This window comes from Gigantopelta aegis, chromosome 14 (genome assembly GCF_016097555.1).
Source record: "Gigantopelta aegis isolate Gae_Host chromosome 14, Gae_host_genome, whole genome shotgun sequence".
NCBI lineage: Eukaryota > Metazoa > Mollusca > Gastropoda > Neomphalida > Peltospiridae > Gigantopelta > Gigantopelta aegis.
The window spans coordinates 42,594,878-42,666,966 of NC_054712.1; the positions used below are offsets into that span (position 1 = coordinate 42,594,878).

The 72,089-nt window shown below is 40.2% G+C and overlaps 4 protein-coding genes across 6 annotated transcripts in view; all 4 read left to right on the forward strand.

Moving 5' to 3' along the window:
- Positions 1-5,045, forward strand: part of LOC121388819 (thyroxine 5-deiodinase-like) — a 5,243-nt gene extending 198 nt beyond the window's left edge. The window contains exon 2 of the mRNA XM_041520327.1: positions 3,876-5,045. Coding sequence (XP_041376261.1) covers positions 4,286-4,666 — 381 coding nt within the window. The 5' untranslated portion in view covers positions 3,876-4,285 and the 3' untranslated portion in view covers positions 4,667-5,045. The remainder of the gene's footprint in view (positions 1-3,875) is intronic.
- Positions 5,046-18,739: 13,694 nt separating this feature from the next.
- Positions 18,740-28,929, forward strand: LOC121388209. The gene is made up of 3 exons (XM_041519479.1): positions 18,740-18,771; positions 26,968-27,201; positions 28,478-28,929. Exons 2-3 carry the CDS (start codon positions 26,989-26,991, stop codon positions 28,589-28,591), a joined length of 327 nt encoding a protein of 108 aa, XP_041375413.1. The 5' UTR covers positions 18,740-18,771; positions 26,968-26,988; the 3' UTR covers positions 28,592-28,929.
- A 6,688-nt stretch (positions 28,930-35,617) lies between these two features.
- Positions 35,618-47,987, forward strand: LOC121388486 (ileal sodium/bile acid cotransporter-like). The gene is made up of 3 exons (XM_041519840.1): positions 35,618-37,431; positions 38,188-38,362; positions 45,795-47,987. The coding sequence occupies exons 1-3, from the start codon at positions 36,706-36,708 to the stop codon at positions 46,532-46,534; spliced, it is 1,641 nt and encodes a 546-aa protein (XP_041375774.1). The 5' UTR covers positions 35,618-36,705; the 3' UTR covers positions 46,535-47,987.
- A 7,404-nt stretch (positions 47,988-55,391) lies between these two features.
- LOC121388787 (platelet binding protein GspB-like) lies at positions 55,392-71,907 on the forward strand. Of its 3 annotated transcripts, XM_041520283.1 has the most exons (7): positions 55,392-55,654; positions 59,383-59,643; positions 62,540-62,896; positions 63,232-64,077; positions 65,452-65,544; positions 67,307-67,390; positions 68,971-71,907. In XM_041520283.1, exons 1-7 carry the CDS (start codon positions 55,501-55,503, stop codon positions 69,570-69,572), a joined length of 2,397 nt encoding a protein of 798 aa, XP_041376217.1. In that variant the 5' UTR covers positions 55,392-55,500; the 3' UTR covers positions 69,573-71,907. The 3 variants fall into 3 exon arrangements, with proteins under 3 accessions (XP_041376217.1, XP_041376218.1, XP_041376219.1); XM_041520284.1 differs by lacking the exon at positions 67,307-67,390; XM_041520285.1 differs by lacking the exon at positions 62,540-62,896.
- Positions 71,908-72,089: the final 182 nt, after the last annotated feature.

The following is a 72,089-nucleotide window of genomic DNA, read 5'->3' on the forward strand; positions in this document are numbered from 1 at the left end:
TTGTTAACATAGCGCGTTGCAATTATTGTCAATCGTGATATTTACTACCTCCCTGGTGGTTGGATCATACCGTAAAAGGTTAACTAAACGCGCGACTTCACACCCTCGTACCCAGGGCAGTAGCTAGGATTTTGTTCTATTATTTCTTCTCTTTTTTTTGGGGTAGGGGCAACTGAGTAGTTGATGGTCTAAAACTTCTTAAACGGTTAACAAGAGAATTTTCCGGATTTTTGTCTGGTGCCCCGCGTTAACTAAGGTACCAGCCCCATCCCCCCCCCCAACACCCCCTCCCCCCCCCCCCGCTAGCTACGGCGCTGGTACCTCTTAACATTTGGGCAACGACATATTACTGTCTGTCTTCCTGTCTGCGTATCAATTTATTTAGTTATTTTATTTCACTTGGTTTTCGTGCTTATATCGAATTAAGGTTCAAACACGCTATCCTGGGCAAACAAATCAGTTGTCGGGACAGCCTGTCCAGGACAGTTCGTTAAAGGCGAAGTCTGGGTCTGCTGAAGACAGGGATAAACGGATCATTTGTTTGAGACATGTACAAATCCTGCGTTCCTCTTCAGCGAACTCTCGCTGTCATAAGCCGTTTTGCAAACATTTTAAACATCTAGCGTCAGGAAAATATGAACGGAAACGTTTAGCTCTGCTTTTCGGCTACGTTGCCGTAATTGAATTACATACCAAAGTACATTGTACCAATAACAAGTAAGGTGAGTCAACCATGTGACTAGTTGAATACAGGACTTGTTGGGACAAATTAATTGTATATATTTTTAAAGCAATATTTTGTTGGCCCATTTAGTAACTACCACCATACAACCCGCTGTTTAATAATACCGGCCTCGGTGGTGCAGTGGTTAAGCCATCGGACACAGGCTGGCCTGGTAGGTACAGGATTCGCAATCCGATACCGACTCCAACCCAGAGCGAGTTCTTAATGGCTCAATGGGTAGGTGTAAGGCCACTACACTCTCCTCTCTCTCACTGACGACTAACCAACTTAACAACTAACCCCATTGTCTTGAACAGACAGCCCATATAACCAGGACAGCGTGCTTGAACCTTTATTAGATATAAGCACGGAAATAGGTTGAAATGAATGTTAAATAGTCGGTTGTTAGTGATTAAATGGACTATCCAGAGTTTGCTGTCACTGTGGTATGTTTACGACTAACGGGGCCTTTTTGAGAACAATAAATTACATATTATTTTCCCATTTAAAATGTCAATGTTTAATCTATATAAGGTATGTATTGTCGTCCTAATGTTCTAGTAGCTCAAACTGGATATTACCTTCCAATTACTTCGTATGTACAGGACCGTACCATCCCCCCCTCCCCGAGAATCCACCTTTTTACTCTAGAAAATAGCATACACATCTCAGGGTTTAATTTGTATAGTGTTTCATTTGTTTATAAAAAGTAGTCCCCCCTAAGATTTTGATCAAGGTACGGCCCTGGTGTATGAAAACAAATATTTATATTATTGTTAAGTAAAATGAAAGATAAAATGAAAGATGACTGGTTAAAAAACATTAGTACACCACCCCAAACACATTGGATATACAAACACTGGTATTCTAAAGTAGAAAATGTATTTAAAGAGACATTCCCGAGTTTGCTGCAATTTGTAAGATGTTATCGACTAACAGAGACTTTTTAACGATTGTAATTACATATCAAATATATTTTTCTGAATAAAATATTAGTGGCTGTATATTAAACGTGTTTCTGATCGTTCTAATATTTGTATTACGTTAAATTTCATTTTATTTCCTAAAATATACTTTTTCGTACGTACGAAATTATTTGAAGACAAAATCCAGTTTGGGCTTCTTACAAATATTAAGACGACCAGAAACATATTAAATATACAGACACTGATATTCTAAACAAGAAAATATATTTTATATGTAAGTTTAATCGTAGAAATATTTATTAATCGGAAACATCTTACAATGCAGCAAAGTCAGGAATGTCCCTTTAAGAGCTATTGTTAGTCGCACAGAAGACAATGTTACTTCAAAACACCTTGTAATGGCTGCGAACTCATGACAGTCCCTATAATGTTACAGTTTGTTTTATTTAACAACACCGCTAGAGCATATTGATTAATTAATCATCGGCTATTGGATGTCAAATATTTGTTAATTCTGACACGTATTCATCAGAGGAAGCGTGCTACATTTCCCCATTAGTAGCTAGCGATATTTTATATGCACTTTCTTACAGACAGGAAAGCACATACCACGACCTTTGACCAGTTGTTCCCTTCAACGAGAGAAGTCATTACAGTGGCCTTACACCTACATACCGAGTCGTTCAAACTCGCTGAGTGGGAGCCAGTAACGGGTTGCTAACCCAGTACCTTCTAGCCGACAGTTCCATGGTTTAACTCTCTTGAGTGCGAGCCAGTAACGGGTTGCTAACCCAGTACCTTCTAGCCGATAGTTCCATGGTTTAACTCTCTGGGTGGGAGCCAGTAACGGGTTGCTAACCCAATACCTTCTAGCCGACAGTTCCATGGTTTAACTCTCTTGAGTGCGAGCCAGCAACGGGTTGCTAACCCAGTACCTTCTAGCCGACAGTTCCATGGTTTAACTCTCTTGAGTGGGAGCCAGTAACGGGTTGCTAACCCAATACCTTCTAGCCGACAGTTCCATGGTTTAACTCTCTTGAGTGGGAGCCAGTAACGGGTTGCTAACCCAGTACCTTCTAGCCGACAGTTCCATGGTTTAACTCTCTGAGTGGGAGCCAGTAACGGGTTGCTAACCCAGTATCTTCTAGCCGACAGTTCCATGGTTTAACTCTCTGGGTGGGAGCCAGTAACGGGTTGCTAACCCAGTACCCGACAGTTCCATGGTTTAACTCTCTGGGTGGGAGCCAGTAACGGGTTGCTAACCCAGTACCTTCTAGCCGACAGTTCCATGGTTTAACTCTCTTGAGTGGGAGCCAGTAACGGGTTGCTAACCCAGTATCTTCTAGCCGACAGTTCCATGGTTTAACTCTCTGGGTGGGAGCCAGTAACGGGTTGCTAACCCAGTACCCGACAGTTCCATGGTTTAACTCTCTGGGTGGGAGCCAGTAACGGGTTGCTAACCCAGTACCTTCTAGCCGACAGTTCCATGGTTTAACTCTCTGGGTGGGAGCCAGTAACGGGTTGCTAACCCAGTACCTTCTAGCCGACAGTTCCATGGTTTAACTCTCTGGGTGGGAGCCAGTAACGGGTTGCTAACCCAGTACCTTCTAGCCGACAGTTCCACGGTTTAACTCTCTGGGTGGGAGCCAGTAACGGGTTGCTAACCCAGTACCTTCTAGCCGACAGTTCCATGGTTTAACTCTCTTGAGTGGGAGCCAGTAACGGGTTGCTAACCCAGTACCTTCTAGCCGACAGTTCCATGGTTTAACTCTCTGGGTGGGAGCTAGTAACAGGTTGCTAACCCAGTAACTTCTAGCCGACATTTCCATGGTTTAACTCTCTTGAGTGGGAGCCAGTAACGGGTTGCTAACCTAGTACCTTCTAGCCGATAGTTCCATGGTTTAACTCTCTGCTAAATTGGATGAAGGTGCAAAGTAAGGAAACAAGACACTGTGACGATGAAAACGGGAAATACCCTTAGGAAATAGACTAGAGCTTGTCTTCAAAATCGTTACTTATTAGAGGTACGTGCTTTTCTTCTAAATATATTTTTAGAAATGTATTTCGTTGTATTAGAAACATAAGGATGACAACAGAGTCTTCGGATGTGTGGAAATGGATGATATATACCTTAAAATATAAGTAATGTCTTATCTCAATTATAAAAACAGCTCTACTGTTTTAAAAACAAGAATCTAGTCTAAACGTAATGTTTTCTGTTACAGAATTACGAATGATGGCGGGAGCGAGACTATCTAGACTGCTTCTTAGTCTTGCTGTGATCACCAAGGCTGTATTCTTCATCACCAGCAGACTGACCATTCTGCTTGTCGCGAAGTTCATCCCTTTTGTAAGACACCGGTTTGAGAGAAGGCTGGCCGGTTTCCTCGATGATTCTCCTGTGTCAGCTGTGGACTTGATCGACTCCACGTATTCCTTTGTTTTCATAAGAACCATGATCCAAGGTCTGCTGTGCGACATTTTCAAAACGGTCTGTGTAGGGGACCCGGCTGTTAATGTCGACGTGTGGTCACGTGACGGGCAGACGCGACTGAAACTTTAGGATTTTTCCAAACGAGGCCGGCCTTTCGTCGTCTGCTTCGGCAGCTGCACCTGACCCGTATTTCTGGTGAAAATGAGAAAGTTTAAAGACATGATACGAAACTACTGCGACTTAGCTGACTTTGTTATAGTGTACATTAAAGAGTCGCACCCCGTAGACGAATGGGCAGTAAACAATAACAAGTTTACGACGAGACAGCATCAGTCACTTGCTGATCGCTCCAAAGCGTCTGATAATCTCGTAACGGAAATGACGCAATATCCGCCTCCCGTCACGTGCCCAGTCGTCCTTGACACAATGGACGACGAAGCGTGCCGGTGCTATGGCGGATCTCCTGACCGATTCTACGTCATCCTGAACGACGTTGTGGTGTATCAAAGCGGGATGGGACCGATGTTCAGCCCCCTGGGGGACGTGGAAATCTGGTTTGCCGCACACATGAAAACGCTGTAGTGTATCGGGGGTGGGGGTGGGTACAGCCTCCGGTGAAGCCTGGCTGTAGTTTACGTTTAGGTCTCATTACACAGATAGTATACGAGCTCAGATTTGTGCTAAAACAGCGTGCTGGAAGCTTATAAAAGCACGAAAATAAAATATAATAACCAGTCATTACTGTAGTATAGCACATTATTTAAAAACATTTCCATCCTCAGAATACGAGAATTTGTTAGCAAACCCATAAGAGTAACTTCCCTTGGATGCAGTGTGTAAGAAGGAAGGAAGTGGACGCACTCAACACATATGGACTCGGACATATGGTTAAGGACCATACAGATATTGAGGGAGGAAACTCGCTGTCGCCACCTCATGGGCTACTCTTTTTCGATTAGTAGCAAGGGATCTTTTATATGCATCATCCCATAGGCAGGACGGCACATACCATGGCCTTTAATGTACCAGTCGTGACGCACTGGCTGGAGCGAGAAATAGTCCAATCGGCCCACTGACGGCGATCGATCCCAAACTGACCGCGCATCAAGCGAGCACTTTACCACAGGACTACGTCTCGCCCCTGCAGTGTGTAAGAATACTTCTTTGCTATGTTATAATGAATGTCCATGTAAACATATGAACAATAATGTCCTTTTTAAAAAAGTAAATAAAATTGTGATGTTTATTTTTAAGCCACAATTAAATTTAGAACCATATTTAATACGCCCATTACCATCCCTCCAGTTTTTCTGTCAAAATACTACATTCGTAATGACGGATTTCACTGTAAATAAAGAGCAGTGCAAACCTGATACTAACCGTAATTAGTATTTTGACAGCAAGGCTGGGAGATATTTGTAGGTTTTTACGGTGTCCAAAACGTGGCTTGTAGAGCTTTCGGTACATCCGAGATAGCATTGGTCGAGGCGAAGGAAATGCCACTGTTGGACACGTTGTAAAATATATGACATTGAGAAAACCCCCAGTGTAAAGGAAATGCGGATATGGATAAAACAACCAAACAAAAAGTTTTGTTTTCTTAAAATTAAAATTGTTGTAAAGCGTATTAAAGTATTCTCAACATTTGTAATACATGGTTATTGTGTGTAACATATAACACAGAACACAACGAAGGAGAGGCAGAATGGAGAGAGAGAGAGAGAGAGAGAGAGAGAGAGAGAGAGAGAGAGAGAGAGAGAGAGAGAGAGAGAGAGAGAGAGAGAGAGAGAGAGAGAGAGAGAGAGATAAAGAGAGAGAGAGAGAGAGAGAGAGAGAGAGAGAGAGAGAGAGAGAGAGAGGCATACGGAGAGAAACAAATAGAAAGAAACAGAGATGGGCGACAGAGAGAGAAAGAGACATATTCTGAGATATATATTCTGATTGCAAAGTTGATTTGTTTGAAATTTGAAATTTCTCATTCAGAAAACAAACTTGAGAATGTACATGGATCTGTCTGTCTTTGAAATATCATAACAATTTTACCAACATTGACAACATAGAAAAAGGGGAACAGACTGAGAGAGTTCGGGGGGGGGGGGGGGGGGGGTGGGGGGGGGGATTTATGACTGATGGGACGTGATCCAGGTCAGTCGTCGGAGGACTCGTGTCGTAGGATCAAATCACCTCAGTGGACCCATTTTCTCATTGTTTTTTCCAGTCCCAACCTGTCCCACGAGTGGTATATCAAAGAGCGTGAAAGTAAAGAAAGAAAGAAATGTTTTATTTAACGACGCACTCAACACATTTTATTTACGGTTATATGACGTTAGACATGGTTAAAGGTAGGGTCAACTCAAACAAGAGCCTTAGGTGTTGGAAAGATGCATACCCGGACCACCAACACATACTGACACTTTAGCAAATGAAAAACGAGTAATTTTAGAGTTAATAAAAAAAACATGATTATTCCTGCTAACTGGGGACAGCCATTTTGTTTCGTTTTTGTTAAGTCCGGTGGGATAGCTTGGGGCGAAGTGACGTCAGCTCCTGACCATCTTCTGTATGTACAGTGTAAACAAATGCAGTAATTTTCGACACGGGGCTTCTCTTTGATCAACCTGACTTGTAAAACAGCATAAATGACGTAATAATATAATAAACTATTTAACGAAATATATTTCAAGTTACATTAACGGAACAAAATGGGGTTATAGTATGTTTCTCTGTTAAATGATCCAAAGGAAAAATATACACTATTAGACCTATTGATATGCTATGGATCAAAAACGACAACCCACGATACCCAAGTGATAATTTTCTTTTCTTTGGGACTACGTAATTGGTCAGTTCTGTGGTTTTAGATGGAAAAGTCTACTTAATCAATAGTTTTACAGAACTATTTACAGTAATAAAACATGTCCATTACCATTTTAGGGGCGACAGGTAATATTCCACAATACCGGTATGTATTTTTGTGTCTAGACAGCGTCAATTAATTGACTCGTCTGGTTACCAATCAAATACACACCTGCCAATCAGGAATCACAGGTAGAAGCAACTAACAGCATAGACCAATTAACTAAGAAAACACTCCGTGTATCATTTCAGTACGTAGGTTAATGCATGGACAAAACATTGTTAATTATTTTGACTTGTGTAGCCACTTTGACAATGGTATTTTATTTTGTATTGAAAAAAAAATATATATAGTTCTGAATATACTTATTGCTGGCTTACTGGGATGTGTATTATTACAGAACATTGCAATGTATGACTATTTATCATCCCGCAAAAACCAGGTAGATTGTGTTTCTCTAGTTCTAAGGCTCATTCCTGACGTTACGCGTTAAGTATTACGTAACCACCAGCTCGCCAGAGGGCGTACTCACTGAGATGGTACAAAATGGCTGCGCCCGTTATATATAATAGCCGTCACATTTAACCGTTTTATTAATTAACTATACGATTATATTTGTTGATATTAAGCAATAATGTGCATTATATATCGTTGAATATGCATACCAGGTCAAATGCCTTAACTGTCCCTTCCTTTAAGGACCATACAGATATTGAGAGAGGAAACCCGCTCTTTTCGATTAGCAGCAAGGGATCTTTTATATGCACCTTTCCACAGACAGGGTAGTACATACCACGGCATTTGATATACCAATCGTAGTGCACTGGCTGGAACGAGAAATAGGGCAATGGGGCCACCGACGGGGATCGATCGTACACAGATCGCGCACCGATCTAACGCTGTACCACTGAGCTATGTCCCGCATGTCGTATATATGTGGCAAATTGGGATCCTTTGCTGCCAATGGAAAAATGTAGCGGGCTTCCCCCAAGACAATGTTTTCTAGTGGTGTTGTTAAACAAAACAAACATTAACTTTGTTATAACTTGTTTTTTAAATTTTATAACAGAGAAAGGGAGACATAATGGGAGAGAAAGAGCTACAGAGAGAGAGAGAGACGGAGAAAGAGACAAATGGATTCTGATATATACTCTTCAAAAACAGTAGGGGAACCTGAAATAAACTGACGATCAAAAGAAAGTATACCAATTATTTTTTCACAGTATTAAAAACAACACAAAACACAAGTTGATGCAAATGTTATATTTTGAATGTATAATAATTTGGCGATAAATAAAAACGAGTATACTCAATAAAACCCATAGAATTATAATATCACAGTTCACAACAGCACTAGGGGTGAAATGTGCGATTTCATAAAGGATCACTCATAACGAAGGTGAATAAATTTGACCACAAAGAACATGTTTCAATAGCGTGTATGTCCACCATGTGCAAGTATGCAAGCATGGACCCGACGTCGGACAGATTTCCGTCAATGGCAATAAGGTCTGTCCGCTGTTGGCCACAGATACCGCCCCAAACCATCACAGATCCACCACCAAACGGTTCAGTCTCCTGAACACAGCACGGAGCTGTCCTCTCTCCTGCACGTCGGTATATCCGAGTCCTGCCATCAGCTCTGAATAACTGGAACCTGCTCTCATCAGAAAAGAGTACACGTTGCCAGTTCCGATGTTGCCAACGTTGAAACTGACGTGCCCAACGTAAACGTCGAAGTCGATGTTACCTCGTCAATGTCATCCCTCTGAATGGTCGATAGGCCCTGATACCATGCTGTCGTAGTCGACGACGTACAGTGTGATGACTGATGACATGTCCAAGGCCAGTCGCTGCAGATGACGTCATAGTGAGGAATCTGTTACGTAAGTGTAAGATGCGGAGATGGCGGTCCTCGTTGGCTGTTGTGACGCGGGGTCTTCCACTTCGTGGTCTATCTGCAGTCCTGCCAGTCACCCTGTAACGCTGTATCAACCTGGTGATCGTCAATTTTGTGCAATTCAGGATTCCTGCCACATGGGCATAACTCGCACCCACCTACACCATACCAATAGCTCTCTCTCTCTTTCTTCAGCAGTTAGCCTTGCCATGTGCTCTGGTGTTTTACTGTTGACTGAGGCATGTTCTAAGCAATGACACCCTTTTTTACACCCTTATGTGCACGAGTATCATGTTTCTCGTGCAGTATAAACTGATGAATAAACTCATTTTCCACGTGCGGCATCGCCCAAACGCAGCAATGTGCGACTATTCGTCACTGATTGCATTATATCGAACAATACTGGCACCTATCTAACCTTCCATGAACGTGTATTGTGTTTATTTATAATAAAAATAATTGGTATACTTTCTTTTGATCATCAGTTTAGTAATGTTAATATATCAACTATTAGACCGAACATACGTTTTGACCATAGACATCCTAGTAAAGAACGTTCATGTCTGTTTATCAACACACCGAAACACATTCCATAGTTTGCACGTGCATCACGCAGTTGCCCCGTACACGTGCGTGGGTGTCATTCTCGATTTTGACAATTTCCAGGAAGGTCGATTGATCACTGTGTGACATTATTCTGCCAATCTTTTTCATTCTGTTTATCATACAGTTGTTATTGTTTTGTTTTTAGTCATTTTTATTGTTTGAATTTGCGATTTTACTGATAAAAAACGTCAACTTTCAAATTTCACTTCTGATCCCAATCGTCCTTCAAGATCTTTGGTGTCATAAAACATACTGTAATACTGAACTGCATTCCCCACAGCTAATATACCTCACAAATTTGGCAATTGTAAATTCTTATTAGAGTTCTCCTATTTTTTTTGAAGAGTATAGATTTGAACTATCTCATTAAAAAAACCACAAACTTGGAAATGTATATGGATCTGTCTGGTTTTTATAACAATTTTATAATATAAACAACATAGAAAAAGGGGGAGACATAATGAGAGAGAAAAAGTCAAAGAGAGAGAGAGAGAGAGAGAGAGAGAGAGAGAGAGAGAGAGAGAGAGAGAGAGAGAGAGAGAGAGAGAGAGAGAGCAAATGTTTTATTTAACGACGCACTCAACACATTTTATTTACGGTTATATGGCGTCAGACATATGGTCAAGGACCACATAGATATTGAGAGGAAACCCGCTGTCGCCACGTCATGGGCTACTCTTTTTTGATTAGCAGCAAGGGATCACAGACAGGATAACACATAGCAGTCGTATGATGTACTAGTCGTGGTGCACTGGCAGGAGCGAACAATAGCCCAATGAGCCCACCGACGAGGATCGATCCCAAACCGACCGCGCATCAAGCGAGCGCTTTACCACTGGGCTACGTCTCGCCCCCAGAGAGAGAGAGAGAGAGAGAGAGAGAGAGAGAGAGAGAGAGAGAGAGAGAGAGAGAGAGAGAGAGAGAGAGAGAGAGAGAGAGCGGGAGAGACTTGATATGACTGCAATTTCAAATTCAGCAAAAGGTTCGTCACATCACGTCTTCATGTAAATTACCCAAACGTTTCTATTCACCGGGATAGACGTTTAATGAAGACGAATATTTAATGACTTCGATTTGGCGATCAAACGTTCTCGAATGTTATAATACTTGCTCCACAAATAACCGACTTAGAGCTCTATAAATCTAGTTACAACACAGAGATCCTTGGGGCATTTATCATTAACTTATTTCTCCTCTCAATGATGTCTGTTTCCTGTTTAATAAGGGGCACTGCGAAACAGGTCAAAGTTTGTCCAGATTCATTGCAGTAGTAGGTTTACTTGCATCATTATACTTGTGTAACAAATGTATGAATGTATGAATGAATGGATGGATCCATGAACAAACGACTGACTGAATAAATAAATGAGTGAATGAATGCATGAATGGATGCGTGTATGTATGTGTGTATGTATGTGTATATATGTATGTATGTATGTATGTATGTATGTATGTATGAATAAATGGACGAATGAATGAATGAATGAATGAATGAATGAATGCATAAATGGATATGAGTATTATGTATGTGTGTATGTATAGATGTATGAATATCTATATATTGCATGTATATATGAATGAATAAATGGACGAATAAATAAACGAACGAATGAATGGATGAATCAATGAAATGATGGCGAAAATATATGAAATCAAATCAAAATGAACTGTTTAACTATGGATATAAATTGTTTCCAAATTAATTTTAACTATATTTGGCAGTCAATACGTTTAAAGGTAGCGTTAGCTCACGATCCCCATCGCTTCTCATACTTAAACTGGAAATATAATAACAAACTTTGCCAATTTCAGTATCAATATTCGCAATTTTCACAATCGCTCTCCAACCACCTTTCTGACTAAATATGTAAAAACCCACAAAAAACAAACATTCAAAAGAGGACGACTAAAAAGGTGCTGCTGGTCACATCATTACCTCGACTAGTGAAGGAAGGAAGGAAATTTAACGACGCACTCAACACATTTTATTTACGGTTATATAGTGTCAGACATATGGTTAAGAACCACACAGATATTGAGAGAGGAAATCCGCTGTCTCCACTTCATGGGCTACTCTTTTCGATTAGCAGCAAGGGATCTGTTATATGCACCATCTCACAGACAGGATAACACATACCACGGCTTTTATTACACCAGTTGTGGAGCACTGGCTGGAACGAGAAATAGCCTAATTGGTTCACCGACGGGGTACCTCGACTAGAGATAGGTATCATGAGAATTGTTGGGTTTCCTGTATCACGATACGTATCTTACTATATTAATGACAGCACCACCAGTCGAGTTGAATGAATGAATGAATGAATGAATGAATGTTTAACGACACCCCAGCACGAAAAATACATCGGCTATTGGGTGTCAAACTATGGTAATGCAAACAAATAAAGTGATGATCAACATCAATATAAAAATTCAAAATTTAACTAAAAACAGTGTAAAGAACTGTGCAAAAATACAAATATCACAGAATTTCAATTATATCTCGAAAAAAAACAAGGGGATTTGTGCTGTATTGGCCATTCTCAAAGAGAATGTTACACCCCTGCACCACGGTGAGGTTACAGCACGCGCAGGGGAGATTAAGGAAGGCGTGTTAGAAAATACATGGTACCAGTTTAACCAGGGTTATCGTAATACGAGTTATTTAACCTTTAATCATAATATATCGCTATAGGCCTACAGATAATACTTTGTTTGAATATTAAATGGATTTAACATTGCTTCATTTCATTTCAACTTATTTTTGTGTTTATATCCAATTAAGGTTCAAGCACGATGTCCTGGGCACACAACTCAGCTGTTTCGTTAAAATCTCTCTCTCTGGGTGGAAGCCGGTACCGGGTTGCGAACCCAGTACCTACCAGCCTTATGTCCGATGGCTTAACCACGACACCACCGAGGCCGGTTTAACATTGTTATTATGTATACGATAATATTTACAACCCAATACTAGAAACAGCCAAAGGAAGGGCTCCCCCTTACACTTAGAGCTAACGCCAAGTTGGTAGTGACGTCACAGAATTAACACCTTTTTGAAGTAAGACTGGTCTCTCTGTGGGTGCGTCACGGGATATCGTCACAAACAGTGGGAGTACAGGAACTCGTTATGACTGCACTCAGTAGGTAGCACTCGCTCAAACATTAGTCAAACACTGGAAATCGTTTGTGAAATACTGGAGATCGTTTGTGAAACACTGGGAACCGTGTTAGTGGTCGAGTCGATGACTGAGAGAGAAAGTGTCTTTAACTCAACTACAGGTCAGCTGAGAGACACGACAGGTTGGTAATATATATTATGTTGATATATATATATATATATATATATATATATATATATATATATATATATATATATATATTATACACTTGGAAATTCAATGTGTAATTAAGCACCACTTGAATCGTATTGCAGCCAAAATGGCGCCTGGAAATAGTTGTCAGTGCCGACGAGAGTTTAACCTGATATTGCGATTTCGTTTACGTATCTACTGCGTATTAACCAAGATAGCGTGAATATATTATTTATGAGAAGCCCATTAGTTTGGTTCCAGCTCCATCGTTAATTATCAGAGGCGAATTTTTTTTTTTTTTAAAATGCGATCCCCAGTAGCACAGATTTTAGCAGTTATATATTAATTTAAAACTGAACCCTCGACCAACAATTAAGATCCCACTCCTCCAAAACTCCCCCCAGTTCACTTGGCATTCCACCTCATGTCACTGGGGAGCCCCTAAATGGATTTTCTAGATCCGCCACTGATTATCACACATTTTCATGCATATTTACGGTTTGTGTCTTTTTCGGTAGAATACATTAAATATTGATATAACGACAGTGTTACTTGTTGTGAGTCGTTTTTAAAATAATATCCTCAGTATGCACAGATAGTTAATCGCAGTGTTTTGTATACACGAAATTTTCACATACTTACCACTTGATAATGTAACCTCCCACAAACATCTACGGCTTACTTTAAACTCCAGTGGTAGATGGACAGATTAATATATAAATATATATCTATTTGTGTGTATCTCTCTCTCTCTCTCTCTCTCTCTCTCGCTCTCTCTCAATCTCCCCCCTCTCCTCTCTCTCTCTCTCTCTCCCCCTCTCCTCTCCACCCTCCTGCGTCTCTCTCCTCTCTCTCTCTCACTCTCTCTCTCTCTGTGTGTGTGTGTGTGTGTGTGTGTGTGTGTGTGTGTATGTATGTATTGATGTATGAATACTAGTATATGTATATTGTATGTATGTCGAGGTTGACTATTACATACATAGATATTAACGCACTGGCGCAGAGGATAATTAAATCCTTTCTGGCCTCACAAATTGTCCCATGCCGTTGCTGGGACTCGAACCTGTGGCACCGATTCGCCCGCAAATTGCAAGACTAACCACGATACGCTCTGAGCTATCGAAGCTATGTATGTATGTATGTATGTATGTGTGTATGTATGTCTCTCTCTCTCTCTCTCTCTCTCTCTCTCTCTCTCTCTCTCTCTCTCTCTCTCTCTCTCTCTCTCTCTCTCTCTCTCTCTCTCTCTCTCTCTCTCTGTGTGTGTGTGTGTGTGTATATATGTATAAGCTTGTAGGTTCTAATAGACCAAATCAATTCCTATTGCCGATAATGTTAAAGTTTAATAATAAAACTGATATAAGAAGCTTATCAACACACCCAGAAAGTACAGCAATAAAAAGTGTGGCACCTCACATCTCATTTACCTGCAAGAAAATAGGGGATTACATACCATTTATGAGATTTAATTAATGTTTTTAATAGCAACCGTTATTTTTGCTGAAAATTGCAGTTCCAATTTTCGGGGTACCCCGTATTAGTTTCAGCCTCTGGTATATACTGCATAACAACTGTATAACAAATAAAAGTGTATTTATTTATTGTCAATGAATATTAGTATTTGCACAAATAATCAATATCACATATTACTACCAATCACACCCACAGCTGCCTTTACTCCGTAAATATTTGAACTCTCTTCTTTGATACTATACAACCTGTAAATGACGTAACATTTATACGTATGTTAAAATATAAATTAAATATAAATTCCCTAACTAAATTGTATGCTGCATTTATAAGACCAATTTTGGAATATGGTAATATAATTTGGGATAATTGTACAGCAGAAGAATCCAATACAGTTGAGTCAGTGCAACTTGAGGCTGCCCGTATCATAACGGGACTTAGGAAAGGAACATCTTCTAACAAACTATATCATGAACTTGGTTGGGAACCATTATATAAACGTCGCAAAAATAGTAAATTAATTCTAATGCATAAAATACTTAAAGGCGAAACATCTCAATATCTACTGGATGAAATATTACCATATGTTAATCCCAATAATCGTTTCACACTCAGAAATCAACGTCCATACACTCCACCAACATGCCATACTAATTCATTTAAAAACAGCTTTATTCCTAATACTTTGGAGTTATGGAATGACCGTGACAGTTTAACTCAAAATGAACCATTTCTGAGTACATATAAAAAATAATAAAAAAAAGAAATCCCAATTTTTATCTACTCTCTATCTTTATTGAAATCGTAAATGTAACATTATCCATTGTCAGCTTCGTATCTCTGCTAGCAACCTAAACTATCATTTATTTTTAAGCCATATTTCTGATAACCCAAACTGTGCATGTGGAGATAGCTGTGAAGATAATTTTCATTATATTTATGTCTGCCCTCTGTTCATCAAACAAAGATATGATTTATTTGCATCCTTAAGGAATTACCTTGATATCTTAGACATTGATCTACTATTTTCCGGCTCAATAAACCTACCAATTGAAGAAAACTATTTAATTTTTAAAGCAGTGCATAAATATATAGTTGAAAGTAAGATATTCGAGTTGAACTAACTTATTATTCTGATTTTTACTGCCCCATATACGGTTTAGCGCCAACAATAGGATAATCACTATCACAATTTTTCTCGACCATTCCATTTCTATTCTACCTACTCTCTACCTTCTATTACTATATATTAATAAATATTAATTATGTTAAATACTTTATGCCATTGGACATTATGTTATTATGTTTTATATATGATTATGAATATTGATTATTGTCTGATGTCCATCTTGTTTAGGAAAGCATTTATATAGGCTCTGCCTGTTGTGCAATCCTTTTGACATTTTTATCAATAAAATATCTCAAAACAAAACTTGCGAAATATAACCCACACGTTTACAATTAGGCGATGCTTAACTAATGTCCATGTGTATATTTTAGCTAACATAAAAATAGTATACACGTACCCGGGATACTTTACTCTAAACATTACAGTATATTAGAGTGAAAATTTCACTTTTTTACTCTAAAATGTGTTATCGTCACTGTAGAAAGGGTTATCTTCACTGTAAGAAAGTCGGAACTATTTTGCTGCTGGCATTTTAAAAATAAAGGTAAATTGCAAAAGTTATATAATAAATAGAAAATTTCATTTTTTTTTTTGTTAAATAGGATTTATATCTCGTCTCGTGAAGTTTGCAATCATATCACACTCTTCGCGCAAGCGCGACTCATGAGATATGATTGCAAACTTCACGAGATGAGATATAAATCCTATTTGACAAAAAAAACAAAAACAACAACCCAACATGAAATATCCTCTATATAGCAATACTCAGAACAGTATGTAAAGTGGTTTACAGCGTTTCTATGTATAAGCTGAATAACAAAAAAGAAGTAGAATAACAAACTTGTCATCAATCAAAGCGCATGACAAGTGAACATTATTTAATAATAACTGGTAACTCGATTTTTATCCTATATATAACGTAACGTAACGTAACGCTATTAATTCAAAATATATTTCTGATTTTCTATTAATATAATGTAAGCTAAAAATAAACTGCAAAACAGAACACATAGAGAAAAACGAGAATATAATACAAAAGAACAACTAATCTGTATTGCATTTTCAGGATCAAATTTAGGATATTCGCTAATTTTAGCACAAATATGACCGCGCTTTGCCCTATTTGTTCTGTGTTTATCATAATCGTGGCACGTGTAAAACTCGTTCATTGCTGTGTACTCTTCAGATCGCTCGGCTGAATTTGCTCGTTTCTAATTTACCTACGAGTCATGAATGGCCGTTTGTGTACAACAGGATAATCCGTGAGCCGTATTATCGGATTAGCGAGACAATGCGGAGGCCATTGACACGTGCTTCGCGATAAGTACCGTTAATCACAATAACAATATCACGAACTTAGGAGGTTGTCGGAAACATGTCATGTGTCATTTCCTACGACGACTGCATGTATTCTTTGGACAGGAGCGATCGGCTACTGCTTTGATAAGTGAATGGATCGTAAATGTCATTCAATATTTTATTTAGTGAAGTAAAAACATCAGATGCCCCAAAGCTGTATTTAAAACGACAGGAAGACCGAGAATGGAATTTTACCCTACATATGTGACCGAACGCTTGAACGAGGTAAGACCAAAACAAACATTGCTTCAGTTTTGTAATTTAAAGATACAGTATTTTTAATATATTAAGGATTAATTTAAAGTTACTGTATTTATAATATATTAAGGATTCATTTAAAGTTACAGTATTTATAATATGTTAAGGATTACTATAAACATACAGTATTTATAATATATTAAGGATTAATTTAAAGATGCATTACAGTATTTATAATATATTAAAGATTAATATAAAAATACAGTATTTATAATATTCTGGGGCGTAGCCAGAGAGGAAAAAACGCCGAGGAAAACCCAGACCTGTAAAATAAATATCGGTGTTGAAAAATGGGAAAAATAAAATAAATCTGGGGAAAATCTAGGCGAGGCAAGCGCCTCGTCTGCCTCATGCTGGCTACGCCATTGATATATTCATAATACATTTGAGATTTAAACATTTTGCCTTTGATCAACATTTTATGATCCTCTCTCCTTTCTCTCCTTTATTATTGGATTGTTCTTCTAAACTGACAAGGGCGTACGGGCTCCCATTTTTGTAGGGGGGGGGGGGGGGGGGCAGGCTGGCTTTTGCGCGAATTAAACGAAAATGCCTGAATCTGGATAACAACATTTACTCATATTTGTATTACTGCGAAGCACCAAATGAATCACTACGCACTTTGACATGGATAACAATTAATTTTGAGGCTAGAATGATGGAAATACATAGTAGAAAGGTTTCAGGTTAGCACGTTTTGCTCGAATATCTGTATAATGTTTGCCCGAATTTTAGTTCTTGCTCCAGCACTTGGGTGGGGGTGGGGGTGGGGTGGGGTGGGCAGTTGCCCTCCCTTGCCATCTGTCTCGTACGCTTATGTAAATTGCTCCAAACTATATAAATATTCGGTCAAGCAGTCTATTTATTTTTTAGGTTTGGTTGTTAACTTTTTAAGTAAAAAAAAAATTATGTTAACTTTTTTACTACTTACTATTCCAAATTCTGCCAATTTCCAGCTCTACACACACTTCTATCTCAGACCCATTCAGTGGCGAAATCAGATATTTTACTAGAAACAAACGTGCCTGAATCTTAATTGGATATAAGTACGTTAATATATTATCGTATGCTACCTATTAAAAAACACGCATTTACTTGTACAAGCAGGGGGTAGGATTTAGCTCAGTCGGTTGAGCGCTAGCTTGAGGTGCTTGCATCGCAGGATCGAAAAAACTAGGTGGGTTTTTGATTGTTGTTTTTTTCGTTCCAGCCAGTGAACCACAACTGGTTAAAGGCCGTGGTATGTGCTTTCCTGACTGTGGAAACTGCATGTAAAAGATCCCTTTTCGGGTTTTCTCTCTATGTCAGAATTACCAAATGTTTAACATTCAATGGCCGATGATTGATTAATCAATGTGCTCTGGTGGTGTTGTTAAACAAAACAAACTTTAATTGCAAGCAAACATTTATATAGCAATATATACATTTACATAAGCATACAGGTACACAAATATGAGAGACAGAGAAAGAAAGACAGAGACAGAGACAGACAACATTTAAATAATAATAAAAACACTTTAAATATCGCGTTTTATTATGGTCTTAATTTTTTATCACATTCGTCGCGCAACGATAAACATAACATTTGACATAAAACAGGAAACACTATCTATAAATCACGATAGCTTTCGGCTATCGACGGAAAAGGAAACAGATCAACATTAAATATCATAAGTACATCCGAACTGTAACCACTGACGGGTAAAACCTTCGTAATAAAACAGATTTAGTTTACCGTCGTCGGATTAATGTCTTGCTGAGACCGCCCGCTCTCCTCCCATCAGCGCTTTCTACAGCAAGGTAACTATGCTGCACTAATCAACTATGTTGTAATTGTTGTATTATTAGTAAAATTACTTAGAGCCAACTTTACTAAGCCTATTTTAAGCTGTATCCTAACCGGACGCGAGCGATGCGACATATTTGGCCACAGACCACAATTAATTACGCTATATGTTTCTATATAGCGTTAGTGGCTATAACATTTTTATTAATATCAGCAGGCCCGTGGATTTTTGTATGTACCTTTGCCTGCCTGGGGGACACATACCCTGAAAAGAACAACCCCTGTTGTCCAGCTCTTTCTCCCAGGACATTGGTTTAAACAAACACACCCACTAAACCTGGCCTGAGTACACCAATTTTTATAAAAAAGCACTAATTTTGCGTGGGCTGGAATTACCACAAACAAGTCTTCAATGTCAACAAGTTACACAATGTCATGTTTACAAACTACATGCTCTCCCCTGTCAGCTTCAGTCAAATAGTTGCCACTTCAAAGCTGTCTGCCATGAAATAATAACATTCAAACAGCAGACTACATGCGCGGACAAATTTTTGGATTTTGGACAACCAAATGGGAAGATAACTGTGATCTTTGGCCATTTATCAGTCGCGCCATACGCGTGCGGTTAGGATGCGGCGATTGAAATCAATGATTTCTAAAATAATCGTTACAATCGCTCGCGTCCGGTTAGGATACAGCTTTAAGTATTGTAAATGTATATAGTTACACGCGTGTAAGACATACACAAGCTTTGTAAATTCTGCACTTAGTATTTCGTTCTCTGTTTGTCCGTCCGTCCGTCTGTCCGTCCGTTCGTCTATCTGTTTCTGTGTCTGTCTGAGATCTACAGAACAATGTTTATTCAGCAGCTACTATAATCGTCAGAAGTGGGCGGCAGTGGTCAATGCCTTCCCCTCCAACTAAAGATATTGTATTCCCCCAGTAAAACATCAAATTATTATATAGCTGTCAACCAGTGCACCACAACTGGTCAAAGGCCGTGATATGTGGAAAAGTGCATATAAAAAATCCCTTGCTACATTAGATTAGCATTTTTTTTTTAGCATGTTTCCTCTGATGACTACGTGTCAGAATTACCATATGTTTGACATCCAATAGCCGATGATTAATTAATCAATGTGCTCTAGTGGTGTCTTTAAACAAAACACCCCCCCCCCCCAAAAAAAAAAAAAAAAAAAAAAAAAACCCACTACTCCCACAAGCTGTCATCTTGCGACGCCTAAGATCATGTGTAACATACAGCTATTTCGATTATTCACAGACAAGGCAGCACATACTCAAAGTCGCAACGCGTCTGTCCACCAAGACGGGGTCATTGATTTGACCTTTTAACGTTAAGTGCGGCTCCGGAGATGTGGACGTTAACTAGGGTTAAACAAAGTGTGTCACATGCTGTACATACAGTTAAACTGTCAACACAGTCAGATAGTCAGTCCGATACCTGAACGTGTTTCGCTAAATCACTGACACTGACCGACAGGACAAATGAAGATAACTCAGAAGGCATGTAGCGGTGAACTATCGTGACTCGATATAAATTATGACAGCCTAGATATGCATGTACGTGAGATACGACCGTTCACATTTTAGACACGAACATTCAGTGATATAAATGCATCAATTAGTACTATAATAAATACTCAACATCCAAAAGGTGTTTTAACATCTGAAATTATTTCTACAAACCAGTCTGGGGTCGAAACGTCAATGGGTTTTTTTGTTGTTGTAGTTTTTGTTTTAATTTAATTATTTTTAATTTATTTAATTCAATTCAATTTAATATAATTTAATTTTGCAACATTTGGTAATTTTGACATATAGTCGTAAAGAGGAAGCCCGCTACATTTTGTTCGTTAGTAGCAAGGAGTCTTTATAGGCACCGTCCCACAGACAAGATATCACGTACCACGGCCTTTGATATACCAGTCGTGGTGCACTGGCTGGAACAAAAATAGCCCAAATGGTCCACCGACGGGGATCGATCTCAAACTGACCGTTTAATTAAATTAATTTAATTTTTATTTAATTTTATTTAATTTTAATTTTTATTTAATTTGTTGGTAGTGTTGTTGTTTTTTTTGTTTTTTTTGTTTTTTTTTTTTTTTTTTTTGTTTTTTTTTGCGAGGGGGGGGGGGGTGCTGCATGGACCTGGGGTGGTGGATTAGTTTTAATGAACGTACAGAAGTTTATTTTCCAGTAAATTGCCATGGTCTAGGATCGATCCCCGTCAGTGGGCCCATTGGGCTATTTCTCGTTCCAGCCAGTGCACCACGACTGGTATTTCAGAAGCCGTGGTATGTACTATCCTGCCTGTAACATGGTCCATACACACACACACACACATACACACACACAAACACACATACACACACACACACACACACAAACACACACAAACACACACACACACACAAACATACACACACAAACACACAAACACATACACACACATACACACACACAAACAAACACACACACACACACACACACACACACACACACACATGTATGTATATAAAAGATGCCTTGCTTCTGGTGGAAAAATGTAGCGGGTGCCCTCGTAAAAATTAAAAAGAAAATTGACATCCAATAGTCGATGATTAGTGGTGTCATTAAACAAAACAAACTTTAACTTTAGTGAAATATTTGTTTTGGATTAGAACTCAAATAACTCTCACGTCTTCTCGAAGCCATACTAAGCAGTGGAAGCAATTCAGCTTAACTAAAAGTGATGTTGACGTTTTAACAAAGGCACCAGCGGCACGTTATTAAAAGCTGTCAAGTGTTTGACGATGCTCTGACCTTTGACACTGTGGTACACGTGGCACGTTTGTCATACACATCGTGAACGTCTAAGCAGTGGAAACCGCCTGTAGGATTAACAGAGATGGGTATTTGAGCACTGAAGACGTCACAAGAAGTCGTGCTGGCTTTAAAACAAGAAATTAAGATTTCTACTTTAACTTTCCATTTTGACGGCGTGGTGGTTAACCATCTGAGTTAACGACTGACAGGTTCCGGGTTCGTATCTTAGTACGGGCTCGTATCTTAGTACGGACTCCGACCCAGGTTACAGATATGTGTGAGTAGGAAGGTGTAGGACTAGTACTCACTGTGAACTGATCATCTCCCTTCTGGATATAGATACGGTATGTGATTATGTCGTAACCTGATTAAACTGAACTGTTTTCACTAAACTGATGCATGGCTAATTGACTGACTGACTGACTGACTAAATGAATGAATGAATGAATCAATCAATCAATCAATTAACGAATGAATCTATTAATGAATCAATCAATTAACGAATTAATTAACTAATTGGACTTTCCTTTGGCACTGTTATGTATAAAGACCATTGTAACTACTTCTCATGAATAGAGTTAGGGTTAGGATTAGTGACAGTGCTAAAGGAAAGTCCTTCCCGACTGGTTGATTGTGTCATATCTAGAACGGTGCAGGACAGAACATAATTTTATTTCTCTTCTGTCATTGGAGTCGTTTACAAATAGATATATTAACAATTGCACAGTACTGTGGACAAATTATGGCACACAATGTAATGTGATGTGATGTGATGTGATGTGATGTAATGCAATATAATAAATATAATATTTTATAATATATTTTACAATCTAATCTAATCCAATCTAATCTAATATCTCTAATACCATTGAAATAATTTCTGTCTTACAAAATAGACATTTCTGGTTACCGTATTATAATCCCAGGACAGCGTGCCTGGACCTTAATTTGGTATATGCGCTGAAATATTAATATAAATTTCATCAACAACATGACTGTCACATCTGTTATTATCAGCACAATAATCATCATCATCATCTCGTGGCCACTATCATCATCATCATCATCATCATCACCACGAGTGGAAGGAAGGAAATGCTTTATTTAACGACGCACTCAACACTTTTTATTTACGGTTATATGGTGTCAGACATATGGTTAAGGACCACACAAACATTGAGAGAGGAAACCCGCTGTCCCCACTTCATGGGCTACTCTTTTCGATTAGCAGCAATGGATCTTTTATATGCACCATCCCACAGACAGGGTAGTACATACCACGGCTTTTGATATACCATTTGTGGTGCACTGGCCGGAACGAGAAATAGCCCAATGGACCCACCGACGGGGATCGATCACAGACTGACCGCGCATCGAGCGAGCGCTCTACCACTGGGCTACGTCCCGACCGTATCACGAGTGATACAAAGTATTCTTTTGCAGTTCAACTTCAACGCAACTACAACGCAACTACAACGCAGTTTAAAGTTCATGGCAGTTTGCTATCTGTTACGATGACTAAATGCATACGATTTCTTCTAGTCCTTTACTTTATCTGTTTACGATTCACTGATGGCAATAATTAATCACTTTACTACAGGGGCGGATCTATGATTTTGTAAAGAGGGGAGGCGGGGGGGGGGGGGGGTCACAAAATTCCAAAAAGGCAAGTTTTATTTTGCCGATGACAAATAAACCAAGCTCCCAAAGGAAGTGAAATCTGTTGAGGGGCTCGGGGATATATGCTCCCCGGAACATTTAAAAAATAAAAATACTCCGAGACATTTTTACAGGTCATTTTAGTCTTGTATATTATGGTAAATGACTTCTTTTTAAGTTATTAAAAAAGGGAAATTCAGACAGACGGGGGCCAAGCGACCACTATCACACCCTCCCCGTTTACACCAACCACATTTCTTACAACTCCGTATGGTAATATATTTATTATTATGTTCTCATCAATTGTGGCCATTTTTTATTTGGACTCCATGGTGTTTTATCTCTATTGTAAATCCGTACAATCTATCTCACGCACCAGTAACTCAGTTGAGTTATGCTACATTGTATGTATCTTCTGTTCACAAAAATAAACCTCACCGAAATCTTGGTATATATGACGTGTTGCTGTCGTTTATCTGCTGTACATTGGAAACGCGATTTGTGTTTCATACGTCACAGAATACGACCAGAATATCAACAATACATCAGTTGTTGACAGATACGTAGTATCTACCAGTTAAAACAATGTAGATTAATAGAAAAGCTGTCAACAGGGTTTTTACTGTCTCGTTTGAATTAATTAGTATACAGGTAGGTACAATAAAGATCATTATTTCAAAATCAATTAAATTTCTTACACGAATGTTAAGCAAGGGGAGTTTCTTTAGTATTTAATTATCATATAAGTGTGTAGTATTTTCTACTGATGTCTCATAAAATACGTCAATATCGTAATGATTATCGACGAACGAGGCGAAGATCTAGGGCCCGTTTTACAAAGCGATCTCAGTGTTAAAATCGGCCCGAGTCGTTCGATAGTAAAACGTAGTTACGTAACGCTAAGATCCAGAATATAAATATTCTGAACAATAAAACTAGTTATTTTAATACCGAGCTTTTCGACAGTCCCCTTATGAAATCAAGTCCGAATGTCAATCCGCATACAAAAGACGGCGGATTATCTTCGGCCTAATATTATTTAGATTTAAAGGGACATTCCTGAGTTGGCTGCAATTTTTAAGATGTTATCGACTAACAGAGAATTTGTAACGATTGTAATTAAATATCAAACATATTTTTCTGCATAATATATTAGTGGCTGTATATTAAACATGTTATTTATCTAATATTTGTACTAGGTTAAACTTCATTTTATTTCCTAAAATATACTCTTCAAAAAAAGAAACGCAAAAGGGTACAAATGGGTTATAACTCCGATTTTATGTTTCCTACCGGTTCATGCTTTGTGAATATAAGGTCATTGCATGTCCCAAACACATTCCCACGGTTACATTCGATAAAACGCAGCTACTGTACAATAAAGTTCCAAAATGTGAATATTCGCAAAAACGCAGCCACGTGCAAACCATGTCACCACTGCACGTGCGTTGTCTGCACGTGCAACATGAACACCGACAGTATAAAAGTGCAGGGTGTTCGCTTGCCTGGCCTCTGTATCTGGCTGACAGTTGATAATCCAGGACATGCCACGTCTCAGTGAACCGCAGAGAAACAATGCCATCGGCCGACTAGACGCAGGCGAATCCAGAACGGCCGTTGCCAGGGCATTCCATGTGTCCCCAAGCACCATCTCCAGACTGTGGGACCGTTACCAGCAACATGGATCAACACGTGACCTCCCTAGATCCGGTCGACCACGGGTCACTACCCCCGGGCAGGACCGCTAGATCCGGGTACGCCACCTTCGGGAACGATTGACTACTGCCACCTCCACAGCCGCAGCAATACCAGGTTTGCGCAGGATATCCGACCAGACCGTACGGAACCGCCTACGTGAGGTAGGAATTCGTGCCAGACGTCCAGTTCGAGGTGTCATCTTAACACCACAACACCGTCGACTCCGACTGCAGTGGTGCCAGATTCATCGACAATGGCCTCAACTGCGATGGAGACAGGTGTGGTTCAGTGACGAGTCCCGATTTCTGCTCCGACGTCATGATGGAAGATGTCGCGTGTATAGGCGTCGTGGTGAACGTTATGCGGCAAACTGCGTGCAGGAAGTGGACAGATTCGGCGGGGGTAGTGTCATGGTGTGGGCAGCCATCTCACACACTGGCAGAACTGACCTGGTCCACGTGCAGGGCAACCTGAATGCACAGGGCTACATTGACCAGATCCTCCGGCCACACATCGTTCCAGTTATGGCCAACGCCAACGCAGTGTTCCAACATGGCAACGCCAGGCCTCACACAGCACGTCTCACAACGGCTTTCCTACAGAACAACAACATTAATGTCCTTCCTTGGCCATCGACATCACCGGATTTGAACCCAATTGAGAATCTATGGGACGAGTTGGACCGACGCCTCCGACAGCGACAACCACAGCCCCAGACCCTGCCCGAGCTGGCAGCAGCCTTGCAGGCCGAGTGGGCCACCATCCCCCGGGACGTCATCCGTACTCTGGTTGCTTCAATGGGCAGGCGGTGCCAGGCAGTTGTCAACACACGCGGAGGCCACACCCGGTATTGACTCCAGATGACCTTGACCTTGGTGGTGTGTCCTATCACTTACTCACAATGGACTAGAGTGAATTGTGAACAATCCTGCAACATTTGGTAATTATCGGACTCACCATTCAATAATTAAATCAATTCTCCAAATGTTACGACAATGTGGTTTTGCGTTTCTTCTTTTGAAGAGTATATATTTTTTCGTACATACAAAATTATTTGAAGACAAAATCCAGTTTGGGCTTCTTATAAATATTAAGACGACCAGAAACACATTGAATATACAGACACTGATATTCTGAACAAAAAAATATATTTAATATGTAAGTTTAATCGTAGAAATATTCTATTAGTCGGAAACATCTTACAATGCAGCAAACTCAGGAATGTCCCTTTAAACACGTACAAAGGACGACGGATTATCTGCGGCCTCATTTATTTAGATTTAACCTATTAGTGTGTACTGTTCACACATGAATAGCCACTACTCAGAAATGCTTTGACACTGGCTGGGCTGTGGTAGGATACATTTAATCCACACCCCAGGCAGATTTAATTTTTTTTTTTTTTTACGACACCACTAGAGCATATTGATTAATTAATCATCAGCTATTGGATGTCAAACAGTTGGTAATTCTGACACGTAGTCATCAGAGGAAACTCACTACATTTTTTCCTAATGCAGCAAGGGATCTTTTATAAGCATTTTCCCACAGACAGGAAAGCACATACCACGGCCTTTGATCAGTTATGGTGCAAACCACTTGCACCGACCAGTGATCCATAACTGGTTCAACAAAGGCCATGGTTTGTGCTATCCTGCCTGTGGGAAGCGCAAATAAAAGATCCCTTGCTGCTAATCGGAAAGAGTAGCCCATGTAGTGGCGATAGCGGGTTTCCTCTCAAAATGTGTGTGGTCCTTAACCATATGTCTGACGCCATATAACCGTAAATAAAATGTGTTGAGTGCGTCGTTAAATAAACACATTTCTTTCTTTCTTTCATGGAATATATCGGAAGGGCGCAGTGGCAAACCAGGTAACTGGTCACTGTGGCATTTTTCATTCTGTTGACAATGTCCGATTCCCCTAGGCACAACGGCAAGTAAGAATGTCAACCGCGGCACTTACCGTAGGTGCCGTCGTAAAATCGAACCCAGATATTTAATGAACTCATTGGTCTTATTTTGCAGACGCGATACGAAAGGACATCAATGGCGGACACACACCACCTCGACAACAGCCACGTGGTCAGCATGGACGAGCATTCAGCTGACGCCTGCTCGCCTGCTGCATGGTCGAAAGGGTCTTTCTTGACTTCCAGTCAACAAGAGGAAATGGCGGCTGCAGTACTTCCTGTTTACGACCCGGCGCACTTTGTCCGGAGAGAGAGTCAACAGTGTGGAGTTTCGTGTGACCAGCCGAGGGTAATGACCTTAGAAACACTTCTTCGATAGGGTTTATCTATGTAAACTCAGTGACCATGGGGTGCTACTAAACGGTAAAGGCTGCCACCAGAGGTGTCATGGGTTGTGGTTTCGATGCATCACTGTCTTGTTTTTTGTTTCATACAGTGGATATCAAAGACGTAAAGCTGTTGTCTGAGATGTCATTGGTCGTAGGATCTACGCATCTCGGTGGACCCATTAAACTGTTTCCCATTCAATCCAGTGTTGATATTTTAAAAGCCGTGGTGTGCACTGTCTTGTTTGTAGTAAAGTGAATATGAAAGATGTCTTGTTGCTAATTGGAAGGGTAGATTTAGTGGCGGCATAGGGTTTCTTCTTTTGTTGTTTAGTTTTGTCCCAACCAGTATCTCACAACTGATATTTCAAAGGCCGTGGTATGTGCTATTCTGTCTGTGGGAAAGTCAGTATAAAAGATCCCTTGCTACTAATGGAAAATTGGAGCGGGTTTTCTCTCTAAGGCTATATGTAAAAATTACCAAACGTTTGACATCTAATAACCGAAGAATAATAAATCAATGAGCCCTAGTGGTGTCGTTAAACCAAAAAAACAAACAAAACACTTTAAAGGTTTTGGAAAGATAACTTGGAATACTAGTCTTGCACCTCCCCATTGAGCAGTTAAAACTCACTTTGGGTTAGATTCGTTAGAACCTTTACTGGAGTACTAACAGAGTACCTCTCGTCATTTCTAAAAGTCAGTGGCGGACCGTAGCCTAGTGATGAATCGCTCCCTTGATGCGCGGTCCGTCTGCGATCGATCCCCGTCGGTGGCCCATTGGGCTATTCTCGTTCCAGTCAGTGCACCACGACTGGTGTATCAAAGGTCGTGGTATGTGTTATGTCTGTGGGATGGTGCATATAAAAGAACCCTTGCTACCAATGGGAAAATGTAGCGGGTTTCCTCTCTAAGACCACATGTCAAAATTACCAAATGTTTGACATCTAATAGCCGAAGACTAATAAATCAATGTACCCTAGTGGTGTCGTTAAACAAAACCAACGTTTAAAAAGTCGTTGTACCACTGTATAACTGTCCATCCTCCAAATACACATCCACTTGTTTATGTTTATGCTGATGATTATTTATATACGACTTATAATACTGTATATACTTGTATGCTTATGAGCCACACGGCTTAAAGTAAATAAACTACTACGAGTACCAGGAACTGAGCTGTCGAGACAAGTGGTATAAACTAGATACTGATTGTATGTTATTGTGATTTTTTTTCAGGTGTCTCGCACGGGAGGTGTTTGTCGACCTACTTCCAGACACCTGTTTACCGTATTTACTCTACTGGGAGTCCTACTTCTGACGTTGGGAACTCTCGCCTACCTCCACAGCTGATGGCACTGACTGGAGACATCGAGTGAAAGAGCAAATAACAAAATATCGTCAACTGCTATATCCTGAGATTCTGTGGACATCGTGGACTTTTTATTTGTAGACAACAACATCGGAATTTGTGGTCATTGGAGACAAAATTTAATATACAACAATATCAGGAATTGTGGTCCTTGGAGGCAAAATTCAATACACAACAACGTCAGGATTTGAGGTCCTTGGAGGCAAAATTTAATATACAACTAGGATTTGTAAGCTTTAGGTGCAATAACAGTACCCATTTTACCCTGACGTCATGTGGACATCATGAACCTATATTTATAGAACATAACATCAGGATGTATAACTGTTAGGTGCAATAACAATGATATACAACCATAGTAGGTAGTAGTATACCCAGAAGCATCTTAAGTTCAGAGATTCCATGAGTTTAAGTAACGCTTCAAAAAGTATGACGTCTGCCAGTGTTTTCATGGCGTTTTGGTTCATCTGGCTAGTCGGTGTAACAGATACTACGGTGCTTAAACGGAGTAGCATTAAAATGAGTTTGCCAAATTTTGGTGTGAAAGCAGGATAGTCTGTGACGTCCTCTGTTATACCTAAAATCAGTGTTTCTGCCAGAAAGAAATATTTAGGTATGGCGCAGTGGAATTGAATGCAACCACAGTCAACAGAGGGTATGGGTGACCTCCCCCAGAAAGAAAATAGGTTAAGTTTAGGGTTAGGGTTAAGAACATTTTACAGTAATGATAAGAGAAAATTAATTTTGTCAGAAAGTTAGCTTTAAAAAAAACAAAATTGGGTATCGCGCGATAACCATTTTACCCCCTAGCAGAAACCCTGAAAATTAGCAGTATCATCCCCCCCATTTACTGTGATTTACTAGTACATGAGGGTGTTTTGTGGGTTTGGTAGGTATTAATGCGCTTATGTCTTGAGGGTTCAAACACACTGTAGGCACGGCCTCTGATTACATAGCACTTGTAGCAAACATACAATGAAAAATACAAATTAAATGTAGAGTCAGTGACTCAGTAAGTAAGAAGGCTAGTTGAAGACAATACATGAAAGTATAAAGCTGTGAAGAACAGATACGAAACTAATTATAACAATAACTGGCGTCTCTGCATAGCAACATGTACTTATTTTGCTAAATTAATAACCATTTTAGGGTATCACAAGACATTAGCCTATAAAACTTTTGGATATTTGGCCATCTATTGTAAATCTTATTTAAATAATGTTGTCTTAAATCTCTATACATTGGGCAAACTAACGCAAACAGACACACAGACATTTGCAAGTTACGTTTAGCATAGTAATAACTTTAAGGGCGAAGGAATGTAGTATTTATATTCGGTGTGTGTGGATACCTGATCGAAGCATTGTTGTTTGTTAGTCAAGTCTCTTTAATCGACGTACGCAGAAGTGGTCATGCCGCCAAGTATCAGTGACGCCACTATAAAGACTGATATTACAATGCAACCTAATTTCCAAATTGCAATGACCTAGTGACTCCTATTGTTGACCAGCCGTTACCCTTCAAACTTGACGTAACGTTACAAATGTTGGGATGTAAGTAGGTTGTAGAGTGTATTAAATTTGTGAGATGCAGAAGATCGCAGTATCGACTCCATTCACTCGATTATGTCCCCATTCTGTCGGTATTTATTGTATCTAGTGCATATCAAAATTGCATTACTACTTTTTCACTTAAAGCCGCACACCCTAGTTCCATCCAGCGAAAATAAATTATAATTTGGTTAATCTACAAACCTGTAACACACTTAGATCACGTTTTTATCAAATGGAGTGAAAAAGCAGGTTTTATATCGATAAATACCATGGGAATCCCCATGTCCCAATTGCTTGAAATAATTTTGAAAGTTAGTATTCTGATGTCACCGGTAGATGTCGCTCGAAACACAACAATGCCTACGTCACGACAAATTTCACAGACTTGGGGTGCGTTCGTTTCACCTCTCCTGGACATGTTCCAACTGTTCTGTCCTGGTTGTATCCCCTCTCCAGATATCCAGACTTAGCAAAATTATTGGTTTTAAGGGTTTGTAACGTTTTGTATTGAGACACTTACTTGTCTGAACTTTATTGTTACTGAAAATGTTCACGAACTGTGAAGAAAAATCTCACAAATGAACAACAACAAATCGGATGTTGATTGCGCGAACCGTGCACGAGAAAACAAACCGAACCAAAATGATAACGGTCACGTGATATACCAACGTCTGTGACATTGAAATGGAAATATCCCCTCTAAAAATAGATTGGACCTCGCTTGCTTAACGGTTTTTTCTCGACAACACGTCTTGTGAAAAAATGCAAAAAATGCATTTCGTGGTTTTAGAAACATCAGGATTACCAAAAAGCACTTCAGGTGAATGGAAATGTGTATTCTAAATAATAAAATGTAAGTAAAGTGCAATTTTATTTGTGAAAAATGGGGTTTAATAGCGAAAAACAACGCCGTAATGGTTAACAAATAAACGTAACTAGGGTGTGTCCCTTTAAAATATATATTTTTTTAATTATGACACTTTCCGCTACAAGAATATTTAAAAGATTTGTTTTACAATATAAAGATTATACATTTGTACCTTACACTGCATGTTTATAAAAAAAACAAATGATTGAAAATAGTAGAACATTTTGTTTTAAAACTGAAAAGAAATACATATTAAGCGTATGATGACCCCGTTATTACGTGCAAGTCTTTAACGGCGAAGAAATAGTTTCTATTTTTACCAAGGATTTTGGGGGGTGCCACTGTTTACTCAAGTGGCAACACATTACATTTTTAATAATGTCGAGCTGATTATAGTGCGGTCGAGTACTACGGAGTTATTTATAACAAATAAATGTGAAAATAGCGAGACGTTCAATTCATGTTGTATTTTATTCTCGTGAGAAGATTGTGTCTTTTATATATTTGTTCCTTGGCTCTTTAAAAATGGCATATCGTGAATATATGATCGCTGCTCATATAATATAATACATTGTATATTTAACCTATTTTATTTATGTCCTAATTTATGCTATATGTGTGTGTGTGTGTGTGTGTGTGTGTGTGTGTGTGTGTGTGTGTGTGTGAGAGCTGCTTGTATCGGAACTATTGTGGAATTTGGGTTCATCTATTCATGATTGTTATATTAACCTAATACTCGTGTTTATTTTATGATATTAATGTTTTCATACTGTATTCCCATGTTTATTAGTACGGTTTTTGTAACCTGTGCATGTTTAAGTAAGCAAGCAATATACAAATAATCTATTAAGCCTTAATTAGTTTCGTGTCCTATGAAATGAATTAATTCATGCATTAAAAAAACAATTCGGGGGGGGGGGGGGGGGTGTCAGACGTAGCCAAGTGGTAAAACACTCGCCTGTTGGAATCGAATTGGGCTAATTCTCGTTCCAGCCAGTGCACCACGAATGGTATATCAAAGGCCGTGGTATGTGCTGTCCTGTCTTGCGGGATGGTGCATATAAAAGATCCTTTGCTACTAATGATACGATTTAGCGTGCTTTCCTCTCTAAGTCTGCTAGTCAAAATTACCTAATGTTTGACATCCAATAACCGATGATTATTAAATCAATGTGCTCTAGTGGTGTCGTTAAACAAAACAGACTAACTTTTAATACAGTTTGAGCTAGTGTTTCCTTTTAACTGGGATACGTGCAGCTAGATCTCAAAGTACACAGAAACACGTCGGTATTGACGGCAATAGGATTTTTAAAAGATCATTGGCGGATTCGATCATAAACATAATCGCAACAGAGATCGCAAAGAAAGGAAAGTGATCGCTGTGTGGTTGACGACACCTCACAAGCACGGATTCTGGGGGTTTTAATAGAGGGACCCAAAACCCGTTGTTGTTTCTGAAAATAGAATTTAAGGATCCTTGACAGGTGGAAGGGATACGTTTGCATGTTTTAAATGTATTTTGTAAAATACAATGTATATTGTTTGACCAAAAAATAGCGGGGAGGGGGGTCCTGCCTCAGCATATTTTAAAATACGGCTATTTGGTGTCTAACGTATGGTTATTTCAATACTCGGATGATAAAGAGAGGAAACCCTCTGCCACCACGTGGGCTGCATCTAACAATAAAGCGGCAAAATATCGTTTATATACACTCTCCCAATAGCCAGGGAAGTGTATACTATAGCCTTTGATATACCAGTCGTGGGGCACTGGTTGAGACAGGAAAAACATCTTCTCAGTTTGAGGGGCGGGATTTAGCTCAGTCGGTTGAGTGCTCGCATGAGGTGCATGCATCGCAGGATCGAACCACCTCTGTGGATCCATTCGGCTGATTTTTGTCCTTCTCGTTCCAACCATTGCACCACAACTGGAAAAAAGCCGTGGTATGTGCTTTTGTCTGTGGGAAAGTGCATATAAAAGATTTCTTGCTCAATGTGCTCCAGTGGTGTCGTTAAACAAAACCAAACTTTATTTATCGTCTCAGTTTGCTGCCGTTATAAGATGTTTTCCACTATTACATCTAAACTAAAATTAGATATTAAATAGAAGTTTTTATTATTACATATAGAATAACATCAGTATCTGTATATTCAATATGGTTTTGCTTGTCCTAATGTGTATAGTAACACAAACTAGATTTTTTTAACTCACAATATTTATTTTTTTGACATACAAAAAAACTTATACTACTATAAATAATAATGAAATAAAGTTTCGGTTAATGTATGCATTAGGACGATCGGGAAGACACTGATATTATTCGTTTTAAAACAAATGCATTTAATTTAAGTCGTTAAAAATAGTCTCGCAGATCCAAAAAGCGTCCGAACGTGCGGCCAACACAGGCGTGCGCTCAACACAGGCGTGCGCTATAACAGCTTCCACGGAACGTGCACGTTAAATTATTCCCTCCTCATCCTCTGTATGAGTGCCCCCCCCCCCCCCCCCCATACCTATAGTCCTGGCTCGGGGGGGGGGGGGGTAGTTCGCGTACATTTTTCTTTTAGAGAATTAACTTAAATTTTCTTGTCCTATAAGCCAAGACCTTCAGAAAACGTTTGGGTAACACTTCCAGGTTAAGTACTAGGGAATTATGCATTGTTCAAGGCAAAGACTTAATTTTATGTTTTTATTTTTTAAAAGCTCCATTAGACCCATTAGACCCATCTCCACCCAGTATATTGTTATACGTCTGTGGACGTACATTATGTTTGTAGATCATTTCTGTAATAGGCTTTCACGTCATGTACATGTACTACATTGTTTTATTATTATACTTATTGAATTCTAGTCAAGTACATGTGTCTATTGCTTAATGGGTGACGTTTACAACTGAAAATAAATGAATATCTGTAAATATATGTTGTTTTATTTTGTATAATGAACACCTGTATACAAGGGACATGTATATAATTAGATGGTCTTTGTAGATAGTTTTCTTTTCATATATTATTATGACTTGATAGTTATAACGGGGCGGGACGTAGCCCAGTGGTACAAGCGCTCGCTCGATGCGCAGTCGCTGTGAGATCGATCCCCGTCGGTGGGCCCATTGGCTATTTCTCGTTCCAGCCAGTTCAACGACTGGTATATCAAAGGCCGTGGTATGTGCTACCCTGTCTGTGGGATGGTGCATATAAAAGATCCCTTGCTGCTTTTCGAAAAGAGTAGCCCATGAAGTGGCGACAGCGGGTTTTCTTTCTCAATAGATGTGTGGCCCATAACCATATGTCTGACGCCATATGACCGTAAATAAAATGTGTTGAGTGCATCGTTAAATAAAACATTTCCTTCCTTGATAGTTCTAAGCGTAACAGAATATTAAGAATTTTTTAATATTTTCAATCAAAGCATGTCAATCGTTGTATTTCTTTTTTTAAAAGTGGTTGGTTATAACTTTTTTAAAAATCCAAAACAATGATCGCTATCTGTCTGACATTCCTTTCCTACCTCTCCTTATTTGGTCGTTTTTGTTTTTGTGTTTGTTTGGGGTGAGTGGTGCATTGCTTTGACGCCCTTCCACTGAGGTTATTTTAGGTTACATACGACCCTGACGTACACACGTATCATTGAATAATGAAACACTGATGATCTTATCACTGTATCACTACGAACGCCCCACGTTCCAAACACAGCCCCTCCCCCTCCTCCGCCCCTACATCACTCCACCCAGCCCCGACCTGAATATGAATTTTTATATGAACTGAGATTTGAAACTAGAAATGTGGTTAGGTCCCTTGATTTATGCATCAATAGTACAAAACGGTCACACACACACGATCCACGACAGTAGTAGTGTGATTACAGGTCAAAGGTCATGGGCCGAACATGACACGCTTTAATGTCGATGGCTGCAAACTGTGTCATTTTAAATATGAAAATATGACAGTCTGGGTGATTAATTGTATTTAAATTAGTGTAATCAGCGGCTGGTTATAGAGTGTCCATTTACTGTGCCCGTGTTATACAACTTTGTATATAACCCAGGGTTGTATCGGGAAAACAGAATTATCACTGGCTTATGCAATAATTTGAGAGCGTTGACATAGTCCCACAGATGTGGCGAGTATCATCTATCTGGGTTAGAGTGCTACGTTGGGGTTATTGCGTGTTAGCAAAACAAATACTCTCGCACTGTCGGCCCGCAGCGATAGCATTTTGCCGCCAGACTGACTCAGCAAACTAGCTTCTTTGGTATATTGTTTCACCCAGTCGATCGTTGGGCTGCTACATTCTTGGTTCAAAACCCAATTTCGGCTACAAACAAGCAAGCAAGCACACATACACACACATACGCACACACAAACACACACACACATACACACACATGCACATTTAAGTTGCATAGTCTGTTAGTTAAAGTCAGTTCTGAGACACGAACCCGATACCTTCCAGTCTTGAACCTGATTGTTCTACCTCTAGTCGGTAATTCTAGCCTTCTAGTGTGGCTGTTCTCCCATAGTGCACAGACTCCACACACTGCGTTATGCTCCAAAGAATTTCTCGGTGACCTTTTCGGTTTCTAAGGAAACAACACCCTGCTAGGGCCTTACGTGAACCGATTTCTATAGGCAGGGCAACATGTGGATGTCGTTCGATTGCTAGTGTTTCTCCACAATAGAGTAAAGACTGTTTTGTAAACCAGATCCAGAGTGCGGACACGGGGGGGAAAGGTTTAGCGAGCCCGCCACGATATGTTCAAGTAAAAGCTAACGATAAGCGAGTGGCCGCACGGATTAAATATTATCAGTACCACTGATGTGACTTTGATCGGCGCTAGAATGACGCGGGGCGCGGCGCCAGTGTGCGGTTTGGGGTTCAGATAGGGAGTTACGAGGCGGCCGAGGGGAAGCTAGGTAGGTCCAGACATTGTTTACGTAGATCGGTGTTACGTGGTCGTACAGCCGACTCATCGAGCTGGGCAGATGTAGATGCAGACGTAGCTATGTCACAGGCGGACAGACGGACGGGCGAGCACAAACTGGGGACGTCGTGCTAGATAATATTCAGCTGTTGCACCATAGTTCTGGAGGCTTGTCACAGAAGTGAGACAGCGATCCGTTTGTGAATGAAGGATTACATTTACTGACACAACCACCAAACGCAGGGGTTCATGTGCATCTGTGTTCTAGATATGCAGCTGTTAGAGCTAACAGAACATGTAATTGATCGTGTACAGACGTGAGAAAAGAGTCTACAGAATTGAGAAAAACGTCACGTGTGTGGAATTAAGGATTACTGTCTTAAATACCATAATTATGTTGTGTTCTTGTGCATCCGTTTTCAACTTTTAAATGCGCGGCTGTCTCAAAACGGCGATTCTAACTAACAGAAACCAGAATTTGTTACCAGCAGAAGTTCTTTTCGGACAACAGTGCGTGGAGCCTTTGTTGGCCAGCTACAGTATAGTTGAGGTGATTGCGATTAGATTTGAATGCACAGTTATTTAAATTAACAGTTAGTAGCTAAACATTGGTTTGGATTGTTTATAGTGCACAGTAGGTAAAGGTTATCTGCACACATGTGCATTTGAGCTTCGGGTGAGTGTGTACTATCAGGTTTCTTTCGATATATCACATTCCGTGTTATAAACAGTGGTCGGTCGACTGCATCATGGCTGGGCTTCGTGTAATCTGCGTGGTACATGCTGTCCTGTTTGCTGCGTTCAGCTTTACCCAGGCAGTCGAACCACCGGCGAATATCTCCCTTCAAAATGACGTCACGCTAAACATCACTGACGTCATCGGTGACATCATGCTTGACATCATACCCGCAGACACGGTGACGATTATCATGTACAGCGAGACCATGATCTCGGTGAACTACACGCTGCGGTGTTATAACCGAAATATCACACACCTGTTGAAGATACACACCCTGAACCATGACGTGGCCTATCTAAAGGGCATGCATCAATACAACGTGTCTTGCGCGGACCTCCGGGACTCGCAGACTGACAGTGATCTCCAAGACAATGATCTCCAAGACAGAAACTTCACGCTTCATTCGGGAGACTTCAACTTGACGGTGTACGCCGACCTGATCGGCAGGACGTGGCTGGTGTTCGACACGTTCTCGATCAACGGGGCGATCGGCGACAAACCGTTCGAGAACATCTCCTCGTCGGGAGAGAGCCGCAGGATCTATAGGTACAAGGTGGTGGTGATCCGGATCCGCCGACTCATCGACTACATATTCCGCGGGGTCGTATACGTGTTCGTGATCGGGACGACGGTCGGGATGGGCTGCAAGACGGACCTGGACGTCGTCAAGAAGGTGCTCAAGAAACCCATCGCGCCGTTAATCGGACTCTTCTGCCAGTACGTCGGCATGCCGCTCGTAAGTTGTCTGAAATCTTTAGCAAACAAACTAAAAAACCCCAAACAAACTCAACCTCCATGCATTTATAAATAAATACAAACCAAATACAAACTCAAAAACAAAAACAAACCTCCAAAAAACAACAATTTAAGAAAACACAATAAAACCAAACCAAACAAAAACACAAAAATAAACAAATATTGATGCATGACACCCATATATCCATATATTCATTCACTCACTTATTTGTCCATCCTTCTGCTTCGTACCATTTGGCACATAATGCTTTGAGCAACCCCACCAATCATCTCTTCCAAATCTGACATACCTTCTCTGCTGTGCCTTGCCTTACGTCCGACCTAGCTCAACCTCAAGCTCTACCTCATTTTCAGCCATATTCTGCTACTTTGTTCTCTCTCTCTCTCTCTCTCTCTCTCTCTCTCTCTCTCTCTCTCTCTCTCTCTCTCTCTCTCTCTCTCTGTGTGTGTGTGTTCTCTGTCTGTCTGTCTGTCTCCCCCCTCTCTCTGTCTGTCTCTCTCTCTCTGTCTGTCTGTCTGTCTGTCTGTCTGTCTCTGTCTCTCCCCACCCTCTCTGTCTCTCTCCTCCTCTCTCTCTCTCTCTCTCTCTCTCTCTCTCTCTCTCTCTCTCTCTCTCTCTCTCTCTCTCTCTCTCTGGATCCGACACCATTTGCTTCTTTCCCCTTCCACTCCCCTCATCCCATTACATCTTTTGTAATCTTTTTAATTTGTAGATGTTTTTCCTTTCTCTTTTCAGATTGCGTTTGGCGTGGCAAACTTAATCAATCTGGACAACCCGGCTATACGACTGGGCATCTTCGCGTGTGGGATCTGTCCTGGCGGCGGCCTCAGCAACATATACTCATACCTGCTTGGCGGCGACGTGTCCCTCTCCATCACGATGACGTGCATCAGCACGGTGGCCGCGCTAGGTGAGTCAGCCACATCAGCGGCGGGGTCCCATTCCGTGTTGGAGGGCGTACCGTTACCTTTCAAAATGTAACGATTATAATCTCTATTAAAAATAATATAAGACAGCCATAGATAGGTGTCAGTTAAACTAGAACCGATTTTATGTGCATTACAGTACAGAGAGAGAGAGAGAGAGAGAGAGAGAGAGAGAGAGAGAGAGAGAGAGAGAGAGAGAGAGAGAGAGAGAGAGAGAGAGAGAGAGAGAGAGGTAGGTGAGGGGAGAGATATGAACTGATTGACTGACTGACAGACAGACAGACAGACATAAGTTGAGAGGCAGAAAGGGGTTGGCGGTTTGAACTCCGAAATGTCGTTCTATAATAAATCTTGTTTCATGAAACAAAGAAAACTTAAATACCAAAAAATAAATGTATTTGAATGATAAAAGAGCATTAAAATGCACAATGTAGAGGCCAACATATAAATCAAAATAAAGCTCGTTACTATTGTCAGATCTATAATTCGTTTGCATCAAAATGGAACCGATGAATTCACTTAAAGCTATACATGTGTATTAAATGACGCGAAAACTCGTATAAAAACATATTAAGTTTTAAACCCATACCAACTTTCATACCATTTTGTACAAAACATTCTATGTAAATAGAAATGTTTCTTAACAAATTACCGTTCTTTGTTAGTCAAATCATTCCCTCAAAAGAGGCGGTGTTTATTAGTTCAGTGACTGTTCTGTGCAGTTTTGTGGCGAGTGTTGTGTTTGGCAATATTAATAAAAAAATTTTTTTATGAATTTTACCTATGGAGTTATATGCCAAATTATATGTTAAAAAGTGGGAGCTGAAATCCCGTAGCATCCGCCCCCGCCCTCCCTCCCCCAGCTCCTAAGAGCCTAGCGTAGAAAGGACGCAACAGAGGCCGTCAGTATGACTGGCTTGAAGATAAGTATCGTGCTGCGCTTTTCATTGAGCAGTCTTCGCCTGGCTGTCATATAGATCCCAGATTGTGTTACAAATTCCACTTCACTTCACCTCAGACGGTTATAAACCCATCTACTTCATATCGGGTTACCGTCAACACGCACGCTGAGATAATGTCCACAAGAAACGCAGTGTTACATCCTAGGGGTACGAGGTGGGGGAGGGGGTTCGGGAGGGGTGTGGGAGGTAGAGGTGCAATTATTGTGCAGTTTCGGACCAAACAGGGCCAATTCTTCTCTAACAGAGTATTGTAATTCTGGGAGTTGGGGAATAGGCCACAGGCTCCTATGTTTGATGATGATGATGATGATGATAACTAGTTTAACGTGCCCATATACCACTAGGGTTTCGAACACGTCCATCCCGAGTCCGACCTCCGATAAGATCGGTGGCCCGACTCGGGAGGGGGGGGGGGGGGGGGGGTGGTGTTGAAAATGGGCAGAATTTTGAAAATAGCAATTAGTAAAAAAGTTAATAGAATAAATAAAAAATAAAAAAAAGATTACAAGCCAAAAATAAAAAGAATTGACTGCTCGGCCGAATATTTATATAATTTGGAGCATTTTAGAAGGACAGTCCAAAATTAAATAAGAGAAAGAAGAGAGGATCGGACTATTTAATAATATTAAAAAAAAGAAAAAAGAAGTAATTTCGACATAAAATTTTGAACGCAGATCTAAAAGTTTAAAGTCCGATCGATATGTCCACGCGAGTGGCCTCGTTAAGGCCGTTTGACTACGGCGTGCTGATGAGTGGAGTCGCGGCAAAACGGGGGATGAAGCGCTTCCATTTCTGGTGTTGTAGATGGCTGATGACGCTTCCGTAGTCGTCGCCGAAGAGAGCCATGATGATCCGATGAATGGTATGGCTATCCATTTCGCTTATCAGGATCGCTTGGCGGTAGACATGTCTTCGGCGTTGAGTGACGACTAGTCCCGCCTTGCCGGTTGGAGACTTGATGGAATGCAACTCAAAGTCGCTTCCACCAGGGAGGTGATGTAATTCCTCGTCCAGTGCTCCACCCAACAGCGTTGCCTTGTCCTTGGTGTCGCCTTGGATGAACTTGTGGAAGCTGGATCTGATCTTGCCGATCTGTACTTGCCAGACAGCTTCCAAGTCCACAGGGGGCGGAGTTGGTGGTGTCTTGTGTGTTGGAGGAGGCCGGGCCTTGTCTGGTTGAGAGCACATTCAGACACGTCTGTTCTCATCGCGATACCTATGTTTGAGGAAAATGTTTTAATTAACAACGCACTCAGCACATTTTATTTACGGTTATATGGCGTCAGACACATGGTTAAGGATTACACAGATATTGAGAGGAAGGAAATGTTTTATTTAACGACGCATTCAACACATTTTATTTACGGTTATATAGCGTCAGACATGTGGCCACACAGATATTGAGAGAGAAAATCAGATGTCGCCACTTCATAGGCTACTCTTTTAGCAGCAAGGGGTCTTTTATATGCACCATCCCACAGACAGGATAGCACATACCACGGCCTTTAATATACCAGTTGTTGATGCACTGGCTGGAACGAAAAATAGCCCAATGGGTCTACCGACGGAGATCGATCCCAAACCGACCACACATCAAGCGAGCGCTTTACCACTGGACTACGTCCCGCCTCCCCCTCCCCCCCCCCCTCCCATTTTTGAGGATGAGGGAGGCTTATCTTTGCTCTGATTACCTGAAATTGTCCGGTTCTAGATAACAACCTGTTTTTCCATATCTACATAAAGTACTACAAAACAGCTATATTTATAACGTCCCAAACGAATCACAACGCATTTTTTTTTTTTACATATATTACAACTAATATTGAAAATAAAATTATGGAAATAACATGCAGACAATTTTTCATGCCATTTAATTTTGCTCGAACCATCGCTTTTGTCCAAATGTGAAGATTTGCTCCAGTACTAGGGGTGGGGTAGGGTGGGGGGGGGGGGGTGGGTGGGGGGGGGGGAAGGCAGTTCACTCTCACTCCGACCCCCGTTTCAGACGCTTACAGTGCGGGGGTACTGTTTAGGGTGCGTTGTTTAACAGGCCCGTAGGAACGATATCTGGAGTTGGGGGGTGGGGGTGGTGTGATGGGTTGGCACAACCTCTAGTGGGGGAACAAGGTAATTTTTAGATTTATTTTTCTATAGAGCAGGACTAAAACCAAACCGTACATATTTAGTCCAGGAACCAGGTCGATTTATCGCCCTCGAGTGGGGTAACCACACACCACGACCATCTCTCTCTCTCTCTCTCTCTCTCTCTCTCTCTCTCTCTCTCTCTCTCTCTCTCTCTCTCTCTCAACTTATTGAGGTTCAAGCACGCTGTCCTGGGCTTTCAGGGTTGTCTGTCAAGGACAGTGAGTTAGTTGTTAGTTGGTTAGCAAGAAAGAAGAGGGTGTAGTGGCTTTACACCTTCCCATTGAGCCTTAAGAACTCGCTCTGGGTTGGTGCTGGTACCGGGCTGCGAACCCTGTACCTTTTAGCCTGTAGTTCGATGGCTTAACCACTGCGCCAGCGAGGCCGGTCCACGACCATCCCAGTTTCTACGGGCATAAAATTAATAGGGTACTCAACAGCTGATCACTTTTAGTTAGATTTGTGTTCTTATATGTTACAAATTGTGCTTATGTGGAAATCGGGTCACTCTCGTTATTGGTAATGTACATTTAAAATTCCAATGTAAGCGCTAAAAATGAATTAAAGGGACATACCCGAATACATAATGTGTGGCGTATGTCTGACGTAAGTGTTACGAGTGATTTGTGTTGCCGGGCCCTGGCGTATATCGACATATGCTTACCAAAGGAGTCGGGAATGCAACTGTGGAGCCAGATACATATTAATTCACATTTCAACCGGAGGATGCATACTCTTCAAAGCTTTGGTTGGGGGTAGGGGTGGGGGTAGGGGTGGGGGTGTTCTATGCTACACTCGCTTCGAGCGCATGTGTTATAACCAAATGCAGATAATAAGCTTTCCACCATTTGGCCTCAGATTACAGTTCTCATCCCATTTAGTTATCGGGAAATTTGTCTGCGCAAGTAGTCTGCTGTTGACTGATTATTTCATGGCGGACAGCTGTGAAGTGGCAACTATTTGACTGAAGTTGACGGGGGAGAGCATGTAGTTTGTAAACGTGTGTAACTTGTTGACATTGAAGACTTGTTTGTGGTAATTCTGGCCCATGCAAAAGTAGTGTTTTTGTGTGTAAAATGGGTGTACTCCGGCCTGGTTTAGAGGGTGTGTTTGTTTAAACCAATATGCTGGGAGAAAAAGCTGGACAACAGGGGTTGTCCTTTTCAAAGTATGTGTCCCCCAGGCAGGCAAAGATCCATGGGCCTGCTGATATTTATAAAAATGTTATAGCCACTAAGGCTATATAGAAACATATAGCGCAATTAATTGCGGTCTGTGACCATTTCCGCCTATACGGTTTAAACGACGCGATATACAGTGTAGATATTTATAGCCATAACTGACACAAGTAGTTTAATGGCATGGGAAAACGGCAAAGACTGTTAAATTTATCGCTGTAGCTTACCATATTGAATATATACGGAAACAAAGAGATTATTTGTTGGACGGCACACCAGCATATTTTAAATATCGGCTATTTGGTGTCACTAGCATCTGGTTGTTTCGACATTTGGTCCACAGAGAGAAAGAGAGGAAACCCGCTGTCGCCACATTGGCTAATCTTAATGATAAAGCAGCAAGATATTGTTTATATGCATTTTCTCTTAAACAGGATAGTACATACCAGTCGTGGGACACTGTTTGAGACGGAGAAAACACAGTTCGTTGATGGTGATCTGAGACAATATGTCAGATTACCAAATGTTTGACATTCATTTGCAGATAATTTATAAATCATTGTGCTCTAGTAGTATATCTAAACAAAATAAACTTTAATAATGTTGGAAACGTTTGCCTTCCGTCTCCCCATAGTAATTTCATGGTAGGTAAACCTTTCTATCAATTTAAAAATGTATAGTCCAGATGGTGTTTCCTTAAGTTTACAGAAAGCCCCCAGCTTACTTAAAGTAAATGTTCATTAGTAAGAAATGAAAATAAAAGAATATTTCTTTAACGACATTTCGATGCATGATGTCATTGTACCGTTGTCTATGATCGATCCCCGTCGGGCTATTTCTCGTTCCAGCCAATGCTCCACAACTGGTGTAACAAAGGCCGTGGTATGTGTTATTCTGCCTGTGGGATGGTGCATATAAAAGATCCCTTGCTGCTACTCGAAAAGAGTTGCCCATGAAGTGGCGAAAGCGGGTTTCCTCTTTCAATATACGTGTGGTCATTAACCATAACCATAAATAAAATTTGTAGAGTGCGTCATTAAATAAAACATTTCATGTACTGTTGTTGATATTAAAAAACGACCAGTTTAATATTCATGATGGAGTGTCGTCAGAAATTCATTTATTCAATCATTTAATAGCATTTAATATAAAACAACAGATCGTAAAAAAAGAAAGAAAAATGTTTTACCTCTTGTTTGTTAAAACGTTTGATGGGTAGAGAAGTATACTTCGGATATAATTCATGCATGTTATATTATCAAAAGAAGTCGAATACATGGAATTGTATATAATTTTATCTTTAATCTTGAGTGCATTTTTACTTATAGTATTATCAATGGACTTTACCAAATACGCCTATTTCGATCGGAAAAACAAATGGACATTCTTACAAGAGACCATTATTTTATTAATTGCATCCCCTCACACAAGGCGCGGGACGTAGCCCAGTGGTAAAGCGCTCGCTTGATGCGCGGTCGGTCTAGGATCGATCCCCGTCGGTGGGCCCATTGGGCTATTTCTCGTTCCTATCAAAGGCTGTGGTATATGCTATCCCCTCTGTGGGATGGTGCATATAAAAGATCTCTTGCTGCTAATCGAAAAGAGTGGCGACAGCAGGTTTCCTCCCTCAATATCTGTGTGGTCCTTAACCATATGTGTTACGGCCTCGGTAACGTCGTGGTTAGGCCATCGGTCTACAGGCTGGTAGGTACTGGGTTCGAATCCCAGTCGAGGCATGGGATTTTTAATCCAGATACCGACTCCAAACCCTGAGTGAGTGCTCCGCAAGGCTCAATGGGTAGGTGTAAACCACTTGCACCGACCAGTGATCCATAACTGGTTCAACAAAGGCCATGGTTTGTGCTATCCTGCCTGTGGGAAGCGCAAATAAAAGATCCCTTGCTGCTAATCCAAAGAGTAGCCCATGTAGTGGCGACAGCGGGTTTCCTCTCAAAATCTGTGTGGTTGTTAACCATATGTCTGACGCCATATAACCATAAAAAAAATGTGTTGAGTGCGTCGTTAAATAAAAGATTTCTTTCTTTCTTTAACCATATGTCTGACGCCATATAACAGTGAATAAAATGTGTTGAGTGCGTCGTTAAATAAAACATTTCCTGTCCTGCCCATCAAACAAGAGGAGTCTATGTCCACCCCTGCTTACAAATATACTTATGGAAGTAATGAGGGAGCACAGGATATCTGATAGAAATTTAAAAGACTACTAAGGTCTCACTACACAGATCACTCATTTCATTCATTCATCACGGTCCACTATAGTTCCTAATTGTGACACAAATTATGGTTCAGTTCTAGGAAATGGTTAAGAATTAAAACAATATGTATGTTTAATGGAAAGCCTTCTGACGGTATTTTGCCCATACTCTTTTGTAATATTCTGCATTGACCTTTTTGAGCATGGGTGTATAGCGTAAGAGGCAGCCGGAGTGAATCGGTCAATGAACCACCAGTTCGCATCTGTATTACAGCCAGATGCGGTCATATAGAAAAATCTGAGACGGAAATGTTCTCAATTTTGGAGTGAAAATAAATACTTACACAATGTATGCTCGCAATGGTGTATGTTGTTAGTGCCAACGAGAACCCGTTCTATTGGCAATCTTCATTTGAAGTTGGGCAATTTAACATGGCAGATGACATCTGTGTAGTGAGACCTAAAGTAGTTACGCTTGTATAAATACGGAAGTGTAATGTGGGTTTAAATGTCAGTAACACGGTTAACGTCCTGATACTGTAGATGAGGGATTAGGTGTTATTAATATCCAGTCCTTGTTGTTTCACGCGAGCAACTGCTCCCGCTCGCTTGTGCTGACGCAAAACTATTTCCGCGGGGGCGAAACACGTCTCGCCTTGTCACATCTGATATACCGTTTAGATATTAGATAAATTTAACAACACCTCTCAGATTTATTTTCAATTTAGACACAAGGCAGCAATTCGTTTGCTACATCATTTTACGAGAGAAGTTTATTGCTCACCATCGATTTTTTCAAACAGTAAACACTGAACATGTTCCTGTATTTCATTCCATCAGCATACGTTTCATAACTAAGATTCCACTGAGAATACTGTCTTGTGAAGTTTAATATTCAATATATGATATTTTATTTCAGCTATGGTACCGCTGTGGATGTTTACGCTGGGACAGACGTTCGCAGACGACACGACGACGATATCCATTCCATTCGCAAACATCCTACTGACTCTGGCAACCGTCATTGTGCCTCTCTTCGTGGGCCTCTTCGTCAAATACAAATGTCAAAAACTCGCCAAACTCATCATCAAGATCATCAAGCCAGTCTCCATAGTGACAATCCTGTTCCTCATTGGGTTCGGCGTCTACACCAACTTGTGGATCTTCCGCCTGTTCAAACCGTCCACGGTTCTGGCGGGATGCCTGCTGCCGTACATCGGCTACGTGACCGGCGGATTGATAGCTTTCATCTGCCGCCAGCCCTGGTACCGCGTCAAAACGATCGCCATAGAGACGGGAATTCAGAACACGATGATCGCCTACCTGCTGCTACAGTTCTCACTTCCGGTTCCGGACGGCGACTTGGCTGCGGTTGGTCCAGTCGCGTCTTCCGTTATGACGCCACTTCCGCTGTTCGTGGTCGTCATAGTTTATCTGATTTACAAGCGGTGCAAGAAGAAATACGGCACCGTGTCTGACGGAGAGGAGACAGGCGCTGAGATGAATGGTACAGATGATAGAAAGAAAGACAAAGACAAAAACAAAAACAAAAACAAAGAGAAAAACAAATCCGACAAGAAGAATCAAGCCGTTAACGGTTCGACTGAGAAGGATGAAAAAGAAGCGGAAGAACTCTTAGACAAGGTTTCGTCGATGTGAAAAACCCTCAACCAAACGCCGAAACAGAATTGTGACATTTTTGTATACACTGTAGTTAACACCGACCTCTCAATAAACTACTGTGACAGGATGGTTCATTTGAAAAAAAACAACTATATCGATACCAGTTGACGTCGAATAAGGCAACAACCAAAACCAGGCGCGGATTGAGGCGGCGGCTCAAGGGGCCCAGCCACCCCCCTCTATTTTTGGTCAAACAATATATATTACAGAATACACCGAAAATGCAAACTTATCCCGACTATCTGTCGAGGACCTTTAAATTCTATTTTCAAAACCAAGAACGGCTTTTGGGGCCCCCTCTATTAAAAAAATCCTGGATCCTGTAAATGGCACTTTTATATAATGGAAATTGTACATTGTTTTCGCTGTGAAGTATATTTTTTATACATATTTTAAAGCATTGAAGCTTCAGGAATAATATTTTGTATTTTTATATAACAGTATTACTCTAATTATTGTGTTATGTATGCCACTATATGCACTGTTTTGTGAATGGTTTCTGTTGCGAATTCCTTTCCAAATCACTGATTAGGACGAGCTTTAGCAAGCTCCATCTGTGTACATTGTTAACACGAAAAACAGTAGTTTAGGGTCCGTGTATTAAGTGACTGCATTACACACTGTGTATCAATGTGTATACTAACAAACGGTTTTCACACTTCAGGTAAGATGTCTGAGGATTTTTAATGGTATGGAGCACATTTTTTTTTCTACTTTATTCAAATAATCATGAACGACAAAACGATTTTCTTTAATCAAACAGTCGAAAGGGTATTTTGGCAAAATCGTCCATGAATCACTATCTGCTGCCTTGTCTGTATGATGACTGCCACTTCTCAGGATATCTTTTATATAATGTTACATTCTACTCGAAATATATATATATATATATGGCATGTACTTATAGCGAGTATTTGCGAACAGTTATATGTATTATCTTAAAATACCAGGAATAAATTAAATTAGGGCAGAGTTGTACTTACTTAGGATCTTCTACAGGTAGCAGTAAATGGCATTTCTTAACAAAAGGGGCATTTCTGTTGTATTTGTCAAGCCAGGGGGTGATGGTAATGGTGGAGGGGTGGGGTATTGTTTTCCCCCTTTATTTCTGCTAGGTACGGCCCTAAAGGGGGTGTTCCTCGTTCTTTTTGTTGTTTTGTTTTGTTGTATTTTGTTATGTTCATATTTTGTTTCGTTCGGGGTTGGGGTGGTAGTGGGGGAATTGGGGAAACATTGGATGAATGCGATAGTATACGCTATAAACCAGTGAAACTTATCGTTAGCGTTCGCCCTGATGAACGCGGCACGTATTTAAAGGTAGACTGACGTTAACTGATGAAGAACTGTTTAGCTAGCATGAAATCAGCTGTAAGAAAACTTATATTGGGATATAATATAGCTATTAATGAATTAAACTAAGTGTAGATTATTTGTCTTTGTTTTGCTGACATCTTTATCATATCATGTCATATCATAACACATATATGATCTGGTATGAGAGAGAGAGAGAGAGAGAGAGAGAGAGAGAGAGAGAGAGAGAGAGAGAGAGAGAGAGAGAGAGAGAGTATTTTTAGATTTGAGCAAAGCATTTGACTTGGTAGATCACCAAATCTTGCTACAAAAACTTCAGGTATATCGACTGTCACCAGGTACAGTTGAATGGTTTAAGTCATACTTAAACAACAGAAAACAGCGTATACAAATTAACAATATTAGCTCCAAAGAATTGGGTATAGTATCTGGTGTGCCTCAAGGCTCTATTCTTGGGCCTATTTTATTTCTTATGTTTATAAATGATCTTCCATTATCTACCCAAAATGTCAGTGTAGATATGTATGCAGATGACACGACATTACACACATCTGGCAGACATTTGTCTGTAATAGAGACTACGTTACAAACAAACGTAGATGCTGTAAACTCTTGGTGCATCAATAATATGTCTATAAACCCATCTAAAACTACATGTATGTTAATTGGTACACAGCAAATATTGGGCCAAACTGGTCAGTTGCAACTAAATATCAATAATAACCCTATATCACCTGCTCATTGTCAATAACATTTAGGACTCTGTGTTGATCAAAATCTTAGTTGGAACACACACGTTGATCACATTTGTTCACAAGTTTTATCTAAACTGGCTCTTTTGCGACGAATTAGCAAATTTCTCACCCCAGAATCAAAATCTCTATTCTATAATGCATATATTCTTCCCATAGTTGATTATGGGTCAGTGTCACGGGGATCCTATAATACCCGTAACTGAATGAAACACGATTATCCAAATATCTCTCCTAACTGTATATCTATTAGATATCTCTGTATCGGGCAGTTTAAAACCCTAGTGGCTCGTCTAGGTATGATCAGAGATAAGATATATATATAAGGTATATGTAATATAGAACGTTACTTCACTAAAAGACACAACAAAACACAATACACTTTGGAATCTGTATTAATACTACGCTGACAAATATACTGCCGCAGTAGTTAATTAACAGCAACAAATAATAACAACCCAGAACTGATCACTTAATTAGTTAATCTCTAGGTGTCTAGTTTACACAATATTCTAATCACTTCACCGTGACACAACACCCACACGTGTGATAATTGAGAAACGCTGCCAGGGGAACTTAATTAATAAAGGAATTACAACTCTATTCCTAATTGGTTAATTTTTAATTAATCCTTACTACTCATTCAGTAACCTTGTAATACAGAATTAATACTGGTACCTATCACAATAAAGACAATAACCTACAGTTTACTTAGGTCCTCTAGGATGACTGGTTAAGCTTTAATAATATTAGAACAGTGAAGCCTACAGTTTACTTCGTCAGATTACCGGAAACCCCGTCTAAATAATATTGGTATAATACAGTATTAAAATATTTAAAGTCACATCAATCACATCAAGGTTATACACAGAGCAGAAAAATATATTTACCGCGTCCGGACTGAACTTATATATTTCATTCAGTGGACGACGTCCGTTTCCCCTGCAGCCTTCCTATGTTTCTCCCCGATAAATGTAAATCCTAGTTATTTATTACAAAACCGAATATCGCCTGGGGGCACATCGCGGTACCGAATACTTACAAGTGATATTTCCACAGCGACCAAGACGGGAATTTTCTCTTAGATGGCCAGACTCACTGTCGCCTAGTCGCCAAAATCACGGTCGTAAAAACCGCATTCGCGGAGGTATTACGTAACTACTGGCCACATGGCCTCCGCATCTGGTCTGGGTGTGTATTGAAAACAGCATGGCCACCGTCGCGCAGAGGTATTACGTAACAAAGTGCCCACCTGGGCTTAAGTGCATATTGGAACTGCACACGGCCCTCTAAAACAATTAATATCGCCACAGGCGAAAACAAAATTAAGAGCATGTTCCGTCACAGTCAGTAACATGGGGTCATTGCAATAAAACATACGTTGAAAGATTAATAAAGCTACAAAAAAGAGCAGCTAGGCTAATCCTTGATAAACCACTGCTAACTCCTTCAGCAGATCTCTTTAAGGAATTACAGTGGTTGCCTTTTGATTATAGGTACACATACCATACAGGTACATTATAGACTAGGCAGAATTTGTGAAAATGTGCATATTTAAAATGCTGAAGGCAAATGGTGTTAACTTAGGGCATACAAGCTTTTTAGGGGTATTGAAGGGTGCTGAACTCAAATCTACTGTATGACCAGCTCAAAAATGGCCGATAATGCCTCAAAATTGAGAAATCCAAGATGGCCACCACCGCCCGTCTGAAATGTATTTATGTACATATCATTTTGACTAAACAAGGTAGAAACTTTAATGAAATGTGCTTTTGTAGGTTTTCATATATGGGGAATCCAATGCCATATTCAGTTTTGAGATCAAATGTCAAGAAACTGCTTGAAACTCATATTTATTGCGAAAATGATCGTTTTTAACGTTGAATAATTCGTTGACCAGAAATGATCCACAAGCCCCATCCCTCTCCCTCCCCACCAGGAACACAGTCCGCCCATTTTTTAAAAGCCCAGAGGCACACTACATATGATTAAAATGTTGGCAGGAAACATATTGCATGAGTTGATAATATCTGCTGTTAAGCGTTATTATACAGTCCCTTCAGTGTGTGTACACACAGGTAGATGTGCACACATGAACTTATTCCTGGTCGTCATGAGTATTCTGACAGTTGTTGCCAAGTTTCCTGCAGCTGCAGTTTTGGCTGAGGCACCCCTTCGTACAACCACACGATGTGATCTCCCTGCAAAATTTCGGGATAGGTGGCAGAGTGAGTAACCGTGGCACTAACTGACCATCCAGGTGCATCCATCCCATTTCGGTCACTGGAGGAAGATCAGGATATGGCGAGTGTGCTTGGTTCCAGACACTTCCTTGATAGTGTGAACGCATGATGTGAAACTTTGCCGCGTCTGAGGTTGGTGGCAGAGTCTCTTGTGGACGACCGACTTGTGCTTTGTTGCATGTATCAACCTCGGGCACGCCATATATCTTACAGATGCATTTCTCTGCTGATATGTTTTCGGTGAAAGTGCCCTTGCCAAGGCCAATCAGATCAGTGTGATGTTGCTGGAACACCGTCCAGATTGTTTTCTTACCATGGCCACTGAACTGAGACACACTATTACAGCCGGTCATGGCATGGAAGGCAAGTAGTGTGTCCACTTGATCAGCAGATAGCAACATGCGAATTTCATGTACTGGGAAATACTTTGGAGCTTTCGACGTCCGAGCTTTCATATAGAGACGTGTACATCCCATGCTGTCATAGTGTGCTATAAGTAGAAGAAGCACATTTGTATCACGCACTGACACAACTATCGTTTTCCTATGAGCATGGATGCAGTGCAAAATCAGCCGGGTATCAGCTTCTTCGTGTTCAGCCCTCAGAGAGGAGACATCGAGATCTGGATTAGATGACTTGACAGTGGTCGCTTCGGCGAACCCCCCTGCTACTACAACCACTGGTTCATCTGTCGGGCTGTGTTCAATCAGATGGTTTGAAAGTAGTAGACCGAGATCTGCTTTATTTTCCTCGAGTGCCATAAAGCTAGACCAGTTTGATGGGAGAGGAACTGATGCATCGTTTTCTATTTTACGACGTACCGGTCGGTGGCGCTGCTTGCGTTTGGTCCTTGTGCCTGCTTTGATTGATTCGTCTTGATACCTATCGAAGACTACGTCGATCCTCTGGTATTTTGCTCCCATCTTGAACACAGTGTTAGCAAAGGTGTTGGCATAGTCATCAAACGTTCTAATATCAGGTGGCTTTCCAAGTGCCATCACGAGTGCTTGGCCATCAATGAGCAGACAGCTGGGTTCATCGAGAGTAACATTTGCAGGGATTTTGACTTGTTGCGTCAGTATGTTTGCTAACATAGACTTGTCGGTGGAATGTAGACTACCACTACTTCTGGCCAAGATAGTGGGACGGTCATGAATTAATGCTGGAGGATGTTTTCTAGGTTTACCTCGCGCCTTGCTCTATAAGCTGTTATGAGCCTTTGTAGAATGTTCCTGTCCACTTTGATAAGCTTTTGCTTGCCCTTGGAAGGTTGCACGACTTCATACAAAGAGGCATATGTCTTGGCCTTATTCTTTTGAATGGGTGATTTTAGATCCAGGTGCTGGTCACTATCTGGAGGCTCACACAGACGTTTGTCCACGAAGACTTTCATTTGCGCCTGTCCAGGGTGTTTTGCACTAAGCAGAGATTCATACAAAGAGGCAAATGTCTTGGCCTTATTCTTTTGAATGGGTGATTTTAGATCCAGGTGCTGGTCACTATCTGGAGGCTCATACAGACGTTTGTCCACGAAGACTTTCATTTGCGCCTGTCCAGGGTGTTTTGCACTAAGCAGAGATTCTTGAATCACAGGCGTTAACACATCCTTGTTGATTATGTTCCTCAATGTGTCACCGCCAACTTGAAACACGCCATGCTGTTTCAACGATACAACTATGCTGCCTTCATCAGAGTCGTCTTTCTCCATCCTACTTTTCGTGCACTCATTGTGTGTGTACTCATCGTCTTCATCATCCGTTGTCAGTCTCAGCATTGCTGTTTTCTGAGAAGCTATGACCGTTCTCAGATTATACGACAATGTCCATCTACTGAGTGCGGATACTATTCTGGTGATACCTACTAAGCCCCCACTCTTCTTTCCTGTAGCGTTTAGCCATTCCGTACTTTGGTCCGGCGAAACCTGATTGAAGCGTCGATCTGTGCGTTTTACTACGAAGTTGCCTTCCTGGAACTCAAGGAGGACGTCTGGTGGGAGAACCGACATCTCAGCCAGGTACACAGTACCCCCATCTGGCGTAGTTAACATGATCGTACCTGAAGAGGAATGGCAGCATACGTTTGAACGCATATAGGTGGAGATCCCATGATCCATCACGTTGCGCTCTTGTGAAGCAGAGTAGGATGCTGACCATAGTCATATAGTCCCACCAGAATTCAGCATTCGGGTCATCAACTGCAAGAGCTGCAGCGAACTCTTTCATGGGCTGCTGAAATCTGTCGGTAGTCAGTTTGTCGACCATCTGTGCAATGTGATCGGTGTCTATGGATGTGCAGACATCTGAGAGTTCCGCTCTCAGTGTAGCATCAACCCCATCCAGGTACGTATATAGCCGTGGAAGGAGTATTTGCCAAAGAGCCTGTAGGGTACGTTTGTGCGTCCTGATGGCACATGCATACCCCTTTCCTGCCAAAAGACCACACCCTACCCATAGCTCGCTCAGACCAGACTCACTCATGTGTCATCCTATTACACCCAGAAAGTTCATGGCAATGTGAAGTCCTCCAATGCAAGGTATAAGTATGTCCTTGTACCGACCACTTCAGTTCCAGCAGCTTCAGATAAAGTGCCTCGTCCACCGTGAGAACGACATGCTGCTGTTCCATCGATTTGGCTACACGGAGCACTCGCTTGACGACTGTGTTGAACGTATCGAGTTCAGATGCAGGAGCCTGTATGATAGGTAGGTACCCTACTGTAGTTTTCTCCGGGTTGACTGTGCTCGCCTTTTGGTTGTACAATGTCCAGGAAGGTATTGGTTTGTAAGATGACCGGGACAAGATGAAGGCCATGTCAGTTGCATGCGCATTCTGTGCTGAGGGACATTCCTCAGGTGACTGTGTGAAACAATCAGCTGCGATCACACCGCTGAATGGACGCTCTTTGATTCCTCTGTTTGGTGTAGGTATGATGTCAGTCATCGCCTCGGGGATGTGTAATGTTTCTGTCTTTGAAATGTCTATTCCAATGAGGAGATCACCTTCAGGTGGACCGCGTTACCAGGCAGCCACTTGAGTGGCATGGAAAGTTCCTTTTCCGTCCAGAGTGTACTCATTAATGTCGACATTGTCCGTCAAGAAATGGACAAAGCGACCCTTTACTAGACAGCACCGTCGTCATCCATGGTCTCTAATGTCTTCTTGGCCAGTGCAGTGTCAAGTTTGATTACTTTACGGTAACTCATGACATGACCTGCCTTGTGAAACATGTTCACCAGCTCTTTCGAACGTGTAGCTTGGTGAATTATTCAACGTTAAAAACGACAATTTTTGCAATAAATATTAGTTTCAAGCAGTTTCTTGACATTTGATCTCAAAACTGAATATGGCATTGGATTCCCCATATAAGAAAACCTACAAAAGCACATTTCATTAAAGTTTCTACCTTGTTTAGTCAAAATGATATGTTAATAAATACATTTCAGCCCGGCGGTGGCGGCCATCTTGGATTTCTTAATTTTGAGGCATTATCGGCCATTTTTGAGCTGGACATACAGCAGATTTGAGTTCAGCACCCCTCAATATCCCTAAAAAACTTGTATGCCCTAAATTAACACCATTTGCCTTCGGGGTTAAGATTTTTTTGAAAATTGACCCAGTCTATTAGTATATAAGGCGTTGAACAATCTGACACCTGCATATATAAGTGATTATTTCATACCATCATCAGGCTCAACTAAATATAACCTGAGATCAGCAACACATAATAATCTTGTATTGCCAAGACCCAACACTGAATTATATAAACACTCCTTCAGATATCCCGGTGTTGAAACATGGAATACAATCCCAGATTCTATTAAAAAAAAGTGTATCCTTACTTTCAGTTAAAAGACAATATAAAAAAATCATAACAACACTGGCTCTTGGTAATGTTCAGTAAAATCTTTACTCAGGAGTCTGTACGTTTAAATTATATTTGTTTATGATTATATTAAGTTGTGATAACATTTGTTTGTATATGTAAACAAAATTGTATTAATTATGTATGCATCATGCGTATTTACCTTATAGTTTTGATGCATTTAATGAAGAATAATTATGTTGTGTTTTGTTATTACATTGTTTATTTCATTATATGTTGAGTAATAATATTTAGTACTTAATAGACAGAAGGCCACAAGGGAGATTAGTGTACTACTATTTGTGTAACCTTCTTTAAATAAAGATTATTATTATTATTAAGAGAGAGAGAGAGAGAGAGAGAGAGAGAGAGAGAGAGAGAGAGAGAGAGAGAGAGAGAGAGAGAGAGAGAGAGAGAGAGAGAGAGAATAGTTAAACCAATTATGTGTTATAAATGCACCAAATGCCACAATGTTCTGTCTTTAGTGATATGAAATGAAATGAAACAAGCCAAACAGCATAAAATTAGCTTAAAGTGTTTATTTATTTATTTATTTATTTATTTATTTAACTTGCCTGTTGGCTGAATCTGTAATCATTATTGATGACGTCATACGTAGCTACGGAAAAAGAAAAGAACAGATAAATGACGTCACGATACTGCATTTACGTAAACGTACAGTAGAGCAGTAAGCAGTATGGCGAGTGAAGGCACACATTAGATCAGTGACCGATTTGGCGTTTAAATATTGCCCACAGTAGAGCAGTAAACATCATGGCCTGTAAAGATTGCTCTGTCCACCATGAGCCCACGACCGACGCGGCGCCGTACATTCGTATGTGTTCGGATCTGCTACAGGAAATCAGCAAACTACAGAAGGAGAACAAGGACTTGCGATGGAGCGTGTCTTGTCATCGAGAAAACACAGGTACTTTTACTCACTTTTAGACACATACTGAAAACACAGGTACTCTTACTCACTTTTAGACACATACTGAAAATACAGGTACTTATACTAACTTTTAGACACATACTGAAAACACGGGTACTTTTACTTTTAGACACATACTGAAAACACAGGTACTCTTACTCACTTTTAGACACATACTGAAAACACCGGTACTCTTACTCACTTTTAGACACATACTGAAAACAGGTACTCTTACTCACTTTTAGACAATTACTGAAAACACAGGTACTCTTACTCATTTTTAGACACATACTGAAAACATAGGTACTCTTACTCACTTTTAGACACATACAGAAAACACAGGTACTCTTACTCACTTTTAGACAAATACTGAAAACACAGGTACTCTTACTCACTTTTAGACAAATACTGAAAACACAGGTACTCTTACTCACTTTTAGACAAATACTGAAAACACAGGTACTCTTACTCACTTTTAGACACATACTGAAAACAGGTACTTTTACTCACTTTTAGACACATACTGAAAACAGGTACTTTTACTCATTTTAAACATACAGAAAACACAGGTACTCTTACTCACTTTTATACAAATACTGAAAACACGGGTACTTTTACTTACTTTTAGACACATACTGAAAACAGGTCCTCTTACTCACTTTTAGACAAATACTGAAAACAGGTACTTTTACTCACTTTTAGACATACAGAAAACACACGTACTCTTACTCACTTTTAGACAAATACTGAAAACACGGGTACTTTTACTTACTTTTAGACACATACTGAAAACAGGTGCTCTTACTCACTTTTAGACAAATACTGAAAACAGGTACTTTTACTCACTTTTAGACATACAGAAAACACAGGTACTCTTACTCACTTTTAGACAAATACTGAAAACGTACTTTTACTCACTTTTAGACATACTGAAAACACAGGTACTCTTACTCACTTTTAGACACATACAGAAAACACAGGTACTCTTACTCACTTTTAGACAAATACTGAAAACACAGGTACTTTTACTCACTTTTAGACATACTGAAAACACAGGTACTTTTACTCACTTTTAGACACATACTGAAAACAGGTACTTTTACTCACTTTTAGACACATACTGAAAACACAGGTACTTTTACTCACTTTTAGACACATACTGAAAACACAGGTACTCTTACTCACTTTTAGACAAATACTGAAAACACAGGTACTTTTACTCACTTTTAGACATACTGAAAACACAGGTACTTTTACTCACTTTTAGACACATACTGAAAACACAGGTACTTTTACTCACTTTTAGACACATACTGAAAACACAGGTACTTTTACTCACTTTTAGACACATACTGAAAACCTCATTTTAAAGATGTATTCTCAAAAAGGTTAAAGTTTGTTTCTTAAACAACACCACTAGAGCACATTGTTTTATTTATAATCGTCTATTGGATGTCAAACATTTGGTAATTCTTACATATAGTCTAAGAGAGGAAACCCGCTACATTTTTCATTAGTAGCAAGGGATCTTTTATATGCGCATCCCACAGACAGGACAATTCGCGGTCGGTTTAGGATCGATCCCCGTCGGTGGCCCCATTGGGATATTTGTCGTTCCAGCCAGTGCTCCACAAGTAGTGTGTTTCGATTAGCAGTAAGGGATCTTTTATATGCACCATCCCACAGACAGGATAGTACATACCACGGCCTTTGTTACAAAAGAGTAGTTCATGAAGTGGCGACAGCTGGTTTCCTCACTATATCTGTGTGGTCTTTAACCATATGTCTGACGCCATATAACCGTAAATAAAATGTGTTGAGTGCGTCGTTAAATAAACCATTTCCTTTATTTCCCACAGATAGGACAGTATATACCACGGCCTTTGGGTGTCTTATCAAAGTTGCAAGCGTCATGTTTTGTTTTGTTTTTACGTCACGCATACTTAATCGATTCCATATATTGAGATGAATATTTAACTATAAAATATGAAAATCGTAATGTCATAGGCTCCCATTTTTGCAAGGGGGTGGGTGGGATGGGTATGTATGTAGGGAGAAGTACAGGCTGATTTTTGCCCAAATTAAAAAAAAAAAAGCCCCAATCTGGATAACCACATTAAATTTTATTCATATTAGCATTACTGCCAAACAGCTATTTTAAATTTTTTGTCCCCCCCCCCCCCCAACCTAGATATCGGTCCTATGGACTGTAAACGTAATAATTTGTCTAACCGGATACGAAGGAAGGAACGACGCATTCAACACACAACACATAAGAAGCGGGGGGGGGGGGGGGGGGGGGGGGGGGGAGGGGAGGGGGACATGTGCTCCCCACACACACTTTGTAGCAGCAGCGATGTTTTTTTTAAAATATATTTATACATACATTTACATATGTGTGCGTGCGTGCGTGCGTGTGTGTGTGTGCCCCTCCCCCTACACGTTTTGACACCTTCCTTACGCCCGTGATTGGCATTCACAACAAACGATTATTAACCAAGTTAATAATGGTAAATTATTACCCATATGGTTCACAATATATTGGTTCATAGGAAAGTGATACGTCCCACTAGAACCACGATAATGACATCGATTTAGGGCGGGGCGTAGCCCAGTGGAAAAGCGTTCGCTTGATGTGCGGTCGGTCTAGGATCTATCCCCGTCGGTCGTTCCATTGAGCTATTTTTCGTTCCAGCCAGTGCACCACGACTGGTATATCAATGTGCTATCCTGTCTGTGGGATGGTGTATATAAAAGATCTCTTGCTGCTAATGGAAAAATGTGGCAGGTTTCCTCTCTATGACTGTGTCAAAATGACTATATGTTTGACATCCAACAGCCGATGATTAATAAATGAATATGCTCTAGTGGTGTCGTTAAACAAAACAAACATCGATTACAACCTTACAGGAAAGTCAACCAAACGAGTTCAGTGATATAAATTAAGATCGATTATGGGTAATAAATAGCATATTAAACTCGCTACCATTTCGTATCATGTTTATGTCCCTCGTGAAATAATTTCCATTTGAAATTTGACAATTGAATTGACAACTGAAAATTATTTCAGTCGGGACGTAAACACGATACAAAATGGAAGCTGGTTTGTTACTAGTATCTTATAAATATCAAATGGATTTATGACATGGACTTTAAAAGAGACATACCCTAGTTTTTAAACACTAAGGCATATTTTTGACTATTAGAGCCGTTTTTGATACATGTAACTGAAATCATATTTTACTTAGATTTTATGGTTTAGTTTATCAATTTCTGTACATTTAAAGTGTTTTTGGTTATCCTGGTGTTTTTAACATCACAAAATACCTTTCACATATTTTTAAAAACGCACGTGCGCTGAGAAGTAACAGTTATGGAGTCGAGTTTAGATCTATTTTTAGAGGGTATTTCACCATTTCAAAGTCACAGACTCATGTTACACTGAATTGTAACTTTATCCAAATATGTTAAAGGTTTGTTAATTAACTAAACGTAGTGTTAATTTTCACCGGTTAAAACTAGGGTCTGTCTCTTTATGGGTTAGTGATAGGCTAAATAATCCTTTTTACGGGATGTTTTTACACACGTCAAATTTAATTTTCACTGCGCATCGTAGTTACTTACCTACCATCATAGTGTTGACAATTTCACTTTTTAACCGCAGATATACTACTAACACCTCAGTAGATTGATTATATCAGTTGTTTACTTATTGCTGTTTACAGATGATACCGACTGGCAAGCGGATTGTTCTGAGAAAAGACACGCAACGGCAGACGATCTGGGTAAAGGCAGAGTGGCGGAATCATCACACGCAGGCTACTCTGACACAGCAGGGCCGACAGGGCGCTATTCGCCCGCGCCGACAGGGCGCTATTCGCCCTGCGAGGAATGTCAACGGATTGAGACTGCAAAAGTCGAATTTGACCAACAAAGTTGTTCATCTCAAAACACGCCACTCTGGCGGAAGTCAGCGGCAATACTGGGTACGTTGTGTAGTAATTTCTCGTTCCAACCAGTGCACCACGACTGGTATATCAAAAATCCGTGATATATGCTGTCCTGTCTGTGGAATGGTGCATATAAAAGATAACTTGCTACTATCAAAAACATGTTGCGAGTTTTCTCCTAACACTATAATATGTCAAAATTATCAAATGTTTGACATCCATTAGCCCGTCGGCTTGGTTGTGTTAGCCATTGTAAGGCATGTTCGACAAACAGAGCCTTTTTGGCGACTACACTTACATTTCAAATACATTTTCCTGTTTAGAATAGGCACCCAGTGTTCCTATGTGTTTGCGATCAGGTGCTGATAGTTGTAGCAGTCATCTTTCATTTAATATTGTAATATATATTTTTCGTACGTACGAAATTATTGAAGGTCAAATCCCTTTTGAGGATACCACAAACATTAGAACGACATCAAAACACCTTGTTTATACAGACACTGACATTCTAAACAAGAAAATATCTTTAATTTGTAAGTTTGTCTTCAAAAAGGCTCCGCGTTTCGTACACATATTACAGTAGCAGAAAACTCTGGACAGTCCCTTTAATATATTTTAATATCAGTGTTTGCTTCATGCAGTTTCTACAATAGCTTCCACTACTGATTTACAGTCGTGCACACTGGCAGGGATGGGGAACAAACAACCGCTCTGTCATGAAGCTACGCCACTGATACTAGTCAGGGTCAACTTGACCGTAAGCACCATAATTGTGTTATATTGAGGTAACAGTATATTATTTACTGTTTCTACACATAATAATTTTAAAAGTTTTAACAAATCGCGATATATGTATACTAAAAGGCAAAGGTTATTGTGACACACAAAAGACAAAGATAATTGATGATAAGTTTTTACTGCCGTGTATGAAACGTTATAACATAGAAAGAGAAACCGAAGGTATGGAAACGAGCAATATTCCATAAAAATGGCGCACCTGCCATGTACAAATGAGCCACGTCACTAGAGGGGGTCTAGAGCGAAGTTCATACAGTCAGTAGCGATGTGTCCACCTTGAGCACTGATACATGCCTGGTACCGTCGTCTCATTGAGGCCACTAAACGCTGGAGAAAGGGATGGTACGGGCTGTGAGGGTTGTTGGCTGGAACCTGTTTCGCAGATGCGTGGTTCGGATCCATGTGTCTTGGCGAGGGGTTGTCACGGGTGGTCGGCCGCAACGGGGACGGTCCCTGACCTGGTTGTTTTGTTGATATCATTGCCATAAGTGCCATATGGTGTTTCTGTAGACGTTGAATTGACGTGCGACCTCACGCTGCGAGGTCTCAGATTCAACCATCCCTATGATTCGCCATCTGTCATTTTTCACTGAGGCGTGACATGACGAAATTGCATCAAACGGTTCACTAATGGGGTTTTTCTGACTTCTGGACTTCTAAAGGCTGCAATGAATGGCAATGATTTGCGACTGGATGTCTGGCCTTTTATAGTGAACACTGGACAGCATTTCTCCCGAATAGTCCATGTTTCTTGCACAAAGCATGCAATCGCTGCAACAACTGCTTGGTTGCATTTCTTTGAGCTGTTTCATGCACATTTTCTCTAGTTTACATCCATAAATCCATTCACAAATTTATTACTCCAAACAATCCATGTCACAATAACTTTTGCTTTTGAGTATATTTTAACAAGTAGCCAGAGAGGAAAAAACGCCGAGACAAACCCAACCCTGTAAAATAAATATCAGTGTCATGGGGAAAATTAAATAAATCTGAGGAAATGCTGGCTACGTCATTGGTATTCTTATTCTTACCTCTTTTTTTTCTCTTTTTCCTTCTTTCACTAATTCATTTATTCTTCAAAACAATCACGCCCTCACACCATATCAAACAAAAACCCGTAGGTCCATGGGTGGGCATGACATTATTTCTCTTTAGGTCGTGGCATAAAAATTATTTTACATGTCTGCTTCCATTTTTATTTTAGGCGACTGTCGAAATTGTCGTCCAAATTATTTAAAACTTTAGAATGACGACAATAAACTTATTTTCATTAGAAAATACACCCACTGATTTTATCGATCATAGATAACTAATAAACCAAATAAAGGCATAGCACCTTTTGTCCAACCCCCGTTCTGTTCTGCAGAGGTGTCCCCAGGACAGCGTGCTTGAACCTTAATTTGATATAGGCACGTCAAATGTTTATTAGTATTAGCAGTATACAGTCACCCTAGCGTACCCTTCGCGAAAAGAGTTTGCTTGTTGGTTTTGCATAGATGTATGTTGAAAGGCTAATTATTTGGAACATGAAGTAAATTCTTAAGATTAGTTTTTTTTTTAAATTACATTTGGGTTTTTTGGTGTGTTTTTTTTTACCAGAAGTGCATACGGTTTAGCTGTAATGAGGCTTTGTATTCATGCATCGGGTTTTCCTTGTGGCAAAAGTGGGGCGCGATCAATTGGGTAAATTTCAAACAAGCTGATTTTGTTCAGAAATAAATAGCTAAACCATTATTCAAATGAATGATGGTTTGATGAGCAAAGTTTCCAAAAATATATGCGTCATATCCGCCAACTCCCGCTTGGGTGTCGTTTGTATGGGTGTGAACATTGTCAGAAATACACCCAAAATCATGCAGTTTGGAAACACATTTTGGAATATAATACAAAAGTTTAACTCAAAATATTTAAAATGAGTCCTCTTTATAATTATGTCCCTATTTGCAGTTTCCTTGAGACAAAAAATACCTGTTTCTTTCTTCGTTTTAAAACCATAGGTGGGCACATAGGATGCCAGGGGCTGGCATAAATAAATCTTAACTTACGAATCACAAATAACTTTGATCTTTTTACCTAACAACGCTGCGACATAGATGCGCATGCTTAAATTATTTCCATAATGTGTTTGCAGAATGTAATGAGTGGAAAAACGAATGGAAAAACGAGTGGAAAAACGATTGGAAAAGCAACCGGAAGAACAAGGTGCAAGCGTCGTTTAATACAATTCGTTCTATTCCGGAAGATACCGAACCTGACACCGACACGAAATTGTCACAAACAAACCGCTCGGTGTTTCCTATGTATGGGGAGGCATCTGCATCAGGCGGATATGACGAGCAAAAGAACAATCACAGGAGTTTGGAGGCCGATTCGTCATCACTGGAGTCTCGATCACCGAAAGTTTATCTCAAGTCTGGGGTCCTCCATCGTAATATGACATCACCGGAGGACGACGTGAAAAAAGAAAATGTAGGGTTTTTTCCCATAGGTAGGTAGCAACAAAATTGTGTTCTCTGTGCATGTTAGAAGTGGGGTTTTGGTCGAGTGGCGGATCTAACGGGAGTAGGTAAAAAAAAACCCACCTCTAATTATCCTCAAAAGGTTCAGGCACGTCTCCCCTGGGCACAACTTCTAATATCACCAATTCATTGATGGAATGGGGCAGGGTAAATTTAAGATGCCAAAATTTGCGAAAGAGACTATTTAATTAATTAATTAATTAATTAATTAAAAATTCAGGTTTATATATATATATATATATATATATATATATATATATATATATAATTTTTTTAATTTATTTATTGTTTTTTGGGGGTGCAGAACAGTATCAAGAGGGCGTCAATAGTGACGAAGGTTTCCGAAAATCGTCTCGTTCACACTCGGCAGACCGAGATAACAGATATACGAACATTAGCGAAGGTGCGTGGAGGTATCCTCGTTCCCACTCGGCAGACTCCCGAGTCACTCGCCATCTGTCGAGGTCGGTGACGTATGCAGATGACCCCATTCCAGATAGCAGATTCCTTGCGAATTCGAGTCATGAAAAGGCGAGAACTGTTCCAATCTCGGCTCCCGTGACGTATGCAGATGACCTCATTCCAGATGGTAGATGCCTTGCGAATTCGAGTTATCAAAAGGCGAGAACTGTTCCAACCTCGGCTCCCGTGACGTATGCAGATGAACCCATTCCAGATGGCAGATTCCTTGCGAATTCGAGTTATCAAAAGTCGAGAACTGTTCCAACCTCGGCGTCCGTGACCTATGCAGATGACCCCATTCCAGATGGAAGATTCCTTGCGAATTCGAGTTATCAAAAGTCGAGAACTGTTGCAACCTCGGCGTCCGTGACCTATGCAGATGACCCCATTCCAAATGGCAGATTCCTTGCGAATTCGAGTCATCAAAAGGCGAGAACTGTTCCAACCTCGGCGTCCGTGACCTATGCAGATGATCCCTTCCCAGATGGCAGAATCCTTTCGAATTCGAGTCATCAAATGTCGAGAAGTGTTCCAATCTCGACTACCTCGGCGTCCCCCCGTCAAGATTTAATTCAGCCAATATATTCTATAGATTCCGAAAGGGTGTGTCGTTCTTTCTCGACTAATCAAGATGGCAGTCACCCTTCTGGATTTCATCGCGGAACACTTCCATCACCGTCTCCGAAACGTAAGTACAGTCTCAGTAACGGAACTGAAATGAAACAAAACAAAACCACCAACACCAACACCAACACCGCCATCATCAACAAAAACAACAACAACAACAACAACAACAAAAAATAATAAATAAATAAATAAATAATCAAACAAATAAAAATAATTTAGTGATTTAAAATATTAATAAAAAGTAATTCTTAAACTTAAAATTTGCTTTTACTATAAAAACACGCAGATAAAACGTGCGATAAAGGTAAATGTGGAAGTAATCACAATTTATCTATATGTTTTTTTAAAGGGACAGACACTAGTTTTTAAACACTAAGGCATATTTTTCACCTAGAGTCTAGTTTTAACTGGTAAAAATGGACACTATGTTTAGTTAATATACAAATCTGTAACAAATTTGGATACAATAGAAAGAAACGAGTCTGTGACGTTGAAATACCCTTAAAAATAGACTAAAACGCGACTCCATAACCCTTACTTCTCAGACGCACGTGCGTTTTTAAAAACATGAAAAATGCAGTTCGTGATATTAGAAACACCAGGATGACATGAAACACTTCGGTTGTACGGACATGGATAATCTAAACAATAAAGTATAAGTAATGTTTGATTTCAGTGAATCATAAACGGCTCTAATAGTGAACAATTATGCCTTAGTGTTTAAATGAATGAATGAATGAATGTTTAACGACACCCCAGCACGAAAAATACATCGGCTATTGGGTGTCAAACTATGGTAAATGGGAAAAAAACGACCCTTAGTGTTTAAAGCGTAGGGTCTGTCCCTTTAAACAACAATGGTGGTATAGTTTTTAAACAGCGTTTAGCTATAAGAACATGGATTACCAAATAAGCGAATCAGGGTAGACTGTTCGAATACGACAGGGCTTCTAGAAGTTTTATAAAATCCACTAGCCATGGGACCAGTGATTTTAAAAATGTACCAGCCACAATTAACAATTCACTAGCCCTACTTTGCTAAATAATAGTAATAATCAGATATGTCACCTAAAGATGTAGATAGAGCTTGGAAAACACTAACATTGGGGGGGGGGGGGGGGGGGGGGGGGGTGTTGAGGTGGGGACAGGATATTCATATTTACAAAATAGACTTAACTGTAACATTTGACCTTCTTTTCACTAGTCGTCGGGCATGGCAATAGTAGTTATTTACTAGTCCAACATTGAATATCACTAGCCATGGGACTGGGGCTACCATAATCTAGAAGTCCTGGCAATACCATAAGCAAGGCCTTTAGTCTATAAAACAAGATTGTGATCTATTACAAATGATTAAGTATATTTGAAAACAACCCCGAGGTCCAGTGCCTTCAAGTGAAACGTTCGACTGGTTGTATTTGTTTTCTGTTTCCAGGAATGGTGTTCCAGTCTAACATCACGACGGTGAGCGCCACAGATCTAGAGGGAAGGGAATCTCCAATCATGTCTAGAACCCTCTCCCTCAAACGTGAGTCAGTCTGAAGGCGACGTCACACGGCACGAGTGTTTGGTACGAGAATAGCGGACAGTTACAAAGACAACGTTAAGATTTCTAAGGTTGCTATAACATCCGCTTTTCCCGTACGAAGCACTCGCATATAACAGATCCCTTGCTGCTAATCGAAAAGAGTAGCCCATGAAGTGGCAAAAGCGGGTTTCCTCTCTCAATATCTGTGTGGTCCTTAACCATATGTCTGACGCCGATGTGTTGAGTGTGTCGTTAAATAAAACATTTCCTTTCATTTCATTTCGTATCGTGTGGCGTCGCCTTTAGATCCACAAACCTTTTGTCCTTCCAACTGAGGTCCAAACACCGTGACGTGCACACACCTCGGATATATGGACTGTCTGTCTAGGACAGGACTATTGGTTAGATACGTCGGCTTAGCGTCCTTAGCCCTACCTATTGAGCTACGTACTGGCGCTTGGTTGAAGCTTGTTGTACTGACTTGATATATACCAAGCATCAAACCGGGAGAGAGGTTGGATCCCACTTCCCCTTGCTAAAACAACAATCATTATGCTAGTACTGCTAAAGCAATACATGTCCTCTACCGAGGCCCCAACAATTTCTCGTATCCCCTAAGTTCAAGGGCCATAACTCCGTCAAGTCTGGGTAAATTGCCATTTAAGTCAAACTTGATCTGTAACAGTATATGATAAAGCTATACGCAAAATTTCAGATCAATATCTGAACACCTGAAGAAACAAGAGTCCGGAAAACTAATTTTCTTATCTCCTAAGTCCATGGACCATAACTCAATCAAAAATGGGTAAATCACCATGGAAGTTAAACTTGATCTGTAACAGTACATGATAGCAAAGTTTCTCAAAGCATTCTAAAACAAAACATCCAGAAAACTATATGTGCCGCAGATGGACGGACAGGCAGACGGACAAAAGGACGGAGATGAGATCTATAGTGCCCTCCGGTTGGGCCGGTAGGGGACTAAAAAAACAAAAGTCGTCTATTTATAATACCCAGAAGGAGGTGTAGTTGCATTTTTATGTTACAATAGCAGATGATGTTATAGTATGGAGAGACTGTGTATTTCTTACAAGTGTAGTTCTGTTTGTATTTTACATTATAACCGATGGTACAATGTGACGAAGTGACATTAAAGCTTTAAACTCGATAGTCAAAGTACCGTACCGTCATTCACAAGCCAGCTATTAATACATAGTATCCTGCAACCACTGTTTCTATTGACATATTATGATGACCGATTAAAGCAAAGTCATAAACGTATACTAGCAGATTATGACTTTCGACACTCATATGACGTCATACGCATAGCTACATTACAAAATTGCTCATTTGACCTCTCGGTCATCGTACAATGTGGCTAAAATATTAGAAATAATAGCCCCTCCCTTTAATTTTTTATGGTCTGCAGGATAAAGATAATAAGTAGTTACAGACGTCGAATATCTGCTTTATCCTGTTCAGGCCGAATGAGAAATTTCCAATTCTTACCTTCACAGATTAAAGCAGATATCCGACGTCATTAACTAGTTATTCTCTATTTATATGACCCATGTGATACTGCTCTGTTCGTCCATACATGTCCCATAATTTGTATTGCACCCATGTTCCTGCACAAGTTATGAAAACAAACTTAGAAAATATTTTACCGTCTCTCCCAAGCGACGAAATAACCACATGCTAGATACCCATATAGTGTAAAATGTGCTGAGTTGCTAAAGACACATTCCTTTCCTTTGACCAGAGTCAGAAGGACGTCCTCTGTACGGAGAGTCAAGCTCGTTCACTCCAGGACCTGCCGTCGTCTCGTCCAATTCCATGGAGAATAGTGAGTCGCTGCCCTCTATCTAGGTTCAGACTGCCAACTGCCTGCAGAAAGTTGGCCGACTTCTATGACGGTCCACTTGCTAGTCTGGGGCCTAATTCACTAAACTCTCGCAACTTTACGATCTCGCAGTGCAATGTTAAAAGACTTGCAAAGAGAATGATTTGTTGTCTAGTAGAGCCAAAGAGACCTTTGTGAATTAGGCTCCTGAGCGCTCTTACAACTCGATTTTCGTGATACACGACGTCTACGATGGCCGTCGTATCCGATTCAAAAAATTTATCGCACCCGATATTTGTTGCTAGTGTGAGCACGTTATTACACGTATACGCGACGTCCAGTTGTTGGTCTGAACGCACCCGTGACGTCGTAAGTTGGGAGAAATCACAACGCGACCGTTGAGTTGGTCAACTTTCTGCTGGCAGTTGACAGTCTGGGCCTAGCAGTAGTGTATACTGATCCTGAATAATACAGTCGATCACAGACCTTGACGTGAAAAGAGGAGTGATTAATTGCTACCTTAACTTAAATTAAATAATTTTTTTTTACCTAAACCCTAGTCTCAACCCGCAAAAATGGACACTAACTTTGGTTAATTTACAAACCTGTAACAAATTTGGATACAACAGACAGACAGACATGTTTTATTTAACGACGCACTCAAGACATTTTATTTACGGTTATATGGCGTCAGTTGGATACAACAGAGTGAAACAAGAGTCTTTGACGTTGAAATATCCTTAAAAATAGACTACAACGCAACTCCATAATCATTACTTCTTAGACGCACGTGCGTTTTAAAAAAAATATTAAAAATGCATTTTGGTATTAGAAACACCAGGGTGACCAGAAACACTTCGATGGTACGGAAATTGATAAACTAAACAATAAAATATAAGTAATGTTTGATTTCAGTAATCATAAACGGCTCTAATAGTAGAACATATGCCTTAGTGTTTAAAAACTAGGGTCTGTCCCTTTAAGGGGAGCCATGTAAGATATTACCATATTGATACCATATACAAATGAACAGGATGAGGGTGCATAAATATTACTCCTCGAATTAGTCTCGTGTGAGTGATGGGGAGCGGGAATGATAGCTCCCCTCAACTGGCGAAGTCTGCGATCCTACTTCTCTCCATCTGTTTCTATTTCTACCAATCCCCGTCGGTGAGCCCATTGGGCTATTTCTCGTTCCAGCCAGTGCACCACGACTGGTATAACCAAAGGCCGTGGTATGTGCTATCCTGTCTGTGGGATGGTGCATATAAAAGATCCCTTGCTACTAGTTCAAAACTAGCGGGTTTCCTCTCTAAGACTGTGTCAAAATGACCAAATGTTTGACATTCAATAGCCGATGATTAATAAAACAATGTGCTCTAGTAGTGTCGTTAAACAAGACAAACTTTATTTTTCACTATGTCTGCCAATATTGCTTTCGTTGTTTCTATTTCTCTGTCCGCTTCTATATATTATGCTTGCCCATTCGTCCGTATATCCGTTGCGTTTATTCCAAAAACAAATTAGTGCAGATCTTAAGGTCATACTAATATGTCATGTTCCTCTCTCTCACATTTTACCAGCGGAGTTAACGTGGTCCTCGGCAGACGGCACCAACGTCTGCCGCAAGAGCTGGTCCACCACCGTGCACAGCACGAACGAGATCCCCAAGACCGGCGAGGTGGACGATGTCATCCAGTCGTACCGCTGCATCGGCGAGATCGCCTTCCAACTGGAGCGCCGCATCCTCGACTACGTCTTCAGGAGGAACGACCGACATCGATCCGGACTCTGCCACCGCAGGCGTTTCTATGGTTACACCGTCAGCAACATCCCGTCGATGATCTCGAAGGAGGCCGAGGACGCCCAAGGACGGTTCAGCCCGAAACGCGACGCGGAGATCCGAAACCGCCTGGCTCGCATCATGGTCCACCTGGCTAGGCTAGGGTATGACATGCAGAAGCATGGCCTGGTGGCGCAGAAGGTCATCAACAAGTATGGGCTTTTGAGTCGAATCCCCGCCAAGAGCGCGGCGGACGCCTGTTGGATAAACGACGAGTACAGTCTGCGCCGGCTGGTCACAAAACTCGTCGTTGATGAGAGGGAGAGATCGGATGTTCGGATTTTACTCCAGTGTCTGCTGCTGCTAGCGCGGGAAGATGGAAAACCCATATTTCTGTGGTGATAACTAAGGGAGATGAGGAACGTTTGATAATACGTAATAATAACTAAGGGGAATAATCCATCACCGTACTTAGGGTAATCAAACGAACGGAAAGATATTTCTTTGGTGATAACTAAGGGAGATAACGAACTTTATATATTACGTAATAATAACTAAGGGGAATAATCCATCACCGTACTTAGGGTAATCAAACGAACGGAAAGATAGTAAGCCGATATTTATTTGGTAATAACTAAGGGAGACAACACTTAAAAATAACCAATGGGAATAACTGTACTTGGGGTAATGGCAAGAACGGAAAGATAGCAAGCGGATATTTCTTTGGTGATAACTAAGGGAGATCACGAGCTTTTGATAATACGTTATAATAACCAATGGGAATAACTGTACTTACGGTAATCAAATGAACAAAAGGATAGCAAACCCATATTTTTGGGTGATAATCAGGCCTATTAAGGGAGATAACGAACTTTTGATAATAGTTAATAATAACTAAGGGGAATAACCCGTAACCGTACTTATTGGTAATTAACTGATAAAGCATAGAAAGATAGAAAGCCGATATTTCTTTGGTGATAACACAAGGAAAAAACGAACTTGTGATAATATGTAATAATAACCCATAGACATACTTAGTGGTAATCAACTGATAACTAGGATCTCCACGAGTACTCGAGTACTCGGGCACGGGTCTAGCAAGACTCGAGTCCGTTGACAGAACTCGAGTACCCGTGCAAGGAAGAGCACTCTCATTTAATTATATTTTTTAAAGTCAGTTTGCCATATGCTTGCCGCCTGTTACATTATAAGACATGGAGGCAACCCAAAAGTCGCATGTGTGGAATGGAGTACAACGGCATACTTTAGCATCCATGTTCAGCTCTCGAATTAAAATGCATAATACTGTTTTACTTTATTCCTTAGTCTCATTATCATCTAGTGTAGGTGTCGGGTACTCGGGTCCGGGTCGAGTTTGATTCCCGAGTATTCGAGTACAATATTTTGGACTCGTGGAGGCCCTACTGATAACGCATGGAAAGTTGGAAAACCTATATTTCTTTGATTATAACTAATGAAAAAACCCAACTAACTTTTGATAATACTTAATAATAACCAATGGGAATAACGGTACTTAGAGAAATCAAACGAACGAAACGATAGCAAAGCGATTTTCATTGGTGATAACTAACAAGGGAGATAACGAACCTTTGATAATACGTAATAATAGTCAAGGGGAATAACCCATAACCGTACCTTGTGGTAATCAAATGATAATACATGGAAATATGGCAAACCGATATTTAACTAAGGTCGATACAAAATAATACGTAATAATCAAGACAAATAAGTTCAAATAACAGATAACCTTACTTTGTGATAACCAACAGGAATGCATTCATTAAATGAAAACTTTGCAAAAACTAAAAGGAAATAACCATATGAGGTAATTCGGTCACACCAAAAGGACGTACCCGTAACCAACGTGATGATAACCAAGGGAAGTAACCAAATTATAATAACGGTAATTGGTAATAACCAAAGGGAATACCCGAAACGGGGACATGAATTTGAGATAACCAGGGAGAGTAACAATAAGCGAACTTTATGATAACTATACTAGAGGGAATAAAAAATTTAAAATTTAGCTTGGTGATAACGAGAAAATAACTAAAAAGCGGACTTGGTGATAACTAGTGTAGACGAACATTGAGCCTCAGCAGTATCCAAAATGAACAATCAATAAATGGGTCTGAATATAACCAAATGGAACAGCCCGAACAGCAGACATAGAAGTGTCTGATTATGGTTGTAACAAATAATAACATTCAATAGCTATACTACCTGGATATTTTACTTGGTTTTCTTCTTTTGTTTACTTAAAAGTGTTCCATGGTTTATACATATATATACATTATGAATTTAATGATAATATAACCAAAGTAAAATGTATTTTGTAAATACTATAAATAAAGTTGAATTTTTCGTTGATGTATATGTCTGAATATAACCAAATAAAACAGCCCAAACAGCAGACATAGAAGTGATCCATATGTCTGATTAATGTTGTAACAAATAATAACATTCAATAGCTACTACCTGGATATTTTACTTGGTTTTCTTCTTTTGTTTACTTAAAAGTGTTCCATGGTTTACAAATATATATACATTATGAATTTAATGATAATATAACCAAAGTAAAATGTATTTTGTAAATACTATAAATAAAGTTGAATTTTTCGTTGATGTATTTGTAAACTGTTTTCTTGTATTTGACTTGAGCAAGTTCCAGTATTTGAGAATATGCATTGTGAATGAAGTGGTATTGTGACAAAAATAAGTGTTTGTTTTGGTTTGTAACAATACTATATTCATTAGGTATGTGAGAAAAACAAGTGATTGCAGTAATTGGTATCATTAGAAAGAGCTAGAAAAGACATTTAAAATGGTCTTTGAATTGTGATGATAGGATAAATATTGAGGGTGCTATGGTATTTTGAAGTCGCCTAATTTGGGGTG

Bases quoted from the DNA above. Each gene is read 5' to 3' on its own strand.
- LOC121388209 (XM_041519479.1), top strand. From the start codon at position 26,989: ATGGCGGACACACACCACCTCGACAACAGCCACGTGGTCAGCATGGAC. The intron at 27,202-28,477 runs GTAATGACCTTA...ATTTTTTTTCAG, and splicing joins TTTCGTGTGACCAGCCGAGG to GTGTCTCGCACGGGAGGTGT.
- LOC121388787 (XM_041520283.1), top strand. From the start codon at position 55,501: ATGGCCTGTAAAGATTGCTCTGTCCACCATGAGCCCACGACCGACGCG. The intron at 55,655-59,382 runs GTACTTTTACTC...TGCTGTTTACAG, and splicing joins TTGTCATCGAGAAAACACAG to ATGATACCGACTGGCAAGCG. The intron at 62,897-63,231 runs GTAGGTAGCAAC...TTGGGGGTGCAG, and splicing joins TGTAGGGTTTTTTCCCATAG to AACAGTATCAAGAGGGCGTC.
- LOC121388486 (XM_041519840.1), top strand. From the start codon at position 36,706: ATGGCTGGGCTTCGTGTAATCTGCGTGGTACATGCTGTCCTGTTTGCT. The intron at 37,432-38,187 runs GTAAGTTGTCTG...TTCTCTTTTCAG, and splicing joins AGTACGTCGGCATGCCGCTC to ATTGCGTTTGGCGTGGCAAA. The intron at 38,363-45,794 runs GTGAGTCAGCCA...ATTTTATTTCAG, and splicing joins CAGCACGGTGGCCGCGCTAG to CTATGGTACCGCTGTGGATG.